The 62,304-nt window shown below is 33.6% G+C and overlaps 2 protein-coding genes, 1 long non-coding RNA gene and 1 pseudogene across 4 annotated transcripts; 1 reads left to right on the forward strand and 3 right to left on the reverse strand.

The window, feature by feature from the left end:
- LOC134277106 (uncharacterized) overlaps positions 1 to 954 on the reverse strand; it is a 2,577-nt pseudogene extending 1,623 nt beyond the window's left edge.
- Positions 955 to 3,196: 2,242 nt separating this feature from the next.
- LOC134277107 (uncharacterized) lies at positions 3,197 to 4,861 on the reverse strand. Its single transcript, XR_009994196.1, has 3 exons — positions 4,670 to 4,861; positions 4,021 to 4,086; positions 3,197 to 3,506 (listed from the first exon to the last, which is right to left on the reverse strand). It is a non-coding gene; the product is annotated as an uncharacterized LOC134277107 (long non-coding RNA).
- A 6,815-nt stretch (positions 4,862 to 11,676) lies between these two features.
- On the reverse strand, positions 11,677 to 20,127 carry LOC134277113 (CAAX prenyl protease 1 homolog). Of its 2 annotated transcripts, XM_062759398.1 has the most exons (11): positions 20,001 to 20,127; positions 18,893 to 19,027; positions 18,774 to 18,785; positions 16,751 to 16,837; positions 16,039 to 16,155; positions 15,570 to 15,722; positions 14,959 to 15,100; positions 14,452 to 14,567; positions 13,039 to 13,215; positions 12,526 to 12,666; positions 11,677 to 11,977 (listed from the first exon to the last, which is right to left on the reverse strand). In XM_062759398.1, exons 1-11 carry the CDS (start codon positions 20,091 to 20,093, stop codon positions 11,759 to 11,761), a joined length of 1,392 nt encoding a protein of 463 aa, XP_062615382.1. In that variant the 5' UTR covers positions 20,094 to 20,127; the 3' UTR covers positions 11,677 to 11,758. The 2 variants fall into 2 exon arrangements, with proteins under 2 accessions (XP_062615382.1, XP_062615381.1); XM_062759397.1 differs by lacking the exon at positions 18,774 to 18,785 and having other exon boundaries at positions 18,881 to 19,027.
- Positions 20,128 to 20,316: 189 nt separating this feature from the next.
- Positions 20,317 to 60,481, forward strand: LOC134277114 (inositol polyphosphate 5-phosphatase OCRL-like). The gene is made up of 26 exons (XM_062759399.1): positions 20,317 to 20,539; positions 21,678 to 21,759; positions 24,271 to 24,371; positions 25,847 to 25,897; positions 26,208 to 26,315; positions 30,758 to 30,988; positions 32,896 to 32,995; positions 33,172 to 33,357; positions 33,602 to 33,703; positions 34,429 to 34,543; positions 34,986 to 35,108; positions 36,632 to 36,739; positions 38,363 to 38,433; positions 38,778 to 38,889; positions 39,329 to 39,438; positions 44,949 to 45,084; positions 48,432 to 48,542; positions 49,243 to 49,311; positions 49,942 to 50,038; positions 51,782 to 51,906; positions 55,747 to 55,857; positions 56,761 to 56,874; positions 57,327 to 57,411; positions 58,252 to 58,379; positions 58,616 to 58,727; positions 59,806 to 60,481. The coding sequence occupies exons 1-26, from the start codon at positions 20,485 to 20,487 to the stop codon at positions 59,955 to 59,957; spliced, it is 2,895 nt and encodes a 964-aa protein (XP_062615383.1). The 5' UTR covers positions 20,317 to 20,484; the 3' UTR covers positions 59,958 to 60,481.
- The last annotated feature ends 1,823 nt before the right edge of the window (positions 60,482 to 62,304 follow it).

Consider the following 62,304-nt stretch of genomic DNA (forward strand, 5'->3'; position numbering starts at 1 on the left):
TGTTCTCCTTTACATTGTTTGCATAATTTTAAATGACAATTATTGCAGTAGAACTCACAGTTTCCTTCACATTCTTCCATCTCACACTCCAAAAAATGCTGGGCTCGGAGAGGAATATCCATTTTGGATAATGCCATCTAAAGAGATAAATATCGTGTATAAAAGTATGAGAAAAATTGTACAAATCCTTTTTTATGAAGAACATATCTTCGTAAATACATGTTTATACATCAATTGATGAATAATACTATTTTAATTTTAGACTATAGGTACAAATTCATTTTTTTTAAATTCTATATTTTCTTCGAAAATATGTAGGCCTAGATAATAAAGTTTTCGTTTCTCTGGCAAACAAACAGAAACTATCTAGGTTTCTATTCTTCTAAAACTGACATTACACTTGTCAAAATGTCATTGGCTTAACATGTATAATCATAACACACATCCAGTTTAAATGGAATTTGTGCAAAATATGAAATTTCCACTTTTTAACGATTTAACACGAATTTTGCACTTTTCCTACCAATGAACATTGAAGAAGAACAAAATGAAAACTTGATCTGATCTTATCAAGGTAATCAAGGTCCACTCACATATAAATAAATCAGCTCTCTGAATATATAAAAAAAAAATTGCGGAAAATCAAGTGAGACAGACAGAGACTGAGAGAGAGAGTCACATAGGCAGAGAGGCAGACAGATTTATAATATGAAGTTAAACTGTTAAAGAAATTATATGTAACTTTCGTTTTCGAGGGGCGGGGCTATAATTATCTGCAAATGTTTGTACTGTGTCATTCTAGATGCATTCAAATTAAATCCCAAAGCATCTGTAAATTCATAAAAAGATATTTTAAATAAACGAAATATATTTATACCTACAGTGTTCTTTTCGTGATTGACCTTCTAATGATTTGTTGACAGACTGGCTTAGGAATGTCAGGACGAGAATCCAGGTGAGACTACTTGAACGAGATCTGTAATTTACTTCCTGGTTGGAGATAATATAGATGTCAATTTAAATACGGACTTGCTCAGGATATCAAATGTAAATAATCGTATACCGTGCTGCATGGTTGATTTGGGACCATTTAAATTTTTGTGCGCAATACCATTAATATACATGTTAAACACAATAAATGGTTTTGCTAACATTTTTTATGAAGAGCATATCTTATACAATCAATAGATAAATCTTGTGACTGAAAAATTAAAATATTTTTAGGAAATGGATATCTGATCCTTTGAATCAAAAATAGCTCATTATAAGGTTGTCAGTTCCTCCAATAAAAAGCAGAAGTTAATGTTTATGAATTTGTGTGTGTTCACAAATCTATCAGTGGCGGATCAAGGAATTTCGTAACGGAGGGCGTAGCAGAAGGCGGGGTGGGGTGGCTGTACGGAAGCCCCAAGTGTGTGTAAGGCAAGGTCTTAATTTTTTTTTTTTTTTTGGGGGGGGGGGGGGGGGGGGTGTCCGGGGGCGAAGTCCATGGAAGCTGACAACATCTTACAAATAAGAGATGTTTTTCCTTGATTTTAGGAAAATGGACATACAAGTTTTGAACACTAAAATTTTGAAATGGGAATGGGGGGAGCACCGGTCCTGGATCCACCTTTGTCTAATTTATTTTTAAATGGATGCCACAATTAGAAAAATACACTGGTATTTTTTTCAATACCGGGTATTATATAATGGAAATGTAATTTAGAAAGCAACAGGAGTTTTTTTTACAGTATACAGTACTATAATCACACTTATTAGGCCCCACAAATCCTAGCCCATGTATTAAGTATAAATATATATTGCATGATTAAAGTGTTCATAAAAATACAGGGTCAAATGTGTATTTAAAATAAATCAATATGAAAACCTGAGTAAAGAAAACTTATTGGTGCTTCATCTCTTTTCATTGTAAGCACAAATTGTTCTTTCATCAGTAACTATTCACTTTAAAAAAAAAAAATAATCACATGTTTACATTATTTATTAGTTCACCTTTTCATCAATACAATAATAAAAAAAACACTGAGACAAAGTTCAATCAAAATATTCCTCTAATCTGTTTTTTCAAGCGCCTTCATTCTCTCTAACAGAGGGGGGTGGGAGAAGTTAAACATGGAGTACAGCCAGTCCGTGACCGGAAATCCTAGATTGTCTTTATCGAGTTTGACTAGAGCCGATTTCAGCTCCTTGGCATGCCTCAGAGACTTGGCAAAGAAATCCGCCTGGAACTCACAATGTCGGCTAAAGATTATTATCAGGAATCCCATAATCGGAAAAAAAAAATTTCTCAGAGTGTACGAGATATATGCATGCATTTCTCATTCAAGTCTGTGTAATTTTTTCTCCAGATAAAACATTAATTTTTTCCATCCTTAAAAATAGCATAAAACCAATTTATATTTATACCAATTTAAAACAAATTTATTTTGAACTCATGATCAACCATATTACTACACAGGCAACTTAGCCACATATGATTCTCATATGACTATCATATGATTCTCATATGATTGGTTTCATATGAGAATCATAGAAAAAGGGCATCATATGTGAATCATATGAAGCAAATCATATGATTTACATATGATCCACATATGTGAATCATATGAAAATAACTACATATGATTCACATATGAATGTTTAAAGTGTGTTTCAAGCCATTTACATATGAGAATCATAAGAAAAGGGCATCATATGTAAATCATATGAAACACTTATGTGTGTTTCAAGCCATTTACATATGAGAATCATATGAAAATAGCATCATATGTAAATCATATGAAAAACTTATGTGTGTTCTCCTTAAATATTTTTCACATTCTTGTACACATTCATAAATCAGATATTTATGCTTTAGATGAAAATTCATTACATTACAATGATATATCTTCATTGGTTACAAATTTTAAAATATCTTATAATGCTTACACAACTTTTTTGATAAAATTACTTTCATCAAGAGAAATAACTTATTTTTGACAGTGTACTTTCTAAACTAGAAAATATACAAACAAGTCAGTAGTATTTGTCGATACATGTATTTAACATATTCTAAAATGAGTACAAATTATAAGATTTCAGCAAAATGATTGAGTGGTTAAATGTTTATACATGTACAAATGAATAACATTATTAGGTCATGAACTTGTATAAAAATACCATATGACATGAAAGTGTCCACAGCAAAATTGAAATATCAGCAACAACATCTGCCATGTATTCTCTATTGTAAATTTATGAAAAATCAAGTTATTTGATAGTCCAGCATACAAATAAGAATGGAAAATCTTAACAGGACAAATTCAGACAAAATTGTGTACATCCTCCCCATTTCATAATTATTCCATATATTTCCTTGTTCTTTTTCCATCTGTATCTTTCAATATTTTCAGTTGTCCTCCCTCTGATCTGACCATTTTGAAAATCTCTTTGAACTGTACCAAAAATGCAAATCCACCAGTTCTCCCCTTCCTAAACTATTTCTTTGTGGCACAGAATGGTCTCTACAAAAATTTCAAAAATAAAAATAAAATGATTCTAAAATTACAAAATCAATTCTACAAGTGAAGTTATATTAAAGTAACTTATCATCAGCAAACAAATGTATTCCCAATTCACCGACACAGATATGATATGAGATAAAACTATTTTTTATATGTTATACAAGGTGTTTTTTGGAATCCTATGATGTAAATTGCAAGACAATTACACTGTTGGAAGATATGCTTCATAATAAAATTATAAAAAACATCTTTTTTTATTTTGACAATTGAATTGAATTTTGCAAGACAATTACACTTTTGGAAGATATGCTTCATATTAAAATCATTAAAAAGCAATTTTTTTAATTTTGACAATTGAATTTGGAATGTTCAAATAGTATATATTCATTCAAATTGCCAAAAATTAAGAAGATTATGACACAAATAGGCAGAAAAAACAGACTTTGTGATTCCAGGATATCCCAGACTTTGTTGGGAAGAATATAACAAAGTCTATTAAACAGTGTGTAGTTACCTTAACTTTGAAGCAAGCCTTGGATCTGTGGATTTTTTCTTATGAGAGGCTGACTGTATATTGAACCTGTAAAACAAATATTCACACAGTAGATATTTCCTAAGCATGACTAAAACTTAAACTACAAAAAGAGAGAGTACAAGTTTGTAGGTTCTCAATTGTCCTAAATATCTTACAATTCACCTGAAAGTAGGTTCTCTAGTGTTGGAAAAAAATTTATAAATGTCAATGAATACATAGATGTAAATATTCAATGGATTAGCTATCTGATGTACTTTCAACACATAGTCACATGCACATGCACATGTATTTGTACCTTGAAAGTTAAATTGCCACTGTTATTATTATTTTTTTGCTGAAATTCAAAAATTCAATTTACTTTACCCCCTGAAGTAATTGTATAGTTTCATAGATTTTAAAGCAAGAAAATTCTATTCATACTTTCCATATTTTAAAAGTGCATTTACAATTAAAATTGTTTCATAATGTAGAATAAAACTTCTATATTACTGAGTTGAATTTATTTTTGATGAAGCCGTGCAAACAATGTAGAATTATAAAGGAACAAAAAGAAATTATCAAGAAATATTTTGTCATAAAGGAGTCATTACAGATGTACACTTTCATTTTTTATTGCAATATTTTTTACCTTTAATACTGTGATGATGCAATCGTCTGTCAGAATCAGCTTTAGGATCAATCGCCAGTCTTATCAGCTTTGGGCTTCGTGGACTTCATAAAAAAGCTGCACTGTGACAGTGAACTCAAGTTGAATGCATCTATAGGCCATAAAAACAAACATTTGTCATTAAGTTGATGAAAGAATCGATTTGATAAACGATCTCAACATATAAAACGCCAACTGCTATACAGGGTTTCTACTTCAGTACGTAACAAAAGTCAAAACAAAAAGATGCCTTTAGCCTAACATGTAAATTGTAATGTTTACATCCAATGAGTAACAAATTTATCCAAAATATACTTACAGATCACTAACATTATGTAGGTTTGCGAAATGCATTAATTAAACAATTACAAGTGATGAGAGTATTATAAAAATAAGTTCATACGAACCTGTAACCGTAATGAAAGGATATTTAAACAATATGAATTAAAGGTCTTTATAAAAAATTGTTAGGAGATAACTTACTTTTTCCAACACCCCGCACTTCTGCTGCAGCAGTGACGTCAAACATGACGTACACTTTCATCCGATAAAAGTCGAAACCGGTCCGGAAAAAAATACGGAATGATTTTGATTTTACTCAAGTAATAAACCAAACCCAAAAGATTTGAAATAAAAAGCAAATTAATTTATTCTTTATCAATTATATCTGCGAAATGCATTATTACAGAAAAAAATTGTGAACTTTTTTTTTTAAGGGAAAGGGGGGGGGTGTTGAACAGAGTAGAACTTTACATAAGTAATTGCTAACAAATTCTTTTGAATTAATGTAAATTTAAATTACTATTGATATATATTATTGAAATTGCAATTTTACTTGCATATACCAAAGGGCAAATTAGTGAACACTGTTTCATATGATTCTCATATGATCACTGTTTCATATGATTCTCATATGATCACTGTCCAAATATTCATATGATTTTTACCTTTTTACAAGGGCAAATTAGTGAATATGGTTTCATATGATTCTCATATGATCAGTTTCATATGATTCTCATATGACAACTGTTAGTATATACATATGATTCTCATATGCAGGGCCCTTCATATGAGAATCAACTTTTCTTTATCGAGGGGCGGGGTTGAAATTATCTGTAAAAATACAAGTCAATGTACCGTTTTAATTTATCCAAAAGCATCTATAAATCACCAAATCATACATGTAATTTATAAAGAAAGATTATAAATAAATATATTTTTATACTTAAGTTATATCTCTGAATGACATATAATGATTGACCCGTAAAATGACTGTTGACAAATCTGCTGGAATGTTAGGCCGAGAACCTAGGTGAGACTTGAACGAGATCTGTAGACTGTAATTTACTTAGTCTCGTTCAACCAGACGCTCGGCTGTCTCCGTGAACTCTGACCAGCCTCTGGGTGGTCGGAGATTTACGGAGACAGCCGAGGGTCTGGTTGAACGAGACTATAATTTACTTCCTGATTCGAGATAAATATAGAATGATATCTATTTAAATACTGACATACTTTACTATACAGGGGATATTGATCGTAAATTTAATTTAAACAATATTTTATTCACTGATGTTGTCGTGAATAGGATTTGGCAGCAGACGCAGCCTATTTTAGCCCTCTCCCTACGTTTAGGTCAAGGTATAGAACAAAAAGTAATAATAAAAGAATGCACAAAGGAAGAGAAAAAAAAACACAACCAAAAAATCATTAATGAACAAAGTAACATAGAGAAAATAAATACAGAAAAAGTCATATAAAGAAAAATTGTACAAAAGAGAAAAATAGAATAAACAAAATAATAAAAACGGCGAATTACACGGAGAAAAAACAAAATACAAAGTAGTACCGGTTTAAGGGAGTATTTCTAACAAATTATATTGATCGTAAATGATTGTATATCTTGCTATTAACTAACTAGAAGTTAAGCTAACAATGGACTCATAATGTAGAATGATTTAAAACAATCAATATATATACCACAGGCACTTGTTTCTGTAATAAATTTTTGACCCATGGTATAATAATAACACGTGTTATTATTATACCATGGGTCAAAAATTTATTACAGAAACAAGTGCCTGTGATATATACATAATTGTCGTAATTCAATCTCAATGGGTCAACCTCAATATAATTGGGTATGTAGTCCCTATGCGGAAGCTTTATATATAAAAGTGGTGATTCGGTTCTACTGTCGACCGGGGACAGTTGACAGTTAACCATTTCTACTGTCGACCGAGGACAGTTGACAGTTGACATTAACAATTTCTACTGTCGACCGGGACCAGTTGACAGTTGACATTTAATCATTTCTACTATCGACCGGGGACAGTTGACAGTTGACATTTAACAATTTCTACTGTCGACCGGGGACAGTTGACAGTTGACATTATCCATTTCTACTGTTGACCGGGACCAGTTGACAGTTGACATTTAACCATTTCTACTGTCGACCAGGGACAGTTGACAGCTGACATTTAACAATTTCTACTGTCGACCGGGGACAGTTAACACTTGACATTTAATCATTTCTACCGTCGACCGGGTACAGTTGACATCTAATCATTTCTATTGTCGACCGGGGACAGTTGACAGTAGTTAGTCGCGCATATATAACTGTGATTAGGGTTATTCACGCATTTATGACTGTGATTAGGGTTAGTCTCGCATTCATAAGTGTGATTAGGGTTAGTCTCGTATTAAAAGCTGTAATTGAGTTTAGTCTCGCATTAATTGCTGTGATTAGGGGAAGTCTTGTATTTATAGCTGTGATTAGGGTTAGTCTCGTATTAAAAGCTCTGATTAGGGTTAGTCTCGTATTATTAGTTGTGATTAGGGTTAGTTTCGCATTTATGACTGTCGATAGTAGATCATATGGAAAGTGTCAACTGTCAACCGTCTACCTACCTCCAGTCGACACTAGAACACAAGGGAAGTGTCAACTGTCAACCGTCGACCTGTCCTCGGTCGACAGTAGATCATATGGAAAGTGTCAACTGTCAACCGTCGACCTGTCCCCGGTCGACAGTAGATCATATGGAAAGTGTCAACTGTCAACCGTCGACCTGTCCCCGGTCGACACTATAGAACACAAGGGAAGTATCAACTGTCAACCGTCGACCTGTCCCCTGTCGACATTAGAACACAAGGGGAGTGTCAACTGTCAACCAACGACCTGTCCCCGGTCGACATTAGAACACAATGGGAGTGTCAACTGTCAACCAACGACCTGTCCCCGGTCGACATTAGAACACAATGGGAGTGTCAACTGTCAACCAACGACCTGTCCCCGGTCGACATTAGAACACAATGGGAGTGTCAACTGTCAACCAACGACCTGTCCCTGGTCGACATTAGAACACAATGGGAGTGTCATCTGTCAACCAACGACCTGTCCCCGGTCGACATTAGAACACAATGGGAGTGTCAACTGTCAACCAACGACCTGTCCCCGGTCGACATTAGAACACAATGGGAGTGTCATCTGTCAACCAACGACCTGTCCCCGGTCGACATTAGAACACAATGGGAGTGTCAACTGTCAACCAACGACCTGTCCCCGGTCGACATTAGAACACAATGGGAGTGTCAACTGTCAACCAACGACCTGTCCCCGGTCGACATTAGAACACAATGGGAGTGTCAACTGTCAACCAACGACCTGTCCCCGGTCGACATTAGAACACAATGGGAGTGTCAACTGTCAACCAATGACCTGTCCCCGGTCGACATTACAACACACGGGAAGTGTTAACTGTCAACTGTCAACCGTCAACTTATCCCTGATCGACAGTAAATCCATGTGTGGAATGTAGAAATAATAAACTCCGTAACATTACTTAAATATACAGTGATGTATGAATATGTTAATATTGTTTCAGTCAAAGTACTACTTTATCCTTATATTGGAGTTGTATTTTTTAGAAAATGCATATCTAACCATTTAAATTAAATATATCTCCTGGTAGGATAATCCTGCGATTTTTTTATTTAAAAAAAACAGCAATTAAGGTCACAACAATAACATATTTTTTTTCGGACCCGCACTCTCGTATTTATACAAAAGTATACAAATAAAATTAATTTAATTTTGCCGCACTATGGGAATTTATTCGGTGCTATTTCGTATTCCATTTCCGCTCTATTTGTCGTATTTTTAATCTGCTTACTCTGCAAATTTGAACAAATATAATTTTCTGCTCAAATTTTTTCGCGTTCCGCCTTTACGTTTTGGTCCACAAAAAATTTACAAGTTTAAGAGGCACATGGCCACATCGCTCACCTGAGCACTGTGACTAGGAAAAAAGCAGAAATCAGTTTATTTTTGAAAAATTTAGTCCCAAAACTGGTCCCAACTAATCCTTAAAGGGGAGAGGATGTGATTTTAACAAACTTGAATTTACACTAACTAACGATGCTTGCATATTTCTTTGACCACCTGTGGCTTTATTGCCCTTTACATTTGAATTTACATTATGGCCCCGCCCTACCCCAGGGGTCATGAATTCAACAAACTGAAAACTTCGGTAACTGAGAATGCCTCCATATACACATGACTATTCATGGCTTTGCCATTCTTGGGAAGATTTCTTCCTCCTACCTGATCCTACCTGAGGATACTTCCATATAAATACGATTGTTGCAACCACTATTGAAATAACGACCACTATTGAAATTATTATATCAATAGTGGTTGAGAGTGTAATAACCACTATTGAAATACAACCACTATTGAAATAATTATATCAATAGTGGTTGAGAGTGTATTTCAATAACAGACATAGTTAGTAACCACTATTGAAATACAACCACTTTTGAAATAATTACTTCAATAGTGGGTGAGAGTGCATTTCAATAACAAACATAAACTGTTTAATAGTAACCACTATTGAAATACGAGCACTACTGTAATAATTATTTCAATAGTGAGTGAGAGTGCATTTCTTTATAAAAAAACATAGGTTTCAACAACTTTTGAAATACAAGCACTACTGAAATAATTATTTAATAGTTTATGAGAGTGCATTTCTATATAATAAACATAGGTTTCAACCACTTTTGAAATACAAGCACTTCTGAAATAATTATTTAAAAGTGGGTGAGAATACATTTCAATATGGGAACCATAGGTTTCAACCACTATTGAAATAAAACCAGTATTGAAAGAAGTTTCACCGCGTCAGCAACTTTGGAAATAATTATTTCTATATATCGAATTCATTGTTCAAAACACTATTGAAATCAATAATTTTATCCATATTGAAATCTTCATTTCAAAAGTGAATATAATTTCAATAGTGGTTGCAACCTGTGTTTGTTGTTGAAATGAATCTCACCCACTTTTGAAATAATTATTTCAATAGTGGTCGTATTTCAATAGTGGTTATTACCTATGTTTTTTATTGAAATGAAATCTCAACCACTATTGATATAATTATTTCAATAGTGGTTGTATTTCAATAGTGGTTATTACCTATGTATTTTATTGAAATGCACTCTCAACCACTATTGATATAATTATTTCAATAGTGGTTGCATTTCAATAGTGGTTACTAACTCTGTTTGCTATTGAAATGCACTTTCAACCACTATTGATATAATTATTTCAATAGTGGTCGTTATTTCAATAGTGGTTGCAACATACGATTATTCATGCACTTGCTATTCTTGAGAAGGAGATTTTTAATGAATTTCTCCATGTATTTATATGTAAAACATTTACCCGCCGAAGTGGCCCCGCCTTACCCCCAGGGTCATAATTTGAACAAATTGGAATCTACACTACCTGGGGATGCTTCCATTAAAAAAATGATCATTAATGCCATTGCTATTCTTGAAAAGAAGATTTTTAAAGAATTTTTCTATATATTTCTATGTCAGCCATTTTGGCCCTGCCCTACCTCAAGGGGTCATGATTTGAACAAACCTGAATCTACACTGCCTGAGAATGCATCCCTATGTTTCATCTTTCCTGACAGAGTGGTTCTTGAGAAGATTTTTAAAGAATTTTCCTACATATTTCTATGTAAAAATTTGATTGGCCATTTGCGGCTCGCCCTATGCCCAGGAAACATGATTTGAAGAAACTTGAATCTACACTACCTGAATATGCTTCCATATAATAAATATGATCATTCATGCCTTTGCTATTTAGGAGAAGATTTTTCAAGAATTTCCCTATCTATTTATATGTAAAACTTTGGTCGGCCACTGTTGCGTCGCCCTACCCCAAGGGGTCATGATTTGAATAAACTTGAATCTACACTACCTGACAATGCTTCCCTATAAGTTTCATCTTTCCTGGCACAATGGTTCTTGAAAAAAAGATTTTTAAAATATGCCACCAAATTATTATTTCTGAATTATCTCCCCTTGAATAAGGGCGTGGCCCTTCATTTAAACAAACTTGAATCCCCTTCATCTAAGGATACTTTGTGCCAAGTTTGGTTGAAATTGGTCCACTGGTTTTAGAAAAGTCAAAAATGTGAAAAGTTTACAGACAGCTAGACGGACACCAGACAAAATGTGATCAGAAAAGCTCACTTGAGCTTTTAGTTCAGATGAGCTAATATTATACGGTAATTTTACTGCTAATATTTATGATCATTCTACAGGTTCATTAAATGGCCATCTTTGCCACATTTTGGTGTCTAAACCTTAAACCTATGGGACATTAGATTCAGTTTCAGTAAAAGATTAACTGTTGTTATGTACCAAAAAAACACTACTATATTTTTGTAGTATAACAAGATTTCTTAGGCCCCAAGGATGACAAGACATGAAAATGTACTTGTGGTAGGAATGAAGTCTCTGACAATGACTTGTTTAAAAAATGCATGATAAAAGTGTTGATAAAAGTACAGAGTAATGTCCATAAAGATATTTTGAGTAAAAATATCTATTCATGATATTGACACTCTGTGCCTGTTCATTGTAAGCAAAAATTCTTCTTTCATCAGTCACTTCTTCCTTTTAAAAAAATTAATCACCGGTTTACATAATTTTATTCGTTCACCTTTTCATCAATACAATAAAAAAAACATAAAGACAAAGTTCAATCAAAATATTCTTCTAGTCTGTCTTTTCTAGCGCCTTCATTCTCTCTAACAGAGGGGGGTGGGAGAAGTTAAACATGGAGTACAGCCAGTCCGTGACAGGAAATCCTAGATTGTCTTTATTGAGTTTGATTAGAGCTGATTTCAGCTCCTTTGCATGTCTCAGAGACTTCGCGAAGAAATCTGCCTGGAACTCACAATGTCGGCTGTAGATTATCATCAGGAATCCCAGAACCTGAAAATAAAAAAAAATTATTTATTATTTATTAATTATTATTTAATTTACAACTTTATAATTTATTATATAATTTAAACATTCATCAATCAAACTTAGACAATTAATTGCATTTTTATTTTTTCAAAAATAATTTTTTTTATGTCCTTAAAAATAGCATAAAACCAATGGAACAGCTTTTATTTGGCACATGTGATCAATTACTTTATCGGATACTTTCCTTGGTTTAACTTTAATCTTGTAAACTTCATGTATAAACAATGCATATAGTCCATATATGTTTCTCGGTACAGAATAAATTCTGTTTACCCAAATATAGTTTACAAATCAAGCTACTCTGAAGTCAGTTATGTTACTGTGGAAACATTTTGTAATTGCCAAAAAAGGTCCTACAATATACGTATCAATCCAGGCATACATCATCTGTCTTAAACTTGTTAATTCATTTCTCCATATTGATTCAATGAAGAACAAGGGTGCATAACTGACCAAGTCTTGCCTCAATACCTCTATCAGGATTTGGACACTTTTCACAAGTCAATACATACCTCGTGATAGGGCTGGAAGATGAACTGGAATATGATCATCAGACCTATAAGTGTTGGCTCTGTGTCAAATCCAAACGCCCGGTAAATCACTACTTTCTTAGATAACATGGCAAACACCATGAAACAAAGAAACAAGTTTAACTGAAAAATTAAAGAAAAACTTTTAAGACTTTTTACTTATGGTACACATTCCATTTCAGATGTAAATTTTACTCAAATTATTTCATTCAATCAGCACTGGGAATGTTGTAATTTAGTTTCCTACATCAAAATTATTTGTTTCCTAAAGGCCAGACCAGTTAATTCATTATGGTTTTTAAATCACTTAAATCCATACTAGACATGACAAGAATATCCATTTAAAAGTAAACAATCAATACAAAAATAAATCTTCTTTTTTAGAATTTAATTTTGTCACAAGAATGTTGATGAATGTAGAGAAAATTTAAACACAAAAATTTCATTGATTGATATTTTCCCTCTTCAATATATGACAAATTGAATTTAACATACCTGACTAATAAAGAAATTCTTTAGGACATGGTTAAGTTTCCAGTGCCCTAACTCATGAGCTAACACAGCCAGGATTTCCTCTGTATTACATCCTGTCTTCTTCTTTGGCTTCTCCTCTGCTGGCTTTTCTTCAGATTCTGGTTCTTCTGTCACCTCCTTTTCTTCTTTTGACTCTGTCTGTAAAGGAATGCCATCATGTTTACAAATTTTGCACAGGGTAAAAAGCGGCAATATTATATTCAAAACAAGTTTTTTTTCTTTGAAAGAAGGCTTATACAAATACATGTACATGAAAGTACAGTTTATAATACAATTGTGTGATCAATTTAAATTATTAATTTATGCAAAATAATCCTTTGTCAAAGATTTCATAAACAAAATTGTCTGTGATAATTACATCTAGAACCTTTACAGTTTCCACATATAAAAAGCCGTTAGATTAAAAAAAAACCTGGATTCACATTCATAGATTGATTTGAACATATTTTATTGTAATTTCAGTTCTAGATTCTTATCACATGTTTTTTAAATTATACTGTGCAAATTTTATTCTTCATCTTTTATTCGTGTTCACTTACAATGTATTGTGCATTTTTTGGATGTGACTGATTGTTGGAGATTTATCTTATATCTGAATGAAAGTGGCTGAGTTTCATTGAATGTACATTTTTCTCACTTTTCAGTCTCACCAATCTAACCAGTGGTCCTTGTTTGTTACTTTGTTTGAAACCAAACCTTGTCAGATTTCAAAATAGACCATTTCACAGTAACTGCAGTACTGCTGTTTTGCAGGGGAAAATGATACACTGTATAGTTTGGTGAAATATGATGTAAAAGTAATTGTTAAAGATACATCATTTACTTATCTATCAACAAAAACTTCGCCATATGTTTTTATTTTGCCCTGCAAAAGTGTAGTACCTCAGTTACTGTGAAAGGGCTAATTACACCAAAATTTGCGGAATAAAAAAATATAAGAGAGTTGAAGGATTTAGCTGTATACCGATTTCCATCAGAAGTAAGACAAATTCAATAAGTAAAAACAAAATCCAAACAAAACAACAACAAAAAAATAATGATGCCACCTTTATAGTTAAAAATCTGGGCAAGCAGGGATGAAAATCTAGGTATTTTTTAATCCTAGCTTCACCAAAAGAAAGGGCTAATTAAGGAATGAATTAAAAAGCAACCCAAATTGTACTGTACTAGGTTGGAGCAGTTTACACTTTATAAACCACGAAGCAGTTTTTAAACAAGACGCCTTCAAATTGTTCATATTTTAAACGTAACGTCAAGCGGATTGAAGTCATTGTGATATAGGCAACCCAGGTTATACAATATAGATTAATTTTTTTATCCAATCAAATGACGCGTTTACAACCAAATTTAAATTATTGACATATGGATACATACCTTTTCCTCCTCCTTTTCTGGAGAGTAGTCTTCAATAAGTGTGTCATACAGCACAATCCTTTTATTCTTAAAGAATCCATAAAAATAAGCATTGCTGTGAGCTGAGCGCTTAGATCCTGAAAAAGATAGTTATAGGACTACAAATATACATGTACAGTTAGTTAACATTAATCTACATTCATTCTTTTCAAATATTTATTTAGCACATTATGTAAAATAATCAAAGGTTACTACTTATACTATGCAAATATCATGCACAATAGAGACATTTAATGACATAATATCTTCATTTTAATTAGAGCCAAGTAGAAAATACAAGTAGTTGATCAGGAGTTTTTACATGATTTTCAGTTAAAAAATAAAGCCAGTATAATTCTAATATGAGAGTCATATGCTTCTCGAAAACAACATGAAAAGAATCAAATGTATTGTTATGGTGATCTATATTTTCTGCTATTACTTCTTTAACATTTTTAGGTATACACTCTTGTATATATTTCTCCTCACCTTCCACAACATAGAGTTTTGTGAGGGGGAATTCAATGCTTGCTGCCAGCTGCTCAATCTTAGTCCTCAGTTCCCCGTCAGGCAAAGGAGTGAACTTATCAAACAGTGGAGCAATGAAGTCAGCATAAATGGTGATCAGAAACTAAGGGACAAGAGACAGAATATGAAGTGATAAAATACATTTAATTTGGCTTGAAAAATTGCTGATTCAGAAATGGATTTTGAATTTTCATTTGTACTCAGATTAAAAGCTTTGCTTGTTGTCTTTCAAAATAATCTAATGCAAAGCACTTAAAATGAAGAGGGATGTATCCAGGGATTTTACATGGAGCACATCACGGGTGTGAGTGGATGTCAAAGGATGGTCACTCCTCCATGGCATCAGATCCCACCTCTGATGTATTCAAAGGACCATGTTTCCTCTGCACTCAATTTGTTTTGTTTGAGCTTAATTAATGTTCATTATCTTATAATAAAATTTCATTCCGACATCAACTCAACACATTTTTCAAAGGAATGAGAAAAATTTACATAAAACTAAACCAAAATCCAGTGAGTATCTCGATGAACTGAAAACCTTGAGTCATTCCTAAATATATTAGGCATAATACCAGTGACACGGCCAGCATGAATCCCCAGGCGTAGATGAAGAAATAGTCGCCGCCAATCTTGATGATGTAGATTAGAAGGGAGACAATGGGTAGAGACAGCGCCATGCCTACAAACATCTTCTTAATCGTGTCCTTGATGAAAAATGGCAAGGTCTGAAAATAATGAAAAGTTCAGGGAAAGATGTATGAAATAATTCTACACTAAAAATCTTACATAAAATGTGAAAACAGATTTCAAGTTTTCTTTGTGAAATTATTGCAAAGGAAAACGATTAATTAGTAAGGAATCAGAACAGGAAATCACTTGAAGAAATTTGCATTAAGGTAGAATGATCAAGAAATCTACTCTAGTATTTTTCTCAGTGTTATCGCAGAGAAACAAATAGTAATGGAAATATTACTTGATCAATTCAATTTCTATGCTGTCCTTTTGCATTTTTTGTGTTTGAATGATACTCTTCATTCATACCTGTTTATTAAATCCATGCTTCTCCTCTAGAACAAACGTGTGATACAAACTCCAGGGAAGGGAGGTAATCGTGGAATACAGTAAAAATATCAGAATAAATGTGATGGATTGCAAAATCTGGAAATAAAGGAAACTTTGTAATCAAAGTTCATATACATATATGCTATAGCAAGATTAGAAAATATATTCATGGTTCATAATTTGTTTGCTTTGTTCAATGTTGATACATTGAATTCTCTTCCATGGGTCCCAATTTTTACCATTATTATTTCTATTAAATAGGTTTTTTTAAGCTTAGAATTATATGCTCCCTAAGCAAAAATTTTGTTTTTAGTTTAATATGTCAATTTGAAAAGGATCTTTCTCGAGAATTCACATTAACAAAATAAATCAAATTTCAAAATCAGGTTACTATCAAGATATCAAAATATATGATGCATGCACAATATTACCAACTTACACATTCTGTACTTATATATGTAAATTATACATTTTTTGTGTTTATATACTGTATACAGGGAAATTTTCACCCCTTTCTATTTTCACCCTTTTCAAAGATGAGTGAATTTGTCCATGTTAAAAGCCAAGGATGAATTCAAGGAATACAGTATTTCCTAAACAGAATATTGTTTGTGTGAATTTAAATTGGGGGCAAAACTGTTTTCCTTTGTCACTGGGCAAAAATAACCCTATATACAGTGGCTATATTCACCTCATATTCGGCACCATATCCAAAGTGACCATTTATCCTACCAGCTAGTTTCCATACGAAGGGCAGGGCACCAACACACAGAATTACCTAGAAAAGTTGACATTATGATTAACACTTATAATCAAAACAAAATGAATACCATACAATCATACATTAGATAACTTTATTTATCAAAAAATAAGAATCACAAACAATTAATCTGAACCTATCGATGTTGTGGTTTCAATGAAGCACTGGAATTGAACATAAGCAGAGAACTTGTTGAAAACAAGAGGCCCAGGGGCCACAGCGCTCACCTGAGCACATCGGGCTTGAATTTAACCCCCCCCCCCCCCAGGCATTCATCATTTGAACAAACTAGAATCTACACTACCTGAGGATGATTCCATATAAATATCACTAGTCCTAGCTTTGAAATACTTGAAAAGAAGATTTTAAAAATTTCCCTATATATCCCTATGTTAAATTTGGGTCGGCCATTTTGGCCCCACCCTAGCTCCGGGGGTCATGATTTGAACAAATTTGAATCTACACTACCTGAGGATGATTCCACATGAGTTTCATCTTTCCTGGCCCAGTGGTTCTTGAGAAGAAGATTTTTAAAGATTTTTCCTATATATTCCTATGTAAAACTTGGGTCGGCCATTTTGGCCCCACCCTAGCCCCGGGGGTCATGATTTGAACAAACTTTAATCTGCATTACTTGAGGATGATTCCACATGAGTTTCATCTTTCCTGGCCCAGTGGTTCTTGAGAAGAAGATTTTTAAAGATTTTTCCTATATATTCCTATGTAAAACTTGGGTCGGCCATTTTGGCCCCACCCTAGCCCCCGGGGGTCATGATTTGAACAAACTTGAATCTACACTACCTGAGGATGATTCCACATGAGTTCCATCTTTCCTGGCTCAGTGGTTCTGGAGAAGAAGATTTTTAAAGATTTTTCCTATATATTCCTATGTAAAACTTGGGTCGGCTATTTTGGCCTCACCCTAGCCCCGGGGGTCATGATTTGAACAAACTTGAATCTACACTACCTGAGGATGATTCCACATGAGTTCCATCTTTCCTGGCCCAGTGGTTCTTGAGGAGAAGATTTTTAAAGATTTTTCCTATATATTCCTATGTAAAACTTGGGTCGGCCATTTTGGCTCCACCCTAGCCCCGGGGGTCATGATTTGAACAAACTTGAATCTATACTACCTGAGGATGATTCTACATGAGTTTCATCTTTCCTGGCCCAGAGGTTCTTGAGAAGAAGATTTTTAAAGATTTTTCCTATATATTCCTATGTAAAACTTGGGTCGGCTATTTTGGCCCCACCCTAGCCCCCGGGGGTCATGATTTGAACAAACTTGAATCTACACTACCTGAGGATGATTTCACATGAGTTTCATCTTTCCTGGCCCAGTGGTTCTTCAGAAGAAGATTTTTTAAAAATGCCATTAATTTTTCTCTAATTCATAATTATCTCCACTTGGAAAAGGGTGTGGCCCTTCATTTGAATAAACTTGAATCCCCTTCACCCAAGGATACTTTGTGCCAAGTTTGATTGAAATTGGCCCAGCGGTTCTTGAGAAGAAGTCGAAAATGTGAAAAGTTTACAGACAGACGGACAGACAGACAGACGGACAGACAGACAGACGGACGCCGGACAAAATGTGATCAGAAAAGCTCACTTGAGCCTTCGGCTCAGGTGAGCTAAAAACATGATTACAATGAATTAAGTCATGATTCAACCAAAATATTTATTGTTAAACATTCCGTCAGCCCTGTTTTCCTGTCTATTTATTGTTAAACATTCTTTCAGCCCTGTTTTCCTGTCTATTTATTGTTAAACATTCCGTCAGCCCTGTTTTCCTGTCTATTTATTGTTAAACATTCCGTCAGCCCTGTTTTCCTGTCTATTTATTGTTAACATTTCGTCAGCCCTGTTTTCCTGTCTATTTATTGTTAAACATCCCGTCAGCCCTGTTTTCCTGTCTATTTATACATCAGAAATGCAGGCCTGAAATCTTTCTTACCATCGACTCTAGCTGGTGGTAAACACCTGACCAGAAGTCTTAATACATTAGACATGCAGGCCTTTAATCTTCTTTACATTAGACAGGCTGTTGTTAATCTTTCTTACCGTAGACTCCACCTGGTGGTAAATTCCTGACCAGAAGCCAAAGGTACTTTTGTCTAAAGAGTAGAGCCTCGCTTTGGTGAATGTTTCTTGGTCAAGTACTTTTTCTAGCTCTGCTGGAACCTCTGTTACTGTTTTAGCAAGATACTTCTACAAATATACAAAAATTAAAATTACAATTTTTCTAGTTAATTTTTTTTAAGATAACATTTAACTCAAATTTAATTCAGTTAAACCATAATCATAATCTTAATAACATATCAGATAGTATTAGTAGATTTATCCCGGAGACTTGGCAATGGGATAAAAAAAACATGAGTTGTATAAAATTCATATTATTCAACAACAATCATAGGAAACTCTTCTCAAATACAACGTCATGATTGGTCAATTTCTATGGAAGCACTGGATGACCTGGACTGGGTGCTCGCTGCTGACAATGACAGCCACTTACAGATACATTAATAAAATGAGTGTGATTCAAGAATCTAGTATTATCAGGAAACTTGATTACTGCAATAATGACCCAAACATTTTGATACATAGTTTGTTTAGCTGACAACATAAAAACTATGGTGAGAAAATCTATTTTTAAGTGACTGCTCTAAGAATTCATCCTTATGTCAGGGGTTCGAATTCACTGTGGGCCATGGACACAGGTCCTTCGGATGAGACCGTATAAACCGAGGTCCTGTGTCACATTAGGTGTTGGCACGAAGAAAAATCCTGCAATACTCAACCCCCCCGAGCGCCGAGTAAAAGTATACATTTGAAGCCCTCCACGGGCAAGTGGAGGCATCTCCATTTGAGTGGAAAATTATTGAGAGGGACATAAAAGAATATAAAAAAAAATACTAAAAAGGGAAATATTGTATTGGCTGCCATCTCAGTATTCCTGTATATATTTCTATGTCTGAAATAGCTGTGTCAACAGACAGATGTACGAAGTTTCCGCTCTCTTTCTCTCTCGTGTTTGGGATAGTTATGCGGACAAATACTAGCCTAATTCCAATGTCTCATCAGGCAACTTGCTGTTCCGTTTCAGAAAAAAATACCCGTAAAATATTGATTATTGACAAAAGAATATATTTTAAAAACAGCAGATCAGAAATCATTGTAACACCTGTCTTGAGGAAAGATAAGATTCCCAGAAATAAACGATCCAGAGGAATATTAAGACAGAATAAAAGATTTCCTCCTCGCTGAACATCAACATGTTTCTCAATTTTTCTCGCCGCGTTGGAAATAAGATAAAGTGAACCACGATTCCGACTGAAATATAGTAAGCATTGATGTTCATGCTACATAAAATCAGTCATATTTCTCTTACAATATTTGAATAATTTGGTCAATGTTAATAAATAAGTACTGAAAAATATAAGGTAAAATAAAATATTTCTTAAACCTAAAACATTTAGTTATTCACCTCTCCACGATCGGGTTCGAGATACAGAAACTGCAACTATGACAAATTCAATTTCCTGCGAAAACAAAAATTGAATGCGAAATACGAGTAAGAAACTTGATCACAACTCCAGGTGAATTCCTAATAGTGATAAATCAAAGATACGCTTGAATGGAACCAAATTGATAATGTTGCACGCGGAATGGAGGTCACGCCATTTGTGAGGAGACGATTGCGAGCAGACGAAAAAGTCCTGTACATATCCTTTAACATTCGGGTTTATTGGCAGATTTGGATAGGTATTATGATCTTAATCATGGTAATAGTTTGTCTTTCTTGTATTTTATTTGCAAACCAGAATGATCACATCGTAATATTTCGGTGTTCCTTACATTTTCCAAATTAGGACATTTAGGAATGAAACACTCAAGATTATACATGTACCTTGATAATGATTTATATCAAGTACTGAAGTAGACTCATTGAACTGACTCTATTTGCTTGATAACCTTTGAATCTATACCACATATTTTTTATTAAGGATATAAATCAAAAGCACAGTGTAAACACAGTGTAAACTTTTTAAAATCATTTTTAGAAATTCTAACATTCACTGAATTTTTCAAGCTTTGAAAATAGTTAATTATCTCAATTTTTTATTATTTTTTACACAGAATTAAAATGTTATGTATTGCATTCACATGAATTAACAGTGAAAGACAGTCACTAAACACTGAAGTCTGTAGTTACCGGTACAACAGTGGTGTACGAGTGTGGTCGTTTTAAACATTAAGTCGTAAGGGGGAAGTTGGCTGTTCACTTCCTGATGTCTTGATTAGTAGGCGCTGTTCTAAAGGAAGCTTATTAACTGTGTACATATAGGCCACTGTATAAATATAGGCCACTATATGTAACTTTTGATCATTCATATATTAGATCATGTTAGTAGCATGATTACTTTGATGTATGCTTTAATATACAATGCTCATTAACTGAGGAAAGAAAACACAGCTGTCAGTGTGTGTTTACCATACAGTGTAAAATATGCATCAGAAAAAAATGTAGATCATTAACATGATTAATTTACAAAACTCTATTAGAAGAACTGGTTATCAATGATTATATTATAATTTTTTTTACCAAACTATATGGCTATTTATTGTTAAAAGACATAATATTAATTGCAACAATGCACTGATTCATGAATACCGTGAAAAATAAATCATTTTACATACATATGTTGCAGACCTATGCAGTGCTAATTCATGATTATGCCAAAATCTTAATTCCCAGTTATTGCACTAAATTTTGAATACATGTACTTAGTGAATAGTCTAGTACTATTGGTCAAGTAAAAATTAAATGACGTACTGCAAGAGCTTCCTTAACTACTGCACTGCGTTCTGGGTCGGATCATAGAAGACAACATCCAAGCCGAACGGTACATCGCAGTTGTACAGAAACAGGCAGATACAGCGTGAGTATATTTGAGACATAATTTTCTAGGGAAAAAAATTTGTTGGTAATAACCAAGAAAATAAAGTACATGTACACCTTGCATAAAGAATTTAAGTTATAGTTACATTTACCTACCGTAGATACTCACCTATAAGTCGGTATTTTGGGAGTTATATTTTAGTCCAAAAGTCTATATCTGACTTATAGGCTAGTCATAAAAGACAGGTATTTTTCTAGATGGCGAATTGTAGTATTTTTAGCTCACCTGAGCCGAAGGCTCAAGTGAGCTTTTCTGATCACATTGTGTCCGTCGTCCGTCCGTCCGTCCGTCTGTCTGTCCGTCTGTCCGTCCGTCTGTCCGTCCGTAAACTTTTCACATTTTCGACTTCTTCTCAAGAACCACTGGGCCAATTTTGACCAAACTTGGTACAAAGCATCCTTGGGTGAAGGGGAATTTAAATTGTTAAAATGAAGGGACATATCCCCTCGCAAGGGGAGATAATCAAGAAAAGAGAAAAATAGGGTTGGGTCATTAAAAAATCTTCTTCTCAAGAACCACTGGGCCAGTAAAGCTGAAACTTATGTGGAAGCATCCTGGTATAATGTAGATTCTAAATTGTTCAAATCATGACCCCCGGAGGAAGGGCGGGGCCACAATGAGGAATCAAAGTTTTATATAGAAATATATAGGAAAAATCTTTGAAAATCTTCTTCTCAAGAACCACTGGGCCAGAAAAGCTGAAACTTATGTGGAAGCATCCTGGTATAATGTAGATTCTAAATTGTTCAAATCATGACCCCCGGGGGAAGGGCGGGGCCACAATGGGGAATCCAAGTTTTACATAGAAATATATAGGAAAAATCTTTGAAAATCTTCTTCTCAAGAACCACTGGGCCAGAAAAGCTGAAACTTATGTGGAAGCATCCTGGTATAATGTAGATTCTAAATTGTTCAAATTATGACCCCCGGGGGAAGGGTGGGGCCACAATGGGAAATCCAAGTTTTACATAGAAATATATAGGAAAAATCTTTGAAAATCTTCTTCTCAAGAACCACTGGACCAGAAAAGCTGAAACTTATGTTGAAGCATCCTGGTATAATGTAGATTCTAAATTGTTCAAATCATGACCCCCGGGGGAAGGGCGGGGCCACAATGGGGAATCAAAGTTTTATATAGAAATATATAGGAAAAATCTTTGAAAATCTTCTTCTCAAGAACCACTGGGCCAGAAAAGCTGAAACTTATGTGAAAGCATCCTGGTATAATGTAGATTCTAAATTGTTCAAATCATGACCCCCGGGGAAGGGCGGGGCCACAATGGGGAATCAAAGTTTTACATAGAAATATATAGGAAAAATCTTTGAAAATCTTCTTCTCAAGAACCACTGGGCCAGAAAAGCTGAAACTTATGTGGAAGCATCCTGGTATAATGTAGATTCTAAATTGTTCAAATCATGACCCCCGGGGAAGGGCGGGGCCACAATGGGGAATCAAGGTTTTATATAGAAATATATAGGAAAAATCTTTGAAAATCTTCTTCTCAAGAACCACTGGGCCAGAAAAAAGTGAAGCTTAAGTGGAAGCATTCTGGGTAGTGTAAATTCTAAATTGTAGGAATCATGACCCCCGTGGGAAGGGCGGGGCCATTATAGGGGAATCAAAGTTTTACATAGAAATATATAGGAAAAATCTTTGAAAATCTTCTTCTCAGGAACCACTGGGCCAAAAAAGCTGAAACATATCATGTGCCAATGGGAGGATCATAGGGTAGTGTAGATTTCAAAATGTCTAAATTATGATAAGAGAGTAGGTAGGGTGGGGATGCATTATGTATAACAAGGGGGAAATCTGGTAAAGAACAGAATGGTCAAAGCTTCTCAGGTGAGCGATGTGGCCCATGGGCCTCTTGTTTAAAGATTTTCAACAGCTATTGTTGAACAAAGTAAGGAATGGATGTATTATATCATTTACGATTATAAGATAATACATAAATAACATATACATATATTTAATTATTTTATATTTTTTTAATCTTAAGAGAGCCTTATTTATTTTTCAATATTAAAAGTTGAATTATTGACTTAATTTCCAAAAATATTCTTTGAAATCAGGGTAAAACATCAATGCATTTATTAATAGATTGAAATAGTCATCTGATTCTGGCAAAAGGTTGTACCGACTTATAAGCGGGTCAGTGGTAAATCCCTGCATAATAGCGTAAAAAAATACAACCGAATTATAGGCAGACCGACTTATAGGCGAGTATATACGGTAGCTTTCACTGTGAAACTGAAGAAATTTCTTAACTGTGAGGTTTACCCTCCCCCTCCCCACCACCACCGCCTACAAAATCATTTCAAATGTTTTATCAGTAAAGAATTTTTTAACTTGTAACTGTTTTTCAACTGATAACTTGTTATCCATTTAAATCAGAAGGTAACAGAAGGTGACTTATATGACAAACTCAGACACTTTTGTGGGGTATCATTTTTTAGGTCATTTTATTTTTATGTTATATTTATTTTTAGGTTATTCCTGTTTTCGTCCCGGGGAATCCCCTGCACCAGTGAGAATGATTTATCTGTAGAGGATGTGATCAAAATTAACGAGGATTTCCATTTCCGACAAAGTAAGTCAACAGAAAAGCACTGCACAACATGCAGACCAAAAAGAGCAAGGGCTCACGAATATTTCTGTTGGAGGTATCAGGAATTTTGGGGAGCACTTATGAACATTTGCTCTGTTAAACAGGCCTCAGATTTCTTTACAGTGTCTGAGCTCATTATAATCCCCTCGCAACAGGTTTGGAAAGGTCATATAGTAATACAGTTGTGTGTGTGTGTGTGTGTGTTTGTTTGTCGGTTATGTCCTGTGTGAAACGGAAGTGATGTAATTTGCATGGGGATCAATTGCTGCCTTGATTACAGAAACACATATATGCTTTTTTTGAGGGGATACTCTGCCTTGATAAATGTTATACCATCCTGGCCTATATGAACATGATAATACATGTATATTGTCTAAGAATCTGACTTTATTATTGATCAAGGGTGCATTAGTGGGCTCATTATATCTTGTTCTTTAGTTGACAAACATCACAAAGACAATAACCATGCATCTCTATCTTCATTTTCGTCAGAAAAAAGATTAACTAAGAAATTACACTGTATCATATCAATATTCCCATAATTTGTTTAACATGTTAATTACTAAATTATTCAATCATGTGAACTTGTAGAGGTTAGTGATATCTTGATCTCCATGCTCGTTAATTACTTCATAAAAAGTGGAATCTTAATTATTAATTAAATTTAAAATATATTTAATTATTTATCATGTGAGTTGTATTGTTTGCTATGAGCATGTGACTCATGATCAAGTACACAGAACTGTATACTGTTTATATCCTTACTGTATTATCTCAATTATTACAGTGTAATACCAAACTATTAATGAAGTGTAGGGGGTGGGATACTAGTACCTGGTCTCTATAACATATCTACCCAATATTATGTTTTTATCTCTTTGTCAGCATGTCTCCTACATTAACTTGACAAAAAGATGAGAGAAAATATCTTCCTTTTTTTTTAATCGCATGCAGAGGGAGAAAAGAGTCTTCAACTTCTTTTTTTTTTTTGATTGTGAACTTCAATTTGTATTTAATTGTATTGATTTTGTTTATCAGGACAGCTCAGAGCTCCAGATGAAGTGTTTATTTGAAGAAGAATGCATTGAATTTAACAAAGTACAAAAGAAAATTTAAAATGGGCATACAGTTATACATTAGCATTTGTCAATATGCATTACATTTGGAAAGTAATGTGTGCAACAGATTGAATACTGGTTTCAAAGTTCCACATATTTAATTTAATGACATAACTGAGGTAAACTCAGTGTTTTTTTTTATAGATAGCTAGAAACTTTTAGCTTTTTGCCCAGAGAAGCAAAATCTGCATTGAAATAAAAATTGAAAGTGAAATAATGCAATATGCACTATAAAATCTGGAGCTATGATTGAGTGTTTCTTCTCTCTCTCTCTCTCTCTCTCTCTCTCTCTGTTTTACACTACATGTATAATCAGTTGTCTTTCTGACTGTTTTACAGACAATGTCAACAGACAGTCCTCTCTGGACGATTTTGATCCTCTGAAAAACAGTATGTTACCCCATTCATATGCTTATATTCTTCATTATATACTCACATTATTTATTTATTTATAATCAATCTATTATATATGGAAATAAATCTTTAAAGTGTATAATTCTGAATGTATTTATAAATATAAATTTATAAATTTATATATTAGACACATAATTTGTTTTAGATAATATTAAAGTCTTTAATTCTGTATTAGACTTTTTGTTTCATATATGATTTAAAGAGACTTTTTGATACTTTGAATAAAATGTTTTTCTTTTAAAAAATACTTTTTCATAATTGACTAAACATTAATTAATCATTTCAGCTGAGCAGGTGGTCGATCTTTTTGTGGGAGGCAAGAACATCAGGGTACTGTTAAAAGATCCTGTGGCAGCCAAGTCATTAATCACCTACCTACAGAAAGCTCAGAGTCGTAAGTGTCAGCTGATATCTATGATATCAGACGAGAAATGTACATGAAGGCAGAGATTTAGTTTGGATCAAAGTAGAAGCGTCGTCTGAAATCAGTAGATATCTCTACACTGTAATTATGTTCCCCAAACGAAGTTTGGGAACATATTGTTTTTTACTTTTTCTGAATTTTTTCTTTGTTCTCCGGTACTTTTTTTGTCCGCGAGTGTTCTCGTAAACTACTCATCCGATCTAGGTGAAACCTTTTTAGGGTCACTAGGTATGTTATGTAGATGTGCGGAACGAAGGTCATTTTGCGCGCACGTGCGTGCAGGTGCGCGCACGTGTAACTCGTGAAATGACCAATATAATAAATTTAGCCGTAACTTTTTTAATATTGGATGAAATGCTTTGAAACTCATAATATAAGGATATAATAGTAGTATAGACATGATGACATGGTCAAAATAGCAAGATCTCACGCGCATGCAGGTGCCCTTCGCTGCGATTGGCTGAAACTTAAAGTCTAAATATCTATTTTGTTTTCTGACAAAATCCTTTGAAATTTTGAACATAGTCTTACATTATGAAGACCTACAGCATGATATATAAGAATACTCATGAACGCACGCACATACACGTGTGCTGCAATCTGATTGGCTAAAACTTTAAACGCCTACAACTTTCTTGGTTCTCAATAATACAGGGTGAAATTTCAAGTATGAATAGATATAATGATTGCCTACATTATACTACTATCAAAAGTAAATACATGGATGTGCATGCACATGCGACCGCACACAATGTATTAAAAGACAGTTTACTTGAGTGTTTGATGTTCATGCAGAATAAAGAAATTCTAAATGTCAAGACATGTAACATACTGAAGCATGCAGATCTTTTTACCCTTGACCTTGAAACTTAGGTCAAGGTCACTGGTAACCTGAATAAAATGTTGATATTAACTATTTACCAAAATCACCTTGACCTATGAACTTAAAATGGACCTTTACCTTTGTCCTTGACCCAAGGGTAAAAAGAAACATGAAGTACATGTACATGTATCTAGAAACACCTTTCAGAGTTTATTTCGGTTGACAGGTTAGAAGTTAAAGAGGTGGTGGTTTTTAATGACCTTGACCTTTCATCCAAATGTCACAATCAATATTAAGTTCTTGGAATAAGATACAAGATTCAACTCCAACGTTCAATAGGTTAAGAATAAAAATACCCCCCTCCCCACCCCCCCCCCCCCACACACACAAACAAATCAAATTAATGGCAACGTAGAGAATCACTGTTAAACTCAAATAACACCTCGGACCCACATAAAATTTCAGGAAAACTGCAGAAACGAGCTCGAGGAAAGTGTATTAAAATATTTCATATGAGTTTCCAAAGTATATAGAAATTATTAATTTATACAGAAAAATTACAAATCCTGTCGTGTTTAAAATTAAAGTGCAGATGACCAAAGTTGGCATATAAGCCTTTTATAACTTATTTATTCAGATGTTGTTAATAGCATTCGATTCTACTGATTTGAAATAATATTTTAATACCAAGCACCCTTTGTTTAATTTACCCTTGAAATTTATTTGAATTATTTTTAGATTTACGCAATCCCCAGAAATAGCGATTTTCGGTATATTAAAAATCAATATACATGTACGCTCCTTCGTAAAATAATCAGATATTTGCATTCATGAAAAAAATATTAATAAGAAGGTGTTAAACAATATAGGTCACATTACCTGACACGAATGTCTTTTTAAACATCTCTTGTAAAACCCAGAGAGTAGCCCCCTATGCATTGGAAAAAATGAATAGTTCCAGTCAAAAAACCTTTTAATTTATTTACAAAGTATATAAAATTTACCAGGCACAGGTATCAGAGTTGTCAAAATGGCGGGAGAGGAAATATTTAAAAAAATTCTGAACAGAAAGGAAAATCCCTTTTCCATGTATGGAACTACTATTGAATATAACCAACCCCGAGCCCGATCTTAAAAAACACGGTAGTAGAAAATTAGAATTTTGCTGTTTTATTAATTTTTTTGCTTTTAACTTCTTTTCTTGAAGCCAAATGATATGAAAACACTCAAGAAGGCGAAAAGATTTCATATTGTTATCTGAATTAAAATCAAAATTGTAATCTGAACAATTAGTCTCCTTATTATGTTCCCCAAACGGAGTTTGGGAACATATTGTTTTTACTTTTTATGAATTTTTTCTTTGTTCTCCGGTACTTTTTTGTCCGCGAGTGTTCTCGTAAACTTCTCATCCGATCTAGGTGAAACCTTTTTAGGGTCACTAGGTATGTTATGTAGATGTGCGGAACGAAGGTCATTTTGCGCGCACGTGCGTGCAGGTGCGCGCACGTGTAACTCGTGAAATGACCAATATAATAAATTTAGCCGTAACTTTTTTGATATTGGATGAAATGCTTTGAAACTCATAATATAAGGATTTAATAGTAGTATAGACATGATGACATGGTCAAAATAGCAAGATCTCACGCGCATGCAGGTGCCCTTCGCTGCGATTGGCTGAAACTTAAAGTCTAAATATCTATTTTGTTTTCTGACAAAATCCTTTGAAATTTTGAACATAGTCTTACATTATGAAGGCCTACAGCATGATATATAAGAATACTCATGAACGCACGCACATACACGTGTGCTGCAATCTGATTGGCTAAAACTTTAAACGCCTACAACTTTCTTGGTTCTCAATAATACAGGGTGAAATTTCAAGTATGAATAGATATAATGATTGCCTGCATTATACTACTATCAAAAGTAAATACAAGGACGTGCATGCACATGCGACCGCACACAATGTATTAAAAGACAGTTTACTTGAGTGTTTGATGTTCATGCAGAATAAAGAAATTCTAAATGTCAAGACATGTAACATACTGAAGCATGCAGATCTTTTTACCCTTGACCTTGAAACTTAGGTCAAGGTCACTGGTAACCTGAATAAAATGTTGATATTAACTATTTACCAAAATCACCTTGACCTATGAACTTAAAATGGACCTTTACCTTTGTCCTTGACCCAAGGGTAAAAAGAAACATGAAGTACATGTACATGTATCTAGAAACACCTTTCAGAGTTTATTTCGGTTGACAGGTTAGAAGTTAAAGAGGTGGTGGTTTTTAATGACCTTGACCTTTCATCCAAATGTCACAATCAATATTAAGTTCTTGGAATAAGATACAAGATTCAACTCCAACGTTAAATAGGTTAAGAATAAAAATACCCCCCCCCCTCCCCACCCCCCACCCCCCCACACACAAACAAATCAAATTAATGGCAACGTAGAGAATCACTGTTAAACTCAAATAACACCTCGGACCCACATAAAATTTCAGGAAAACTGCAGAAACGAGCTCGAGGAAAGTGTATTAAAATATTTCATATGAGTTTCCAAAGTATATAGAAATTATTAATTTATACAGAAAAATTACAAATCCTGTCGTGTTTAAAATTAAAGTGCAGATGACCAAAGTTGGCATATAAGCCTTTTATAGCCTATTTATTCAGATGTCGTTAATAGCATTCGATTCTACTAATTTGAAATAATATTTTAATACCAAGCATCCTTTGTTTAATTTACCTTTGAAATTTATTTGAATTTTTTTTAGAATTACGCAATCCCCAGAAATAGCGATTTTCGGTATATTAAAAATCAATATACATGTACGCTCCTTCGTAAAATAATCAGATATTTGCATTCATGAAAAAAATATTAATAAGAAGGTGTTAAACAATATAGGTCATATTAGCTGACACGAATGTCTTTTTAAACATCTCTTGTAAAACCCAGAGAGTAGCCCCCTATGCATTGGAAAAAATGAATAGTTCCGGTCAAAAAACCTTTATATATTTATTTACAAAGTATATAAAATTTACCAGGCACAGGTATCAGAGTTGTCAAAATGGCCTGAGAGGAAATATTAAAAAAAATTCTGAACAGAAAGGAAAATCCCTTTTCCATGTATGGAACTACTATTGAATAAGTTCACTTTGATTGGTTAGGTATTGGCTTTTAACTTTTATATTCTTAAATGAAATCATGGGATACTTAGCATATTTATAAAAGGTCTTAGAGGAATAAGGCACGATAAGGGACATGGGGAGCGTTTGGGGAACATCTGTAACGGTCCCCGTTACAATTAGCACTAGTTATCAATTACAATCTACATAAAACTTTGGGTGCTCCCACTAAAAATTCTCACTAAAATTCCTATCACTTCAAGATATACATATTATATATTTATTTGTGACTGTGATATATATAATGCTTTGCTTATTGTATAATCTTCTGCATTAGGGAAATTATGCTTATTTAACTTCTTTCCCACCCCCCTGTGATGTTGACAAATATATTCTATGTGGTACATGTATATTTGACCTAATTATTATCCTAGATCCACCCATGTATTCTTCTTGCAGAGCTCCCTCAAGGTGCCCCCCAGGGCCTCCCTTCCTCCTTTGCTTGGACAGACAGGTACCGCCACTCCCAGTCCGAATGTCTAGCTGTACAGGACTTGGACAATCCCTTTGGGATTGACACATTTAAACCAGAGAAGTCACAGAACCCGTTTCAAGAGGACGTTTTTGACCCACTGAAATACATGAATATTTCGGATGGAGACAATGTTGTGGCAACAGACCAAGTTGAGAGTGTGTAAAATTATTTTCATTGCAGTCAAAACCAACTTTTCTTTGTGTGTGAATTTACAATAATTGAGACACCAAAAGTTTTTGTTTTTTGAAATTTTGGGGGGAATAAAAGTACCAGTTTTTTTCTGAACATGTATTAAATTTAAAATTAATATTGAGTACATTTTTAAAACAAGAAAAGGAAAGTGTTTGTACCACAAGCAAAAAAATTTTCCTCCAAATTCTTTTGAATTTGTGAAAAACTTGAAGAATGTACTAGCACAAAAGATAGTTGGTTGAAAACAATATTTTTTTCTTAAGTTACCTTGCTTCGACACAATATTCCACTTCTATACCAATGTGCATGAAATCTTCACTTTTTCCATTGCATTCTTGCCTGAATAATCATCTTTTGAAAGATTCCAATTCAATTCAATCCAATCCTTTCTACAAATTCCTAGCCTTCAAATGATCAAAATGAATGTGTGTGTTGCAATTTTGTTTTCTCTTGTAAATAAATGCTGTAAATTTTTAATTTTTTTTTTTATGGATAGGAAAAAAAAATAAAATTGATACAAATCAAAACTCTTATAAAGTAATTTTGCAAAAACAAAATATATATATATTAATTGGCTTACAAGTTAAAAGGTTCGTAAAATTTTTGCTAAAAAAAAACATGCTATGTATACAAAAATCTCTCTTTTTAATTACCAGAATGTATTAGATTTAAACACATATATTGTATATTGTTTAACGCCCCTTTGGAGAATATTTCACTCATATGGAGACACCACCATTTGCCGGTGGAGAGCTGCAAATTCTGTCCTATGCTCGGCACTCGGGGTCATTGAGCAGTGAGGGATCTTTTTTGTGCCAGTATCTACTGCAACACAGGATCTCGATTTATATGGTCTCATCTGATGGAACAGTCTCCATATCCCACAGTGGGATTCGAACCCGCGATGTAAGGGTGAACTCCTTACCTCGCGACTGTACAGCAGACACTGTAACCAGGCAACTAAACACATATATGACAGTAATAGAACAGTCATATAAGCTAAAAAAAAAGATTTTTTCATGATATTTGATCTATTGTGTAATGACATGCTTGTACATTCATAAAGGTTTAACCTTAACACAGAGGGACATCCATGTATACTTTCATGCATTAAAAAATCCATGATTTTGAAAACAATATTTTACCATGATATCATTTATATGAAGTTCCTTGTCATTTAATTGTGACAGATGTCACCAGGGAAATCTGTTATATGACTGATCACTGATTGAAGGCTGCAACAGCTGGGTCCATAGCGATTAATGTTAATCTTCTTACTTCATGCTTTAATAATTCTTATCACAAAATCAAATCCATTTAGAATTTTTAGGAGATTGATGAGAAATGTGTCATTCAGATAGATGCTTATAACACATCAAGCCATTCTAAATTTTTTCTCTGTTTAAGGTCCACTCATCTTTCAAAAGTCTTAACTAAATCTATTCACAAAAAACACACCAGCCAAAATATAAAACAAAAATGTTTATTTTATTTTTTTTTAAAAAGCCATTGAAGCAATTTGATCTCATTAAGCTGTTTTTCTACAATAAATATCAGTATTCTTTCGCAAAATCAAGGCATACTGTACAGAATTATTTTAAGTAATTGAACAAAATTCAATAATTTCAACTAAATAAACCAATTTCCAGCCTTTTGATTTTGTGTAATGTATTGGGACTTACTGAAAACACAAAGAGCCAAATGTAAAAAAAAAATTCAATTTGCATGTATTAATTTTCAGTTCTTTGTTTTGGAAGTTTCTCCTTAATGTTGAGTGATCAACTCTTCACACATGAAAATCTTTTGATATTACTTACTAGTTAAAACAGTAGAGTATTTTGATTTGATTCCTTGTTGCTTTATTCTGTAGTGAGAAGGAAGACGAGCCCAATGGTTGAGGACAATATGACGGACTCCACACCCGGTCTACGTAAGGCAGAGAGTAGAGACTCCCTGGATCTGCTAGAGGAGTAAGTGTCAGCTTAATCAGGACAAAAAAATTCATTTATAGTTTCTCAGGCACAACCGCATCAAGACAAACACTACTGCATTGATCTGTTTTATTGACATATTAAAAATGGGAAAGAACTCAAATTTTTCAAGGTGGAAAAGGAAATTTATCTTATGATTTTTTCAATATCAATAGATACTACAATGAGGAGGACAGCGGGGCATTCCCCGACTCCCTGAAGATGATCACCAATCAGCTGGGGATCCCGGGGTCAGGGGTCGAGCTGGTCAACAACCTTAAGCCGACCACGGCCCGGGAACACGTGGTCAGACATTACATGAGGATGAGGGAGGAAGAGTTCACCTACAAGAAATACTACACGTAAGGCCTGTCATCTTAAGGTTCATGGACCCCTCTGGAAAGAGAGATAACTCTCACTGGCATTAAAATGTGTATAAACCCCTTAAAAATGTCAAGTTAAGAAGACTCTTTCTTATAAAATTTGCAATGCAAGGAATGTTGAATTTATTTGGAGTTCAACTGAAATAAAGATTTCCTTTGTGCTTACACTGATCATGTTTTAATGTCTGTTGGTTTTTCATAGGAATAATTCTGTAAATTTCAGTGTGTTTTGTGGAACTTGGAATGTGAATGGCCAGAGTCCTCCTATGGCACTGAAGCACTGGTTAAACAGACTGGACACTCCACCAGATATATATGTCATAGGGTAAGTGTGGACACACCACCAGATATATACATATGTCATAGGGTAAGTGTGGACACTCCACCAAATATATATGTCATAGGGTAAGTGTGGACACTCCACCAGATATATATGTCATAGGGTAAGTGTGGACACTCCACCAAATATATATGTCATAGGGTAGGTGTGGACACTCCACCAGATATATATGTCATAGGGTAGGTGTGGACACTCCACCAGATATATATGTCATAGGGTAGGTGTGGACACTCCACCAGATATATATGTCATAGGGTAGGTGTGGACACTCCACCAGATATATATGTCATAGGGTAAGTACTGGACACTCCACTATAAATATACCATATAATTCCAATTAATCGCCCAGGCATTTAGAAAATTGCGAAGGGGCAGTTATTTTTGTATTTTCATTATAATATTTGATGTCATATTTGAACTTCAAAAAATCTTATGAAAAAATAAAAATTCAGAGAAACACTAAAAGATTGTTTAATATTCCTTTAAGAGTTTAAGTCAAGATTATCCATTTGCTAAAAGATTAATTTTTCCATGGAGAAATTAGAGAATACACAAGGAGAACAAATTTTGTAGATATAACTTTCACTTTCAGAAATATGTATTGAATAGGTCATTCTAAAAGTCTTTCACTTTCAGGACACAATGTACCAGATACTTATGCCATATGGTATTTAGATATTAAAAATGGCAGTATGTTTTATATTTGACAGATTCCAGGAGCTAGATCTTAGTAATCAAGCCTATGTGTTTAGTGACTCTGCGAAAGAAGAACAGTGGCACAACGCAGTCAGGAAGAGTCTGCCCGCAAAAGTCCGATACAGAAAGGTCAGTCTTATTATAGAAAGGTCAGTCATCTAAATATAGAAAGGTCAGTCATCTAAATATAGAAAGATTATTCATCTAAATATAGAAAGGTCAGTCGTCTAAATATAGACAGGTCAGTCATCTAAATTTGGACAGGTCAATTCATACAAAACACACGAAGATCAGTCTCCATATGTACAGAAAAGTCAGTCATCCAAGAGTTATCTTTCTTGCCATGTTCTAGATTTATAGTCTTTTGAGGTGTCAAATACTTTATATTGGATAATTCTGTATGCTTGAAAAATGTGAATCAATTTTAGCTTTACTATTAATGTAATTGATGGAAAATGAAACTAAGATTTACATTCAGCTCTTTCCTATTCAAGTAAAGTATGCACCATAGAATGTGCAATTTATAAGTGATATTGATGTTTTATTACTAATTTCTGATATTTGATTACAGGTGAAGCTTATTCGTATGGTGGGGATCATGTTATTGGTGTACGTCAAGGATTCCGTAGCACCAGATGTTCCTCCTCATTTTATAGATGCTGATTCGGTGCCCACTGGAATCATGGGAATTATGGTGAGGTTAAAGGGTCATTATGGTGAGGTCATAGGGTCATTTCTCACTTTAGGTGTTTATTTTCAAATTGACATTCATGTACTTCTGAATCAGAAAATAAAAACTATCATTAGTTACACAGTATAGATAAATATTATACGAGGGCCGTTCAAAAATTACGCGGACTGTGCTATTATTTACTCTTACAGACGTCATATAGTTATGAAATTTCACAGAAATATGTATCTTAAAGATTCCAAAAAATTTTGGGAAAAATTTCTGTATTTCAAAAATTTTTTACTAAAATTATCGGTATGTTGATATCGCTGATAGAGAGGTACGGAGCACGACCAAAAATTTGAAGCAAAAGCATGCGGAATCCAAAATTTAACTCATTAATTTTCTATAATTCGCAATATTTTTCGACAATTTTCTCAAATGTATCTTTAAGTTGTTCTATTATTATGTATTTAGATTTCTGACATGATATTTGAAATACTAACAGAAATATAGTAATTTTTCTCTGATGCGATTCCCGTGAAAATGACTATGAACATGATGAAAATGACGTCTCCTGAATTGTTAAATTATGTGTAATGGCGGAGATATCGCCAACATAGATCCGAAATATGTATAATAAAACATGTAGTAAACTAGGTTATTCGTGACATTCGTCCACAAATAGAAAATTGATATTTTGGACCGTTAGACCTCTGTAAAAAGACTATACGGGAAGACGGGAAGAGGATTATCGACGAGAACTTTATCCGGACTGTAAAGAATGTGATTGAGAATCATCAATATTACACTATATCTCATAAATAACTGCAGTTTTTGGTTTTAAAACAAAAAAAAAAGAATATTCTTTACTTGTTTAATAGATTTTAAGCTTGGCAGGAAATGGTGTTTGGATGTTGAGTAGATCAGGTATTAATTCAAACTGTACACGTACTCTTGGGAAAATGTGGAGAAAATGAAAGTTCAATCAAATTTTTTTTTATAATGCCTGTGACGTCGAAGATTTTGTTGCTCCGTGACTTAATGATATGTCCTGAAAAATCATTCAAAATCGATACCAATTTACAACATTTTGATATGAAATTTTGAAAACTATATAAGTAAAGATTTTTTAACATTATGTCTTATATTTTGCCCGAATATGTCGTCAAATATTTTTTCTGTGCAACAAGTCCGCGTAATTTTTGAACGGCCCTCGTACATTAATTAATTAATATTCAGAGTATTTGTACATTCTTGAGTAAATTAAATTTTGCTGCTTATACCATATAAACTGATATATCAGTCATAATGACTCAGGTGATAAACATGTTGCATTTCATTGTAACATGATTTTCTCTTCGAAGAAGAATGAATGAGAATAACAATAACTAAGCATCTTTTGATTCATTACGATATAATAATAATTATGTTGACATTCTTGTTTTGTAGGGTAACAAAGGAGGGGTGGGGGTGAGGATGACTCTACACAATACCTCCCTATGTTACTATATATAGACTAATTATGTTGACATTCTGTTTCGTAGGGTAATAAAGGAGGGGTGGGGGTGAGGATGACTCTACACAATACCTCCCTGTGTTTTATCAACACACACTTAGCAGCTCATCAAGACGAATACGAACGAAGAAACCAGGTACTCGTCTCATTACTTTTAGTAGAAAAAATCAACAGCTCTAAGGATTCCGTCTTTCAAGACTGTATATTATATTCTTTACTTTAAGATTAAAACTTTTTAAATAGAAATCTTAATTCCCCCTTTCAAATGAATGCTTTTCTTTAAGATTTTTCTGAATAAAGAATACAGTCAAATATTATTATTTCAAACTTGATTGGACTGATAAAAACTTTCAAGTCCAGGGATTCGAGATATTGAGGATAATATACTCAAAGAATAAGTGGTTGGGACTTAAATCTTCTCAATTTATCCATGATTTTTTAGCTATTGGTGTTTCGGTAATGAAGTTCAACTGTATTTTATGCTGTCTAACTTACATTGTATGTGTAATAGCCCTGCGGTACCTGTTGACTATACATAGACATATGTTTACTTGTTGTAGTTTTTTAGACATGTAGATTTGTAACTTTGTTGACTATACGTAGACATATGTTTACATGTTGTGACTATAAGTAGACTTATGTTTACTTGTTCAATGTTGTGACGTGACTATATAATATATAGACATATGTTTACTTGTTCAATGTTGTGACGTGACTATATAATATATAGACATATGTTTACTTGTTCAATGTTGTGACATGACTATATAATATATAGACATATGTTTACTTGTTCAATGTTGTGACATGACTATATAATATATAGACATATGTTTACTTGTTCAATGTTGTGACGTGACTATATAATATATAGACATATGTTTACTTGTTCAATGTTGTGACGTGACTATATAATATATAGACATATGTTTACTTGTTCAGTGTTGTGACATGACTATATAATATATAGACATATGTTTACTTGTTCAGTGTTGTGACATGACTATATAATATATAGACATATGTTTACTTGTTCAGTGTTGTGACATGACTATATAATATATAGACATATGTTTACTTGTTCAATGTTGTGACATGACTATATAATATATAGACATATGTTTACTTGTTCAATGTTGTGACATGACTATATAATATATAGACATATGTTTACTTGTTCAGTGTTGTGACATGACTATATAATATATAGACATATGTTTACTTGTTCAATGTTGTGACGTGACTATATAATATATAGACATATGTTTACTTGTTCAATGTTGTGACGTGACTATATAATATATAGACATATGTTTACTTGTTCAGTGTTGTGACATGACTATATAATATATAGACATATGTTTACTTGTTCAGTGTTGTGACATGACTATATAATATATAGACATATGTTTACTTGTTCAGTGTTGTGACATGACTATATAATATATAGACATATGTTTACTTGTTCAGTGTTGTGACATGACTATATAATATATAGACATATGTTTACTTGTTCAATGTTGTGACGTGACTATATAATATATAGACATATGTTTACTTGTTCAATGTTGTGACGTGACTATATAATATATAGACATATGTTTACTTGTTCAGTGTTGTGACATGACTATATAATATATAGACATATGTTTACTTGTTCAGTGTTGTGACATGACTATATAATATATAGACATATGTTTACTTGTTCAATGTTGTGACGTGACTATATAATATATAGACATATGTTTACTTGTTGTAGGACTACAGAGATGTGGAGGGTAAGATGAGATTTAAACAGTTCATGCCACCATTGACCATATCAGAGCATGAGTAAGTCAAATTATTAGAATATTCCATTAATCAATCAAAATGACCTTTAATCACTACAGTAACTGAATTCTACTTAGCTAATTCTTAAGATTATGAGAATTTATACATGTAGTTGTAAATTTCTCTTTTATGTGCATGCAGACAGAGACTCTGTACACTTTTCTTTTTATTGTTCAGTAAAGATATAGATAAAAATTCATTCTTTTAAAATCAATGTTATTTACATTTCTGACAATACTATAAAAGCTTTAACCTTTGGCCCATACTTAGGGGAGCATTACAGTTTCACTAACGAGCTACTGAAGGAGAGCATAATTTCAGTAACGTAAAATTTTCCATTTCAGTCAGATATTTTGGATTGGTGATCTGAACTACAGGATAAATGGGCTGGACATTGACAAAGTGAAGACAATGATTGACAAGGGGAAGTACCCAGACCTCCTCAGCTATGACCAGGCAAGTTTTACTAGACTTCTAAACACCTTAACAAAGAGAAATGCTTCAAGTCGTTTTAATACATGGTGTTAAGATTTTATGATATCTCAAAATGTACTAATTGTAATGGTTTTAATTTCACGCTGCAAGAAATACATTCTAATTCTCATATAAGCATTTGAACGTTTTCCAAACTTATAACAGCATTTATGATGAGTTTAATATCGCGGAAAAATGATAAATCATGAACATAGTGAATTTTAAATTAAAACCATTGTGACTATGTGCCAATCTACAGTACCGTCCCAAACTCAGCTATGATCAGGCAAGTTTTACTCCAGGGCTATATTAACAAAGGGGGAATACCCAGACATTCTCAGCTTCTGCTTGATATTCAGAAAAACTGTTTTATGTTGCTTTTTGTTACTTAAAATATAATAAGGTTTGATCCTCTTTTCAGCTTCATCAACAGTTAAATAGATCTGATGTGTTTAAGGGCTACAGGGAAGGCCAGATAAACTTCAAGCCCACGTATAAATACAACACAGGAACCAATGAATGGGACTCTAGGTAAATATATACAATCTGACTGTCCACGTATAAATACAACACAGGAACCAATGAATGGGACTCCAGGTAAATATATACAATCTGACTGTCCACGTATAAATACAACACAGGAACCAATGAGTGGGACTCCAGGTAAATATACAATCTGACTGTCCACGTATAAATACAACACAGGAACCAATGAATGGGACTCTAGGTAAATATATACAATCTGACTGTCCACGTATAAATACAACACAGGAACCAATGAGTGGGACTCCAGGTAAATATATACAATCTGACTGTCCATGTATAAATACAACACAGGAACCAATGAATGGGACTCCAGGTAAATATATACAATCTGACTGTCCACGTATAAATACAACACATGAACCAATGAATGGGACTCTAGGTAAATATATACAATCTGACTGTCCACGTATAAATACAACACAGGAACCAATGAGTGGGACTCCAGGTAAATATATACAATCTGACTGCCCATGTATAAATACAACACAGGAACCAATGAATGGGACTCCAGGTAAATATACAATCTGACTGTCCACGTATAAATACAACACAGGAACCAATGAGTGGGACTCCAGGTAAATATATACAATCTGACTGTCCACGTATAAATACAACACAGGAACCAATGAATGGGACTCCAGGTAAATATACAATCTGACTGTCCACGTATAAATACAACACAGGAACCAATGAATGGGACTCCAGGTAAATATACAGTGCAGGGAACTAATTTTGTTACATAAACCAGCATCAGGATCAGCATAAGTAGGATCAGGATAGAACTAGCATCAGCATCAGCATTTAAAAAAACAGCATTACTTGGATCAGCATCAGCAAGCAAAGGATAGAACTAGCATTGACCAAAGTGAAAACAGATAAAAGAAAGTCATTTAATACAAATTACAAATAAAAATTACCCCAAAAATTATTTTTAATGGCTTAAAATATTGATGCTGTTTTTGAATTATTCCGACAGGATAATCCTACTTCATTACTAGCATTACTAGCATTGACCTAGTTTCAAACCAGCATCAGGATAAGGATCAAACCAGGATCAGGATAAGGATAACTAGCATCAAAATCAGCAAGCAAAGGAAGCATCAAAATCAGCAAGCATAGGAAGCACCAAAATCAGCATTGATGCTGTAACAAAATTATTTCCCTGCACTGTACAATCTGACTGTCCACGTATAAATACAACACAGGAACCAATGAGTGGGACTCCAGGTAAATATATACAATCTGACTGTCCACGTATAAATACAACACAAGAACCAATGAATGGGACTCCAGGTAAATATACAATCTGACCGTTCACGTATAAATACAACACAGGAACCAATGAATGGGACTCCAGGTAAATATATACAATCTGACTGTCCACGTATAAATACAACACAGGAACCAATGAGTGGGACTCCAGGTAAATATACAATCTGACTGTCCATGTATAAATACAACACAGGAACCAATGAGTGGGACTCCAGGTAAATATATACAATCTGACTGTCCACGTATAAATACAACACAGGAACCAATGAGTGGGACTCCAGGTAAATATACAATCTGACCGTCCACGTATAAATACAACACAGGAACCAATGAATGGGACTCCAGGTAAATATATACAATCTGACTGTCCACGTATAAATACAACACAGGAACCAATGAGTGGGACTCCAGGTAAATATACAATCTGACTGTCCACGTATAAATACAACACAGGAACCAATGAGTGGGACTCCAGGTAAATATATACAATCTGACTGTCCACGTATAAATACAACACAAGAACCAATGAATGGGACTCCAGGTAAATATACAATCTGACCGTCCACGTATAAATACAACACAGGAACCAATGAATGGGACTCCAGGTAAATATATACAATCTGACTGTCCACGTATAAATACAACACAGGAACCAATGAGTGGGACTCCAGGTAAATATACAATCTGACTGTCCACGTATAAATACAACACAGGAACCAATGAATGGGACTCCAGGTAAATATACAATCTGACCGTCCACATATAAATACATTTGTACAACACAGGAACCAATGAATGGGACTCCAGGTAAATATACAATCTGACTGTCCACGTATAAATACAACACAGGAACCAATGAATGGGACTCCAGGTAAATATATACAATCTGACTGTCCACATATAAATACAACACATGAACCAATGAGTGGGACTCTAGGTAATTCTGTCACCAAAAAATTCTTTTAAAAGCTGGATTTTTGTGTATCTAATTTAATGCATTCTTTACTTGAAATCTGAAAATCATGTAACTCCCCTCACTTTTTCAATTATCCCCATGTTCATAGGGAATTGTGCCACATATGATCCACATGCTATGTCTTTCATATGAAGATCATATGTATATACATTCACATGAGAATTATACGTGGCAAATCATATATGGATCATATGAATGCACATATGTAAATCATATGATGTTATATACATATGATTCACATATGATGCCATTTTTTATGATTCTCATATGAAACAAATCATATGATTAACATATGATACACATATGTGGATCATATGTGACAGTGTTTGAAACTCGCTGTAAAATAAGCTAGACGTCAAGCAGGGCTGACTGCCAGTGAAAGTTGTCAGCCCTTTAAAAAATGTACCTGAAAAAACAATTGCCGTTTAAAAATCAAAGTACTGAAAGTACTCATGGGAGTTGAACATTGTTATCTGAAAGGTCTCACGGGAAGTATAGGAACAGTTTCATGCTTTCAGATTCAAGTCAGCTAGAACTGATTTGTTAGAGATACAACACGAAACATTAAAAATAATTTCTATTGCATTTGAATAGCCAAGATCATGGGACTGCTTTTAAATTAGCTGCAGAACTGTAGCTGTCCGAAAAAAGATTTTGACAGACTGGAGAGCTACAGTGCCATCCACTGAAAAAAAAACTGTATATTTATTGCGCACGAACAGTTAAGTTTAGTTCTGGATTTATTCTTTCTAATTCTTACCTCAACAATTTGACCAAACCAAACAAGCAACCCCCTCCACCAAAAAAAAAAAAATTCCAAACTCGAAAATACTATTTTGTGGGTAGGTTTCAAACTTCAGTACCATTTCTTACTCAAATTCAAACACGACCTTATATTTCTGAAGCATTTGAATCCAAACACCCCCTACTCTCTTTAGAATGTGTACAAGATATTTGGTCCCAAGAAACAAACAAACACTCTTTATATTCGATGTTACCATCACCAGACACTAGATTGTCATTTTTCTTCCTCTGATTAAAATGAGTATTTGCTATTCTCTTTTGGGTATGAATGTTTCTTTTCGGACATAATGATTAATTTTTATAGAACTCTGTGCTTATCTATTTTATCAAATGTATCTATCTTTATAACTTAATCATCAAGTTTTGTTATTCCCTAATTTTAAATTTCATTTCAATACACATGTATTCATTAATTTTAACTGTTTTAATTATATAATAAAATCAAATGATACATTTTATAAGGAAATACTGCAATGCAAGTACATACACATTTTTCAAGTTCAGATTTGGTGTTGTACAGGGACCAACTGAATGCTGATAAACTCATGAAATAAAGGATGTAAAATTAATGTCATTTGAAATTGAGAGATCGAATATCAACAAACTTTAATGCTATTATTTTTCCCTTTACCAACGTAAAAGAATGAGTTGCATGTATCTGGTCTGACAAAAAATTTCCAGTCTAACAGATCATTTTACTTGTCAGAGCAAATAAATGTCTGACAGTGATATTTTCCATAGTATTTTTTAAAAAGTAATGTTGTTCTGTCTCTTTATTGCTGAAACAAATTGAAAGAAGTTCAGTTAAACCTTAGCATTCCTTTGACCTTACATCTTTGTTTACATCTCTATATTTAGACAATCGCGTCATTGTCAAACCAGTTAGACCAGTTGTTGCTCCTTTGATGACCTCGCACTTTTTGTAATGGAGCATAGTGGAGTCAGCCTAGGATTGCCGAATGATAAATGACGGGACTTTTTTTCATACGGAAATCAAAATTTACGTGTCATTTCTCAAGAGAGATGACAAAAATATGCTTTTCAAATTAAGTTAAATAAAATCCTTTTTATTTGCTTTCAAATAATTTATGAAAAGTAGATTAATTCAGAAAAATGAGATGGACTATTTTTATTGCGGAAGTTTCTGCGAGTTTATATAGACTGGTGCGAGTTTATATTGAATATCACAGGGGAGTAAATTGGCCGACACAGAAACACCACAACAGCCGCTATATAATTTATTGTAAAATTACTGCGCTAGAAATCGCGTGACAACCTAGGGAGTCTGAACATAGTTCAACTCCCAAAAATAGCAAAAATGTGAATTGGGCAGATCACCAATATTCAATCATAAACCTATAGGCTGATAAATATACTACCTGTTTGCTTGTTACACTTTGCCAATATAATTATTATTAGTTGATTTGAGAGAGTTTTCATAACCAATCTGAATTTTAATGTAGAAAATTTTACACGTCCTGACGGGCGTCAATACATGTAAATATGTTCCTCCGTGACAAAATTTGTGCATCTCAGGCATTCAAGTGCAGTTATTTCAAACACTATGTGGCAAAGTTGCCTGTGTGTAATGATGGTAATGGTTGCTTAAAATTTGAGAATATGGTTGTCTGATTAACATATTAATCTTCAACTTTTTTATTAAATTACTGTGGCATCATCATCATTTGTTCATTTGAGACCAATGTTTGAGGATTTTTGGTCACCTTTATCTAGATGAATCCCTTGAATTAAAATGATTTCACTGACCACAGTACTATTTATGCAACCATTTGCCAAGATTTGAAATACATGCAATTTAAATTAAGTTTTATTTAAACACACTCTTGGACTTTCTTCTAATATGTCATGTATATATTATATAATTTTTTTCCAATACATAATATAAGTATATTCTTGAAGAAGTTTTTTTTTAAAAAACATTTTTTGAAATCTTGAATACCTAATCCTAACAAGATCCACAAACTTTTATTGTTTACAAAAATGATGATATTTAAAAAGCAGTTTTACCCACGTCATCCACAAACAATATCCTGTTGATAATTTTACCTGTATTGTGTCTCTTTGATGTTGATAAAGATGTGAAGTATGTGAGTTATTTGTTTAACACACATAAACACTTCCTTCCTTAGTCCTTGTTCCTTTTATAGAGTCTGACATATTCTTTTTATCTCTATGTTTTTAAATTGGACGAAGTGACATAAAATTTAAATCAGTATCTGAATTATCCTGTATTATTTATTCTGCCATATATTAGGTAGAAGTTGTTAGTGTATCACAGCATGATTTGTTTCAACTGAATTCATAGTACCTGTGTAAGAAATTTTGTGTGTGTGTGTTGTTTGGGGAATCTATATTGGACTCTATTTATAAATAAAAACACATATCAATAGTGTATTCAATTTTGATGATGATTTTTTTTCAGTGAGAAGAACAGGATTCCAGCCTGGTGTGACAGGATTCTGTATAAAGGAGAGGGGATAGAACAACTTCACTACTCCTCCCACCCCGACCTACTTATCAGTGACCACAAACCTGTGTCCTCCCTGTTCCAGATAGAGGTGAGTCATCAATTAGGTCAAGGTCACTCCCACCCCGACCTACTTATCAGTGACCACAAACCTGTGTCCTCACTGTTCCAGATAGAGGTGAGTCATTAATTAGGTCAAGGTCACTCCCACCCTGACCTACTTATCAGTGAGCACAAACCTGTGTCCTCCCTGTTCCAGATAGAGGTGAGTCATTAATTAGGTCAAGGTCATTTCCAGCCCCATTTGACCTTTTAGATATTTAGAGGATAGTAATTATAAACATAGGCACTGTTAAGAAGTGGGTTGTGTTATCATTTACATGTTCAGTGTTGACATTTAAACAAAATGATGAGATATAGCTATTTTTACACAAATAACAACTGGTCAACAATGACTTCCCATTACACAAGTGTTTGCACTTCCTGTTCATCAGTGCTGGAGTGATACGGAATTAAATCAAGCTGTGCCAATCACTGTAGGCTGCTTCCTCCATGTCTGATACATCTAGATTGGTCACAAAGGCGTTTTCAGTTTATGATGCCTCGAGCATTAAAATGTGTAAAAATAGCATTGAGTTTTTCTTAAAGTAATTTCCTTATAGATAATTGGCCCATATAAACTGTAGCCTTCTTTACTGTCGCATGGTACTTGGCTTGTCTGAAACAAAGTAGGTGAGTTGCAAATCATTTGATTTGATTACAAAATTAATGAAATTTTGGAGGTGAAAAATGTTGTTGTTTTTTTAAATATACATATATATCCTTCTTTGTTTAGTTCATTTTTTAGCTCTACTGGTCAGAGACCAGAAGAGCTTATGCGATAGTAATGCGTCCATCGTCCGTCCATCTGTCTGTCTGTCTGTCTGTAAACAATTTTTCAAAATGCTACTCCTATTAGAGTTTTGGTCCGATTTCAATATAACTTGGCACACAAGTAGACTACACTAAGATACATAATTCTGTGCATCAGTTTTTGATTTCGATGAACGGTGTTGCCATGGTGACTAAAAATAAAAATTTCTATGAACTTCTTTCAAAATGCTACTCCTCTTACAATTTTGGTCCGATTTCAATATAACTTGGCACACAAGTAGACTACACTAATATACATAATTCTGTGCATCGGTTTTTGATTTCAATGAACGGTGTTGCCATGGTTTCTAAATATAGAAATTTCTGTGAACTTCTTTCAAAATGCTACTCCTCTTACAGTTTTGGTCCGATTTCAATATAACTTGGCACACAAGTAGACTACACTAAGATACATAATTCTGTGCATCGGTTTTTGATTTCAATGAACGGTGTTGCCATGGTTACTAAAAATACAAATTTCTGTGAAATTTTATTTTAAATACTACTCGTCCACCAGTTTTGTTCTGATTTCAATATAATGTGGCACACAAGTAGACTACCCTAAGATACATAATTCTGTGCATCGGTATTTTGATTTTGATGAACAGTGTTGCCATGGTTGCTAAAAATAGAAATTTCTGTGAAATTCTTTCAAATGCTACTCCTCCTTTAGATTTGGTCCGATTTTAATATAACTTGGCACACAAGTAGACTACACTAAGATACATAATTCTGTGCATCAGTTTTTATTTTGTTGAGTGTCAAGGATCATTTTTCTATTGATTCCTGTTTTGAAGTCTCAAGTCACACTGCTACTTTTCTCTTCCTTTGTTTTAAGTATAAACCAGTAGAGCTACAGTCTCAACAGACACTTCTGGTTCAATTTGTATTTTGAATGTTATTATGAAAGACCAAAATTTTTTAAAGGAAAGTCCAATGGCAATTACATTGGTTAAGCCATTGTATAGCTGTGAAATCACTAACTTCTAGTTGGTAAAGGTGGTGTTTTCAAAAGAGACCCAGGAATTTAGATCCACCATAAAATTTAAAATTTCCTATAATATTTATAATTTTTCATCAATTCTTTATCCATGAAATCAAAAAGCTGCATATTTTTTTTCCTCAAACCATGAAAAATTGATCCTACACAAATATGTCATTTTACAGCAAGTATGGATGGGGCTTTGAATTACATTTTAACTTGATTTTGGACTCAATGTGAACAGTTAGGTTATATACTACCAAGATTGTTTCAAAAAACGTTTTAGATTTTTGTTTTTAAAAATTGTCTTTCATTGTAATACATTAACTGGTATTTAAAAACAAATCATTATTTTCAAATTCATTATGAGATGTTAATTGCTGTTGACTTCCAAAGTCTGTGTTTTTATCAAAACACACATACTGTGGTTTTATCAATTTTCGTTGGCATCAATTTTCGTGGATTTTGTAAAACAGACATTTTCGAGGACACGTAATTTCGTGGACAAAAGCATTACCTATACAAATGAATTTCCTATCTCTTTAATCGATGAAAATTTGAATTCGTCAATCTGCTCAACAACGAAATCCTCGAAAATTGGTGCTCAACGAATATTGATGAAACCACAGTACTCTTTGAAAAAAACAGCCATTTATTGAATTAACATGCTGTATTGCATTTCAAGATTGTCCACTTGCTCAGGGTCCACTAGAGACGTGTATCTGCAGATTGACCAATGACAGTACTGTTTTTATCAATGACAATTCCTACACTAAGATCTACTTATTACACGTTTCCTCTATAGGACAGGAATGGGCCCATTGATAGAGATGAACTTTTTTAGCACAGAAATACTTGTACTTCCAGAAAGTACTTAGTTCGCACAATTAAAGGAACATTCAATGTGTTTATATGCTGTCAGAATTTGGATCAGATTTCCTTATTGTAATCACATGCTTGATATAGAAATAATTTAGACACTATTGATTTGCTTGTTTGGAGTGAAATGAAGGAGATATGTAAATCTGGTGAGAACTGTAAAAGAAATGGCAGATATATTCCTTGTTGATAAGGTATTTTAGATTTTTTGACGTGCTTCATGTTAGATATAGCTGCATACTAAGTCTGTGTTAAATTTTATATAGTACATTCAAAGATCAAAAATAAAATCACATTTGGGATGAGGAAACAGATCTTTATAAAATTGCTGCATGTACTTTTATTAGGAATGGCTATTTTTAGCAATAAATCTGTTTTTCCCATGGATTTATTATTACTTGTTAATTAATAAATTTTGTCTGTGGGGTTTTTATTTTCCATTTTCATAAAGTTCCATTTAACACCTTGTAGACAGGATTTATTTTAGCAAACACCCACTGAAGACCTTTGAAGTTTTCAGATAAACTATTAACAATATCTTAAATCTTTCCTTTACCATCTATTTTTATACCTGGTGTCTTTCTTATGAGTGTGAGACTGATGAAGGAGGTTATTAACATTCATTAGTAGCAATTAAATCTATAAATTAATTCTCTATTATTTAGGTAAAAGTGATAGATAAAGAAAAGTCCAATAAGGTATATGAAGACGTAATGAAAAAGCTGGACCGACTAGAAAACGACTACCTACCTCAAGTCAAGCTAGACAAAACAGAGGTGAGTCTAAACCTGTAGTCAAGTTTTTCTCAAGTCAAGTTACACAAAACAGAGGTGAGTCTAGACTTGTATTCAAGTTTGTGTCAAGTCAAGTTACACAAAACAGAGGTGAGTCTAGACTTGTATTCAAGTTTGTGTCGAGACAACTTACACAGAATAAAATTGTGTAAGATTATAACTCACCTGTAAGTCGTTTTCAAGTCAATTTAGACATGATGGAAGTAAGGTCAAGTTAACCTCTGCCAAATTGAACAAAAGTTCATTATAACCCAACTTCAAGTGAGTTCTAAGTCAAGTTATACAGAACAAATGTAGCATCATATTAACAACACTATGCGTTTAAGTTTATTAATAAGTTACATAGATAATGAATAAATCATTTGTAAGTTACCAATATATTACTTTTAGACATCAGATTAGAAAGCATTTTTTTATTGATATAGTTTCAGGTATTCAATATGTGTATATTTAAATTATCTAGTATGCACTAAGTGCAAGTGAAATCAAAAAATGATAGAATTGGATGATACTGATGATTGAGCAAGACCAAAAAGAAAAGTCAAAAGAATGTATTCAAGTTTGAAAAGGAAGAAAATTGATATGAAATACAGAATTTATTTTTAATGGAATGGTGTCTAAGGAAATTTCTTTTTACCAACCTAAAACTATTAGACTAAGTTATGATTTGTATTTTTTACAGTTCGTGTTTAAAGATGTGATGTTTATAGAGATGAGATCAGAAATTCTGACTGTATGTAATACTGGCCAGGTAAGAGAAAAATATACTATAAATAGAAAAGGGGACAGGTAAGGGCTATCAAAAGGAAAACAGTCCAGGTAAGGCTATAAATAGAAAATGGGCCAGGTAAGGGCTATATATAGAAAATGGGCCAGGTAAGGGCTATAAATAGAAAATGAGCCTGATAAGTGCAATAAATAGAAAACGGGCCAGGTAAGGGCTATAAATCGAAAACAGGCCAGGTTAAAGACAAATAAGCTATAAATAGAACAAATACGAGGTATATTACAAAATTGACTATTATCTATAGAATGCAGGCCAAGTATGGGACATATTCACTATTGAAAAGAAAATATTCTAAATATGGGACAATTCTCAGTAAATAGAAGACAGGTCAGGTTAGGGGCCTATTCACTTCAGACAAATTCACCATGAATATAACCATGATAACACAGTACATGCATGTATGGAACAAATTCACTAGCAATTCTCTTTATTTTGCCTAATTCAGCTCTCTTTAATTTTTTTATCTGAAGACAGAAGAACTTTCACATTGCTCTATGTGAAGAAATAGATTCACATCACTGTGTTATTATTTTGACATATTGCCTTTGTATTATGCCTATATTAATAATTTTATGTTTGCTTTGTATTGATCAGGTTCCTGTGGAGTTTGAATTTATAAACAAACTAGAAGAGAAGAGTTATTGTCAACCGTGGCTCAAAATCTCCCCCTACAAATCTGTGATAACCCCAGGTAATCATAATACTGTATACAGGGTTATTTTTGCCTTGTTTTATTTTTCACCCTTTCACACTTAGAAACAAGTTTGCCATATTTTAAATTTGTCCAGTGACAATTCTGTGTGGGAAATCATGCTTTGTATTTTTAATTCGCTTGTTTAAAATTTGCCCACCTGTGGGTTGGGCAAAGGGGCGAAAATAAAACAGGGGCAAAAATATTGCTGTATACAGTAAGTCACTGTTATTACAGCAAAAGTTGTTTGATACATGTGTTGGGCACTTTTTAGCTCACCTGAGCCGAAGGCTCAAGGGAGCTTTTCTGATCACATTTTGTCCGGCGTCCGTCTGTCCATCTGTCTGTCTAGCTGTCTGTCCGTCTGTCTGTCTGTAAACTTTTCACATTTTCGACTTCTTCTCAAGAACCATTGGGCCAGTTTCAACCAAACTTGCCACAAAGTATCCTTGGGTGAAGGGGATTCAAGTTTGTTCAAATGAAGGGCCATGCCCTCATTCAAGGGGAGATAATTGTGAATTAATGAAAATTTGGTGGCATATTTTAAAAATCTTCTTCTAGATAACCACTTTACCAGGAAAGATGAAACTTATAGGGAAACATCCTCAGGTAGTGTAGATTCAAGTTTGTTCAAATCATGACCTCCGGGGGTAGGGCGGGGCCAAAATGGCCGACCAAACTTTTCCATAGAAATATATAGGAAAATTCTTTAAAAATTTTCTTCTCAAGAATGACAAAGCCATAATTCATCATATTTATATGGAAACATCCTCAGGTAGTGTAGATTCAAGTTTGTTCAAATCATGACCCCCCCGGGGTAGGGCGGGGCCAAAATGGCCGACCAAACTTTTACATAGAAATAAATAGGAAAATTCTTTAAAAATCTTCTTCTCAAGAATGACAAAGCCATAATTCATCATATTTATATGGAAGCATGCTCAGGTAGTGTAGATTCAAGTTTGTTCAAATCATGACCCCCGGGGGTAGGGCGGGGCCAAAATGGCCAACCAAACTTTTACATAGAAATATATAGGAAAATTTTTTAAACATCTTCTTCTCAAGAATGACAAAGCCATAATTTATCATATTTATATGGTAGCATGCTCAGGTAGTGTAGATTCAAGTTTGTTCAAATCATGACCCCCGGGGGTAGGGGGGGGGGCAAAATGGCCGATCAAAGTTTTACATAGAAATATATAGGAAAATTCTTTAAAAATTTTATTCTCAAGAATGACAAAGCCATAATTCATCATATTTATATGGAAGCATGCTCAAGTAGTGTAGATTCAAATTTGTTCAAATCATGACCCCCCGGGGTAGGGCGGGGCCAAAATGGCCGACTAAAGTTTTTAAAGATATATATAGGAAAATTCTTTTAAGATCATTTTCTAAAAAATAGCAAATCCATGATTGATCATGGGACTACTTTTGGATTAAAACTTTACAATAAAAAGCCATTTTCTACTTTTTCCTACCCTTAGTGCTCAGGTGAGCGATGTGGCCCATGGGCCTCTTGTTCAGAATATCTTGGTCCCCATATGATAATGTGAATACTCTTAAGTGTAGTTTCATTTTCAGTGTGTAAATACCGTTATAATTTAAACATAACTAGTCTAAGACAGATTCAAATGTTAATGTTTTGTTATAATATCAAGTTGTGAAATCCATATAAATCAGTGAGTAAAGACTGTTACAAAACATACCTAGTCTAAGACAGATTAAAATGTTAATGTGTTGTTGTAGGATCCAGTTGTGAAATCCATTTAGACGTGCTGGTGGAGAAGACGTGCGTAGCGGCATTAGATGCGTCCAATCACGTGCTAGACGACATCCTGGTCCTACATCTGAATGGTGGGAAGGACTTCTTTGTATCCTTTGCGGGCTGAAAAATAGAAGGGCTTTATAGACACATAATATTGTGTGCCCATAGTAAATATAAATACCGTTTTGTAAAGTGTGACATAAAAATCTTATTTATTGTTCCCTGCTTTGGCTAATTTAAAAGCTGGGGGACATTCAATCTGATTTACCTGTCAGTCTGTCCAACAAAAACTTAAACCTTGGTCATTACTTTTGACTGAGTAGAGATAGGAAATTTTTCATATGTGCATTACCACTAAGACATCAAATGTGGGGGAATACATTTTTTTTTTAATTTGCTTGTCTTACTACATAATTACCTCAATAATTAACCTGCATAAACTTAATTACTGTAGTGGACTTGAAATGTTTACTTTCATTTGCTATTAAGCAATTTAAACTGTAATAATGTGTAGTGAGACATTTATATTATAATATAACTTGTATTTAGTGTACTGTTTAACTTGAGAACTGTCACAAAAAAGTCTATATTTTTATATATTTTAATATCAGCATTGGCAACCCAAAATTAAGATACTTTCAAGTTGGAATAGATTTCACATGCTAAAAATCTCTTTTGAGAATGATTGTTGACTGATTCCTAAATATTATTAGATCACCTGAGTAAACTCAGGTGACCTATTGCTATCTGTTTTCGTCTCTTCCAAAATTGTGAATTTAATGACCCCAGGGTCAGGGGTTCTAGTACTGGGGGGGGGGGGCATATAGATTATATAGTGAAAATGCACTAATTCTTTGATATTCTTCTTTTCTGTTTTCAGGCATTAAATAAACTAACCAAGTGCATAGTTATGTTGAATAAAACTGCCTCTTTTAAAATTGTGAATCTAATGGCCCCAGGCCTAAAATAAAATTAAGTTTGTTTGCAGTTGCCTACCGACCCACTGAAAATGCATCCGACCCAAACTTTTTTATAGCCATTTGGTAATTTGATTTTTTTTTTTCAATTTTTCAAAATATTGAAACAGTTTCGTTTTCAAATTTTGACACATTTTTTTTTATCATTCAGTGGTTTATAACAAGAGGTGAGCTTATTCATGTCTAGTAGGTGTATGAAAACCTCTTTTAATTGTTATCTAACAAAAATCTGATTTTTTTTCCAAAAAAAAAAAAAGAATGCCTACCTACCGACCCAGTCTAAAAATTATGGGTCGACAACTGCAAACAAAAAAATTTTTAAGCTTGGCCCCAGGGTCAGAGGTTCTAGTGCCAGGGTGGGGCTATATAGATTATATAGTGAAAATGCATTATTTCTTTGAACTTCTTCTTTTCTGCTCCTTGGCATTAAATAAACTAACCAAGTGCATAACTATGTTGAATAAGGCTGCCTCTTCCAAAATTGTGAATTTCATGGCCCCAGGGTCAGGGGTTCTAGTGCTAGGGCGGGGCTATAAAGACTATGTAGTAAAAAATGAATTATTTCTTTGAAAATCTTCTTCTTTGCTCCTGAGTATTAAATAAACTATCAAAGTACATAGTTATGTTGAAGAAAGCTGCCTCTTCCAAAATTTTGAATTTCATGACCCCTGGGTTGGGTGTTCTGGTGTTAGGGTGGGGCTCTATTGATTATATAGTGAAATTGCATAAACTCATTAAAAAATCTTCTTTGCTGCACCTGGGTATTAAACCAATGAAATATGTACATATTTATGAGGAGGAAGGATGCCTCTTTGAGATTGTGAATTTCAGGGCCCCTGGGTCAGGGCTTCTTGTGTTAGGACGGGGCTCTAATGTTTATATAGTGAAAATGAACGAATTCTTTGAAAATCTTTTCCTTTAATCCTGTAGTGTATTTGGGGGGTGTTTTTAATTTGTAATTGGGTTCGGGCTCGGGAGCCCATATCTCTCTCTCTTCCCACGTTTCCGCCAAGCTGGGTAAAGGCCATGATTATCAGAGCTCCTCAATTTTGTAATATATCCAATCAATTGTTTATAATCAATATATTATTTTTATCCAAAGTGATTTGTTTGTCTTTATACAATTAGGAAATCACTTTAATCCTGGGTATTATGACAATGATCTTAGTATATATATATGATGAAGAACGTTGCTTCTTCCAAAAATGCTTAATTTCCTGGCCCCTGGGACAGAGGTACTTGGGGGGGGTCTGAAAATGATTTAATGCTTTGAAATCTGCACTTTGGTATTAATCAACAACATGATGAAGTAAAATTTCCAAAATTTTGAAAGATGTGGCCCCAGGGTCAGTGGTTCCTGTGGGATGGGGTGCACAACTGATAATGATAAGGCCATAATAAAAATATTCCTAGATTCTCATCCCCGCCCGCCCCGATTTTATACCCCTGCCTCGATTTTTTTTATTTCTGTTTTTCTACGTCTTAATTCTGATCGGGATCGGTATTCATCTACCATTCTACTTTCGTTTTAAATCCCGCAAAAGTCGACATGATTTTGACAGCTGAAAAGATGGTAATTGCTGTAATACATGCGTATATATGTAGGACTCCAAAGTGCGATGGGACTCCAAAGTCCGATGGTCACGCCAAAGTCTGATGGTCTGCGCCAAACCCCGATGGTTTGACACGCCAAAGTCTGATGGTGCGGAAAACAATTAACGTTTATGACGTCATAGCACTGCTGCGCAAAAATGCGATTCCGTGCCATGACAAGGCCCGATTGTTTAAAATAAATACAAATAAACATTCAATGCAAAGACTAACCCTAATATTTTGGATATAGGTGCGAGACTAACACTTATCAGTCAAAAAATGTGCAACAACCATAAGCTATCTTGGATGGGTGCAGGACTAATCTAATTCAGTCCAATAGTGTGCGAGGACTAACCATAAAATTTCTCGAGTGAGTTCGAAGAAACACATTGGTGTTCAAGAACTAACCCTTATCAGTCGAATGGTGTACAAGGGTTAACCCTAATAGCTCTGGTGGGCGAAAACAATAAGCAAATTCAGTAAATTTGTAAGCGGGAAAAATACTAAATTGATGGATTTTGAATGCAGGACAACGTCATGACGTTGGACTATTGTGACGTCATAAACGTTGATTGTTACTCCGCACCATCGGACTTTTGCGTTTCAGACCATCGCACTTTAGCGTCATGCGTCTCATAGGAAACGAGCCATCGGACATTGGCGTGACCATCGGACTTTGGCGTCCGTATAGACAGCGTGCCATCGGGGTTTGGCGAGACCATCGGGCTTTGGCATCACCATCGGACCTTGGAGTCTTACATATATTTTAAACAAGGGTCATTGGTTGAAAAAGATTGGTGATGATGTGAAGTAAGAGATAATTGAACCTTTACTGTGACTTTTATTCGGGTATTGTAGATAAAATTACACAGATTGACCAGGTCAATAAAAAATCTGAAAAATTGAAAAAATAAAAAATATAAAATAAAAGCCGCCCGCCCGCCTCGATTTAAAAAAAAATTCGGACGAGAATCTAGCAATTTATTTATTATGGCCTAAAGTGGAAATGCATTTTTTCTTTGTTACTGTGATCTACATGTACCTGTGGGTATTACTAACCAAAGTAAGCATGCTGAGTGCATAATTATGATAAGCAATGGTACCTCTTTCAGAATTGTGAATTTTATGGCCTCTGGATTAAAACATGAATCAAATTTAATTGTTGGAAAGTTGTTGCATGATACTCAGGTGACCTATAAGGCCCATGGGCCTCTTGTTAAGGTTTAACAGTTCCTTTGTTGTTATTCATTAGCTACATATACCATCTCTGACCATTTCTTAACATTACTACAAGACTTAGATAACTATGAAACCTAATTATTTGTTTCAAGTAATATTCCCAAACCAGTGTCTATCTTCCTTAACCAAATTAATAGGTAACGGTGAATGGCAATTTTATCCCATCCAGCTTTGGTTGTTCACTAGAGGCTCTTGTCCAGATGCATGGACCAATCAGAGAGACTCCTACAGCTCAGCTGATAGAAATAGTGAGTATACTTATACAATAAACTGACCAATCAGAGAGACTCTTACAGCTCAGCTGATAGAAATAGTGAGTACACTAATGTAACAATTAACTGACCAATCAGAGAGGCTCTTACAGCTCACTGAACGAGATAGTGAGTACACTAATGGAATACAATAAACTGACCAACCAGAGATGCTCTTACAACTCAATTGATGGGATAGTGAGAACACTAATGTAATACAATAAACTGACCAATCAGAGAGGCTCTAACAGCTCAACTGAACGAGATAGTGAGTACACTAATGGAATACAATAAACTGGCCAATCAGAGAGGCTCTTTCAGCTCAGCTGTTAGAGATAGTGCTTACACTAATGTAATACAATAAAGTGACTAATCAAAAAGACTCTTACAGCTTAGCTGATAGAGATTATGAGTACACTAATGTAATGCAATAAACTGACCAATTAGAGAGGCTCCTACAGCTCAGCAGATGGAGATAGTGTGTACATTTATGTAACACAATAAACTGACCAATCAGGTAGACTCTTACAGCTCAATAGATAGAGATAGTGAGTACACTTATACTTTAAACTGACCAATCAGAGAGGTTCTTACAGCTCAACTGATAGAAATAGTGAGTACACTAATGTAATACAATAAACTGACCAATCAGAGAGGCTCTTACACCTCAGCTGATAGAAATAGTGAGTACACAAAGGTAATTCAATAAACTGACCAATCAGAGAGGCTCTTACAGCTCAGCTGATAGAGATAGTGAGTACACTAATGGAATACAATAAACTGACCAATCAGAGAGGTCTTACAGCTCAGGATGTGTCATTAAATGAAAAATTAGGGAGTCTGAGAACAATAAGATAGCAAATTTGTTGGTTATAACAAAGACTTTACAAATGACTTCAGGAGCAGCCAGGCAGTCTGATGTCCCGGGATCTAACACAGGGAGGGAGGCTGTACGCTGTACCTAAAGAAGTCTGGAGGCTTGTCGACCATATCTGGCATTACGGGAGAGACCAGGTAGACACTTATCTCATTATTTAGAGATAAAGGAGACAAATTTTGTGTGAAGATACCTGTTATGGTTTATTTTAGTCATAGAAAGGGAGGGGGAGGGGCAAAATCATTACATTGGAAAGGTTAAATTAGACACCATAATGAGAATTTTAGATGCATGCATTTATTTGAGGTAGAAGGGGCCAAAAAAATGAAAATCTGTGTCATAAGTAATATTATTCATATAATAACGTGAGTGAAAAATTATTGACAAGAAAGAAAATCTATAAAAAGCATTCTTTAAGTATTGCCTCAACAATACAAGTCCCATACTGACATATTCATCCCTCTCAATTTTAAAATGCTGTAAATTAATTTTTTTTTAAATCAAAGCATTTACTGTATTGTTTGATTAGGACTTCTTAATAGATGTATATACATTTTTTTTTTCATTTCTTTCCATATGTTACTGGCAGAGTGAGCTGTTTATACAGGCAGGATTAACTAAAGAGCTACAGGCCATCAGAGACTGTCTAGATACGGGTGTACCTGATAAGATCCGTATCCTTTAAAAAAAATAATTAATTAGAAAGTGAGAAATCTGTGATATTTAAAGAAATTTCCTTCTTCAAGAAAAAAAGGAAATAGTACTTTATTTATGTAATATATTATGTAAGACTCGTGAGTCACGATTAGAATAATTAACACTTGGTTTGCCCTTTAAAATGTATATTGAACATCACATTTTTTTAACACCTTGATTTCTTGAGAAAATGTTTCTAATTATTTGGTATAATTTATGAGCAAGAAAAATTTTCTCAAATTATTTCTTAGATGCATCCAATCACATGCTAGAATGAATGGACTCTCAACTAATTTTTATTTGTGTAAATTATTCTTTATTAATGTTAATTAATTAAATGTTTTTGGTAAAATAGAAAGAAAATTTACTTCTATTTACGAAGTGAATATAATTTGATAGATTAACAAAGGAAGTGGTTTATAATATTATTACAAAGTTTTCACAGAAACAAAGATATGATGTCCTTTCAATTTCTTGCAATTCAGTTTCATTCATGTGTTTGTATTTTAATATTTTAATCACATATGCAATGGAAATTGCTCTAAATGTAAATTATTGTAAATTTTATACATAATAATTGATTTTTAGCAAAATTAATCAAATTTTTGGGAGAAAATCATCTCACTTAATTATGGGAAAGTAAAGTTGATGTGAATAAAAGGTGATTTTCTCTATCAATGAAAACTAGTATGGGATTTTGCCTTTACTTACAGATATCAATCATCAAACCCCTTGTCTTTCATTTCTTGATATGTTTTTAATTGTAAATGAATGCAAATAAATAGTATATATTGTAATGTTCCTTAATCTACCATCAGCTGGTAGCATTCACTCCGTGGCCGAGGCCTTGTTACTATTTTTAGAATGCCTCCCTGACCCAGTTATCCCCAGCAGGGTTTACTACAGATGCTTAGAATGTTCTGCCAACTACATGGTCTGTAAACAGGTATGTGGAAAAATTTAATTTCTTTTTTTTATTAAAAATGTTATCAAAACATTTATTATTTGACTCTTTTTATAAAGTATTAATCAAAACCTAAGAACAAAACAAATGACAAGGCTTTACAATGTGCTGATAATATGACATTCTGATCTTGTGTTTCTCCCTGAGAGAGGCAGTTAATTTTCTTAATATTTTCACCTGCTTGTATTAATTAGTCTAATATTTATTCCCTTCTCTAGGTGATTTCCCAGATCCCAGAACACCACAAGAACCTGTTCCGCTATTTATGTGCGTTCTTAAGGGAACTCCTCAACCATTCCCAGCAGAACAACCTGGACATTAATATACTGTGTAAGTGAAAAGGAGTTATATTTCTTCTCCTCTTTATTTCTGCGTTGTGCATCCCTGATGTATCTTTATGAAGGGGTTAGCAACATTCACTACAAATTCTGTTTGGATGAACAAGTACTTTCCGTAATTATAATCCCAAACCTTTAAAATTTTATTCTTTTTAATTATAATTATACTCAAAAATGGAAACCAATAGCAGTAGAAGCAGTTTAAAATATAGACATGTAAAATTAAACAGAATAAATATTTAAGGAATGAAGCTAATTTCAACTTATGTTATACGATATAACATAACTTGGGGCAGTTTACGCTTTATAAACCGCGAAGCGGTTTATAAAAAAGCGTAAACTGTCCCAAGTTTTGTTATATCGTATAACAGAAGTTGAAATTAGCTTTATTCTTTATAACTTAATTTCAGTGTAGACAATGAGACAATTTTTCCTCCAGAATAAGGCTTCAAATTGAGCATTATTTTAAAAGTAACGTCAAGCGGAGTAATACGTTTTTGACGTAATTCATTGTGACGTAGGCAAGTTATGTTATACAAAATATTATACGTTCCTCTGAATGGCTTGATATAAGTGAAATTAAATTATATAATGATACATCTATGATCAGATATATTGCAAATTACATGCAAATATTCCTTTTATATGTGTGGGGGTATACTTGTAAGTATGAAGAGAATGAAGATTTTTTTTTATTAGATTTATATTTATGTTTCACATGATTACTTGTGATTATAACTGCATCAAATTTTTTTATACTTTCTCTATACAATGTAATATAAGTTACTTCCTATCATTTTCTTCAGGACCTTAAAGTTTTAAGTGGGGACAGGCTCATAAAATTATGCAATACACATTTCTTGTGACATTTTTACAGCAAATACAGTGTTGTTTACCATCGCATTAAAAAAGAGTCGATTTGATATAATAATTTTGATTGTTTTGAAAGATATTTCAGAAATTTATTATTGATAATGTGACATTCTATTATGTAGGGTTTTAAAGCTGCACATCTTTGCATTTTTAATTTTATTAAAAGCTAGCTTACCTTTACGTTTTGTACTTTGCAGCCTCTATATTTGGAGAAATCTTCCTGCGTCCCCCTCCTAACACCTTAGCCCGATCTATATCCTCCCCCGCCCAGAAAGCCAGACAGAAGGAGGAGGAGATGAAGAGAGCGGCCTTTGTGGGCCACTTTCTGGCTAACGAGTTTGATGAATAACAAAGCCATACATTAGCCAGCTGTTATGTAGCTTAGTGAATAGTAGGATATAGGATGATAATGTCCTTTAGGTGCTGTGGAGCTATTTTTGTCTTAAGGATCTGTGATGGATAATATTGCATTTATGGTTTTATGAAACACACGGAGAATTCTGGGATATGTGTGAAAGTATCGGTTGATTATTCATGATTGGAATTAATTTATAGGTATCTGCTTGGGACTTTCTTGAAAAATGTTACAAGAGATTAGATAACCTTGAAGGAAAGATTGTTGAAGATGCTGTATTTTACAAGACAAAAAGTTGACAAAAGAGTGTTAAAATTATATTAGAAAGAAAAAGAAATATGCATTTGGATGGAATATACAAAACCAGCACAAAATCAATTCAGAATTGTATTTTGTGATGCAGTGTCAGTTTTAAACCTGATAAATATGCCATTGAATGCCCCAAACTGCTGTTATAGAGAAGGACTTAGTGAAATACATAATTAACCACCAACAATGGCAACATACCAAGTCTAACAGTAAACAGCTGATATTGGGAACACATATACCATTGATACGTTTCTGTGACACTTTCTTTAATGCATTATGCTGAATAAACATTGTTTTAAGAATAGTTTCAATCATATTTTTTATTATTTGTCCTGTGTTACGTTTATTTATGAATCTTAAATTAATGCATGTATCTTATGGATATCTTATTTTATGGATCATTTATTAGAAAAAAATGTCATTATGATTATCATTATTTAATTTTGATTAAGAGATCAATAGAATGATCATTTATACATTGTATGTATGCCAAAAGAGTGATTTCATAATATGTTCAATAGATTCCACTCAAATGAATTTTAAATTAAAAAAAAAACTGAATTCACAGTCCTTTTTGTATTAAAGGAATATACTAAATTCATTAAACTTATTTTATTCAAAAATTTAAATGAAATTCAGTTCAAAAATGTTCATCTGTGATCATACTTGTCAATTGTCCAGTTCTTTGTATCTGGTAAAAGTTTTAAATATTAAAATATGAGCATTCACTTTTATTACAGATAATTTTAGCTCACCTAATCTGAAGGTCATTATTTTTCTTCTATTAGTAAACTGTCAGTACTAACACATATCAATGTTACACTGCCAAACATAATAGCAAATGTTTAATGTTGATCACATGTTTTGAGCTCTTTTTATATGTACAAGGTTCTTTGTATTTTTAAATCTTCATCAGTAATTTTTGTCAAGGGATTTTTGATGAAAAAAGATAAACAAAGGTTATCTGTATTTACTTGGATTTCTGTATAATGATATTTTGATCAATGGATATAGTAAGGGACCATTTAAATAAACTAATATAAAATCTCGTTATCTGGAAATTGAATAGGACAGATTAAACTTTGAGATACATGTGTCAGGGAATTCAAGATAGCATGATTAAAAAATAAAAACATATATTAAAGACAAAATGTTGTGAACCTCCAAATTGCTTTTAGTACATATTGTTTTTGTGTTGGAGATAATGATACATGTATTGTATCTTTATTTTTAATTTTTTTTATTTCCTGAAATTTTAACAGTACCAGAATTTGCATTATATTATTTGACATAAAAGACCTTATACCAGGAAAATGTGAAGTTTTTAATATTACTGCAAAGAACTATATGCGGTATATTGCATATATTTGCCCCCACAAAAGTTAAATTTTGAAAACTTCCAGAAATGTGCTGAATTCAATAAATTGTATGAGAAATATAAATTAACAGAAAATATTGTAGTGTCAAAGCAGCATATTCACAATTTCTGTTTTTATGACGTCACAAACTAGTCCGATTTTATATCCTTTTTCAGAAAGAGGACAAAATTGACAAAATTTCAACTATTTCAGCTTTAAAATTTATAGAGCGCAAGTTTGTTCAGGAACAATATTGACATATTTCATTGATATTATCATTCTACACATTATATCAAAATATTGATTCTGAACACACATGCGCTCGGTGACTTTTACTCAAAATATCGACGATATATGTACATTTTTCTGTAAAATTCATAAAAAACTTAAATTTACGTCATGTTTGTGATGTCATTACGTACATATGGCGTCATTACCTGTGAAAATATTCAGTGCTTTGAAGTCAGCATATACTCCCCTTTTCAAGAACTTAATTAAATATATCTCCATCAAAGTTTGATTTGGGGGGCAAATATTAGTTATTACCGAATAAAGTTCTTTTCAGTATCTATCAGATTCTAAAAAAAAATAGTTTTAGTACTTATGAACTAAAGCTTAGCAAAAATGTTGCCATGAACTGTTTGATTTTAATAGAACACATGTTGGAATATGAA

Source organism: Saccostrea cucullata, unplaced genomic scaffold, assembly GCF_032062105.1.
Source record: "Saccostrea cucullata isolate Sc308-1 unplaced genomic scaffold, CSIRO_AGI_Scuc_v1 ctg2458, whole genome shotgun sequence".
Lineage (NCBI taxonomy): Eukaryota > Metazoa > Mollusca > Bivalvia > Ostreida > Ostreidae > Saccostrea > Saccostrea cuccullata.

Excerpts from the sequence above, each read along its gene's own strand:
- LOC134277113 (XM_062759398.1), bottom strand. The coding sequence starts at position 20,093 with ATGTTGATGTTCAGCGAGGAGGAAATCTTTTATTCTGTCTTAATATTC. Across the intron at positions 14,568-14,958 it reads AAAACTCTATGTTGTGGAAG|GATCTAAGCGCTCAGCTCAC; the intron begins GTGAGGAGAAAT and ends TATCTTTTTCAG. Across the intron at positions 13,216-14,451 it reads CAGAAAAGGAGGAGGAAAAG|ACAGAGTCAAAAGAAGAAAA; the intron begins GTATGTATCCAT and ends ATTCCTTTACAG.
- LOC134277114 (XM_062759399.1), top strand. The coding sequence starts at position 20,485 with ATGGAGGTCACGCCATTTGTGAGGAGACGATTGCGAGCAGACGAAAAA. Across the intron at positions 30,989-32,895 it reads GGCAACAGACCAAGTTGAGA|TGAGAAGGAAGACGAGCCCA; the intron begins GTGTGTAAAATT and ends TTTATTCTGTAG. Across the intron at positions 55,858-56,760 it reads CAGCTCAGCTGATAGAAATA|GAGCAGCCAGGCAGTCTGAT; the intron begins GTGAGTATACTT and ends AAATGACTTCAG.